The 72,089-nt window shown below is 36.7% G+C and overlaps 1 protein-coding gene across 1 annotated transcript; it reads left to right on the top strand.

Moving 5' to 3' along the window:
• Window positions 1-27,017: 27,017 nt before the first annotated feature.
• LOC126724902 (uncharacterized) lies at window positions 27,018-45,627 on the top strand. Its single transcript, XM_050429330.1, has 3 exons — window positions 27,018-27,121; window positions 27,229-27,386; window positions 43,399-45,627. Exons 2-3 carry the CDS (start codon window positions 27,252-27,254, stop codon window positions 45,505-45,507), a joined length of 2,244 nt encoding a protein of 747 aa, XP_050285287.1. The 5' UTR covers window positions 27,018-27,121; window positions 27,229-27,251; the 3' UTR covers window positions 45,508-45,627.
• Window positions 45,628-72,089: the final 26,462 nt, after the last annotated feature.

Genomic DNA, 72,089 nt, shown 5'->3' with positions numbered 1-72,089 from the left:
TGGCCCCTTGGGATAACCATTTTCCCATCAAAACATATCAAAGGTGAATCATAGTAGGCCAAATCTTCAGGTTTCAATTTGAGCCCTTTATATAAATCAGGGTATATGATCTCTGCATTGCTGCCCTTATCTACCAACACCCTCTTCACATCATACCCACCTATCCTGAGGGTAACCACTAAGGCATCATCATGTGGCTACAAGGTTCCAACCTTATCCTCACTAGAAAAGCTTAAAGCTGGTCGGATCTCCATTCTACTCCTCTTTAGATTAAGGGTTAAGTCCTCTATAAATGGCTGATCTATGGATATCACCCTGAACAAGTTCTCCCTAGAGCAGTAAGAATAGCATTAATTGTACCCAATGGGGGCCTTGAAGAAGCATCTCTTCGTGCTTCTAACCCAGCCTGACTGCCCTACCTGTTCGGCTGATATAGGAATTGTTTCAACTTCCCCATCTTAACTTATTACTCTAGATAACTCCATAAAGTCCTGCAATCCTTGATAGTATGCCCTCTTTCCTGGTGGTATTGGCAATGAAGGTTTTGGTTGCGCTTCATAGGGTCTCTCTCCATCTTATTTGGCCACTTAAGGTATGGCTCGTCCTTAATTTTTTCCAAGATCTGGTGCACGGGCTCTCGGAACACAGTGATAACCATTTGAGCAGCATTAGATCCAGTAGGCCCAGCGAAATCTCTTCGAGGTCGGTTGTTATTGTACCTCTCTAACTTGAAATCCTTTCTATCCTGAAGGACCACTTTAGCTTTCCCTTTTCCCTATTGCTAGTCCTCCTCGACCCACTTATACTCGTCAATACGATCCATGAGCTGACGCACACTCCTAATTGGCTTCCTTGTTAAGGACTTTCTCAGATCATGCTCGGCGGGCAAGCCAAACTTTAAAGTCCTTATAGCCATGACATCAAAGTTCCCATCTATCTCATTGAATATCTCCCAGTATCTATCAGAATACGTTTTCAGGGTTTCTCCCTCTTGCATGGTCATAGACAGCAGGGACTCCAAGGGCCGAGGAACCCTATTGCAAGTAACAAAATGAGCCCCAAATGCTCTAGTAAGCTCTTTAAAGGAGTTAATGGAACCTTCCTTCAAACCATCAAACCACCTCATCGCCATAGGCCCTAAGCTGGATGGGAACACCTTGCACATCAAGGTCTCATTCTTTAAATGAATAGTCATTCTCTAGTTGAAATGGCTAACATGCTCCATTAGGACCATTGTACATGGTGAATGTTGGCTGAGTGAACCGCCAAAGAAGTTTTCCTCCTTCAATTCTACATGTAAAAGGTGACTTAGAAATTTGGTTCAACGCCCTACTCATAGCATCGTTACCCAGACCTTTGCAAGATGGGCTCTTATTTCTGTGCTTATAATGGCGATCCTCATTGCACCAAAAAAACTCGCCAGGGGGAGTCCTTGATCTGGGCCTGTAGCTACCATCCCTATCATCATCAGAAGAAGGGTTAGAGCTTGAAAGGGTCCTTCTCTGTCAATCACGGTGTAACCTCCTCCGCAAATGGTCAATTTCCAGTTGCATGCTTCTAGTATTCTCCCCATGAGAGACGTAACTCCCACATCGAGACTGGCTCGTACTAGTATATATGGTATGCACACTAACCTCCTGGTCCCTCCTTCGTTCAAGATTAAGGAACTCATCTTGACGTTGGGAATCCATATACTCTTCTTGGTTTGGTCCTGAACCTACCATAGCTTAAACGTTGATTTCACTAAAGCTCAAGTCCTTCCCACAGATGGTGCCAATTGTAAGGGTGGTGTTTGGATCCCAAGCCCAAAAGCTAAAAGGATTAAGGTCCAAAGAGCCTATTGCAAATAATTTGTAGAGAGTGAGCTAAAAACTAGGTTTCAATGAACTAGACAATGCTCACAATGGATTAAAGATGGAAATAAAACAAAGAAAAATACGTTTTATGCGAAGAAATCCTTCCTCAGCAAAGTCTGAGGAGAGTAGTTCTTGAATATATTTCTCTTTGACTTGATTACAATTACAGTTCTTAGTGCTACAGTATTTTTTCTATAGATTCTCACATGTTCCCCCTGTAATTGGGGTCTTTCTTCTCTATATTATCCTGTGTTTCTTCCTCTCAACCCTCCACGTGTAGATTAAGTTGCTGGCTTTTATCCTTGTCCCATCAACACCTTCCTAAAATCTTTGGGGATAGCTATAAGGCTGAATATCACTATTCAGGTATCACCTCTACATTAATGCGGCCAGAGAGTTAGTTACAGAGCTTTTAATGTGGTGGTAGCAGCTTTCTCTTAGATATTTCTTAGCTTCCCTTTACTTTATTCCCTCTTGATGTTTATCCTTACCAGTAGAATCATACGGAGCGTAGCTCTTAATGGCAGACCAAACCTTCTGACCTCTGCACTACTTAGCCAAGGGGGCATTTCTCCTTGGAGAACCTTACCAAACCTTAATGGCCAGAATCCTTCCATTTCCTACTAATTTGTATGTTTTAGCTAATGTCTAACTGTCCTCGGATAAAGCCCACGGCCCAATATATATTCCTGGGCCCTCCATCCCTACATGCTAGTTTTAGCTTTCATATATTAATTTAGTATTGAATTTAGTATATTTCTCATTGAATGGCCAATTTTTATTTTCAAGCCTTCTAATTTTAGAGGTTCGGCCTTAGTGAGATGGAAAGTGTCTTCCATCTATATCAATATGTGGGAAGTTTGAGCTCTAGAATTAGCCTCTGAGGTTACATATTATCACCTTTCCCTAACCCAAAAATAAAAAATAAAAAAGAGAGATTTTTGGCCCCCCAAAGCAATAATCCCGGATCCAACGCTGCTCAAAGTAAAAGCTGTTGTCCAAGTTACAGAGTTGGCTTCAATAAAAATAAATTGGGCATTGCGTGGTTTAAAAGGATCAATAATCACTAAATCAAGAAGAAAAGAATCCGTGCAACAAGTAGTGGACCAAACATTGTTATGCGGAAAGTTATTCAAATTATACGGATGCCTCACACGGTTCAAAAGTGATGACTATTGTCTCATCACGAATAAATTGTGTGCAAAAGTATTATGCCAATACCTTGCTACAGTTTGATGCTTCCTCCATTTACACTCTTTCTTGGTTAGTGTAGTAGACTCTATTATAGATCATTCAAAATGGGTATTTTCTCCGAATGAAGCAGAAACAATTATCATGAGTTCCAGTTAACTCAATTGGTAAAATTTTTTATGATTGAATAAGAGATGCCATAGGTTGAAATTCAATAATAAAAATAATAATAAAATAATAAACAACAATCAGTGAGCCAAGGCCAGCCCAACCTAATTTGGAGTTAAGGCAAAAAAATTATGTGGGACCTTTTATATATAAATATTAATATATATATATATATATATATAACTGAAGTTTTTGAAACTCTCACAAATTTCCACGTCAGCACAATATTTAAATTAAATTATCATTTTATTTAAATAAAATTATTTTTTTTAGTCCAAACTTAACAAGCAATGAAACTTTATCTCTCTAACAAGTCCAACTTGAACTCAAACTCATCATTTTTTTAAACAAAATTATTTTTGTTTAATCCAAACTTAACAAGTAGTAAAACTCTATCTCTCTAACAAGTCCAATTTAAGCTCAAACATTGATAATTTATCTTCAAATTTGCGAGTTTAATCATGAACACTATAAAAGCAATGGAAACCCCTTTTCTTTTCTCCATTTTTTTTAAAATTAAATTTTTTTGGTATTATAAATAATTTGGTCCGTTCACTTTTAATTTTTTTACACTTCAAAATAAAGAAGTAATCCCTTTGTAAAAAATATAGTTATTAATTCCTTTTCACAACAAAAAAAGCAAATCCATTCTTGAATGTTCAAATAATGTGTAAAACACTTATGAATGTTTAGACCCCCAATTTACAAATTACCAACACAAGCTTATTATCAAACAGTGTATGTGTGAAATATGAAAATAAGCTAAAACAGAATTGGTAAAACAATCTAAACCAAAATTAATCACAACCACAGCAGTAATTAAAAGGCAAAGATTAAGGGAAGAGAGATGCAAATACAAAGACAACACAGCAATGTGTTATCGAAGAGGAAATCGAAGTCCTTGGTGTAAAACCTTTCCGCCGCCCTCTAAGCGGTCAATAATCCACTAAAGAATATAGTTGGAATACAAGAATAGCAGAAGACACTCCGAGCCTAGTCTACCCAGTGCACCTAAGCCCTACAAGCTTCATGCTCTAATAGGGTTACACCGAACCTTGTCTTCTCTAGCTTACCGGATCTCACAATCACCCATTGTATTAACCAAAATGAATTGGTCCCTTTTGAACTGCTTCCCAAGTACTAAATAACCTTCTCACATATATGGGTATGGTGAGATAAGGATTCTGGCTAATGTACCTCTTAAGGATGTATCAATGGAGAGGGTGAGAGTAGAGGAATTTGAAGAATCAAAGGATGAAGATTGTGGATAAGTCAATCTTGTTTTTCTTTAAGGTTTCTCTCTCAAAATTCTCTCTAGAAGCTATCTACATTTCGTGGGAATAAGGGTATTTATAGTAGGGTGTGTATGGAATGCGAAGAGTCAGGTTTCTAATAAACAGGGTGTTCTAGTGACTCGGCCTTGTGACTAGAACGATTTGTGAGCTAACTGCCTGGCCAGACTGGAAGTTTTGTCCTGTAGTCCAACAGCTAGCATGTCTCTTTAGCTCCCCTGCATGCTTCACACGTGTGCCACCTTTGCCGACTCACTAGTCGCGAGCCAGTCGCAAGATCCAGTCGCGAGGCCCTTCTTAAGTGCACACTCTTGAGCTTTTCTTCATACTCTCTCACACATTACCCTTACATGATTCCCACCTAAATACAATTACAAGCAAATTTGGCACGGAATAAAGCCAACAAAATGATTGAATAAATTCAACCTTACAATCTCCCCCTTTGGTTATTCCGTGACAAAACCCTAAAACAAACTCTAGACTTAACATGTGAGTTGGGAACAGTTGAACAAAAGTCACTCACACCTAACTCTAGAATCTATGAAATTCTTGAACCATACAAGCAAGTATATCTTGAAAACAACAACATAATATGATCATTGTAAGCAGACAACTTGAAACGCATATAGAGCAAGCACAATGCGATCAAGCAATATAAATTAAAGCAATAAAGCATGGCTTGACCAAAAACAAACAATCACTATAAATAGTGACCACAATGATCATTTACACAAGGAATAAACATTTGGACATGCAAGCTAATAAGCTCAATGCAAAGTATCATTTGCATGTCCAACACTTAACCGATACAAAAACCAAAGTAATTACATCAAGGATATAAAATCCAACAACGGCATAAGAGTGATATACTTAAAGAAATGCATAACATTAACAACAAGTACTAAGCTACAAAGCATGGGTACAAAACACAAAGTACTAAATATAAGATAACATTAAGCAAAACATTAAACATAGGCCTTTTCAATCTCCTGCTCTTCAACATCAATACTCCCCCTTTGATCAAGCTCTTCCTCCTCGTATCATTATACTCCCCCTTTTATTCATGGAATAGCTAGTCCCTATTTTCTTCTAACTTCCTTTGATTTTGGTCCAATTGGGTTTGGAGAGAAGTGAACTTCGTATCACAACGGATGGTGTGATGGTGCAGGAGAGAGGCGTGTCCAGACATCTTTGTGCTTATGTCATGGACGGGTAGGAGAATGAGCTATAGCATGAACCACTATGAAAATGCTAGAGTCTCTGTCTTGATTCCCATTCAACTATGACCAATGCTAGCGTTGAGCGTACGAATGTTGATTGGACTTTGCTTTGGGTAGGGAGACTCATCTTTCGATGGATGAATGCCTTTGAGTTTCAATATCCTTGAAATGAAGCAGCAAAAAGGAATGCAGGTCCTTGAGTCAGTTCTTGTAACAGTTTTGCGCAAAATATGAAATATATGAGCACAAATATCGTTCTCTTCATCAGTAATTAGATCATGAAGGAACAAAGCTCTCCTAAGATTCATCTACCTAGTGCTAGATAGAGGATATAGATTGTGGAACATAATTATTGTAAGCACCCTTAGTTCCAGAGATAGTGAGGAAACACTGATTGAGTTTCCATTTGGTGAGAATTCCAAGTTTCTTCCAAGAGCTTCCCGAAGTAAATTCTCACCCGGATTCAAATCATCATATATCGGTGGATTAGTAAACATTGGCTGGTTGATGTGTAGGATTTCTACCAAATAAACGGGCGTCACTGAGAAAATCTTTCCTCTAACCCAGCATTTGAGCTCTTCTCCCTCAACAATGGCATTAGCATAGAACTCTTTCACTAAATTCTCGTATGCATCATCAAGGTCAAAGAGAAGGAAGTTTCAATCCTTGGTGGCAAACCATTTGGGGATGTTGGTGTCCAGGAGAGACGACTGGTCAATAGCCCTTACAAACTAGCAATGAGGCTTCTCTAAAGTAGTTTGCATAGGTCTGAAAAGTAGCATAAGATCATAATTGGTGAGGGTCATACACTCTCGTCGGTGATCGGGTCCTTTTTGACCTAGGAGAAAGATCATCAACATCAATCACGGGCTTTTTCCCTTTGTTGCTACCTCCTTTCACAGTTGATCTCTTAAACAGAGACATCTTCAAGTTGCATCATGTTGCACCAAAGAGCAAAAGAAACCACACAAGACAAAAAACTCTCTTAGCATTGAGTTAGTCCCAAAACATGAATATTGAAGAAAATCCTAAAATCATGAGATGAAGGTCTCAATCATGTCTCTGAATGTGTGTTTGCCACAAATTTCACATTGTCCAACCAAAGGCAGAGTATAACAACACATAATCAACAAAACCCACACTACAATCTAACCAAAGCATAAAATACCCATATTCAAGTATCATATGCATAGATATCATCAAAAACACCCAATTCAAGAAATCTTAGGTAAGAATTGTGAAATACATTGAGAAAGAAACATAACCCATACCTTTACTTGAAGATTGGTGAATAAGTGAGGAAGAATATGGAGAGTTTGTGTGTGAAACACAGTGATTTTGAAAGAGGGAAAGACGAACAAGAAGATGAATAGTCATGAGATGCGAGGGAAAATGAAAAGTTTTTGAAACCTATCCAGAAAAAGACCCTCATTGTGCAAAACTTGTGATTTTTGTGATTGAAATGAGTTGCGAACAAGTCGCCAGACCAAGTTGCCAAAACCCTTGAGGCAAAAAATGGAAAAATGTTCCTAAGTGTTTTTCGCAACTGGAAGGTCCACCCGCGTGGTAGTCATGAAGGGAGCTGCGAAACATTCTAAGTACACCTCGCTACTGGAGCTTCCACTCACACACAAGTCACCAAACAGAGTCGCAAGAAATCTAAAAACCCAGATTTTGGAAAAAATTCTAAGTCTTTTTTGCGACTTGGACTATGACCAGCCAGTGAGTAGTGAAAGCCTTCTGTATAAGCTCGCGACTAGGGCATGTGACTGGCTTTACCTGCGATGTAAGTCGCCAGAACAGGGTTGCACAATTTTTGAAAATTTTCAAAATAAAAATACTTTCCAAAAACAACTAAAAAACTCAAAAATATTTTTGTGTTTGATCAACATATAATTGAGCTTGTGCAACATATTTAATCAAGTACAATCGCACAAATGAATAAGACATTCATTGAACATAGACATGTGTGATGTCTGTGGGTACCAAAAATGAGACAGTCCTTAGTCTAATGTGAAGTTTCAATGATCAATTCAACCAAGTCATACACAATGAGCACGAGGAAAAGTGACCAATCTCAATTATAGAAATATGCATATATGACCTCCCACATAAACTTGATTACATAATTTTGAAGCTTTTCATTTGGCTTCATACACATCATATCATTTGATCTTTTTGAATCAATACATCTCTTTTTGAGATCGATGCCTGAAATTTTTGATATTTCAATTTGATGAGTAAGCCTTTGGCTTCTTGGGCATCATACATTTTCATAAAGGTCACTTTCCCTTTTTCCTAGTCAAATATTAGTATGTGCGACGACTTTTGCAACTCATTAGCTCTTTTTATTTTGAGATTTACATTTGTTGAGCTCTTTAAGTAAACAAAAAATAAAATAAAATAAATAAAAGAGTGGGAAGATATATAGGCACAAGTTTATGCAAGTTTCAAGATCAACAAAACCATTGACTAATCATTCATGACAAGTTTGAAGATCTATTTACAACAGTCACATAGATGTCAAGATTTTTCTTACAATGATATGAGTGCATAAAGAACAAGTTACGCTCGTAAATGCACAAAACCATAAGTACAAAGGTACAAGGCAAAACATGCTTGTGACAGTACATAAAAATGTCAATCAAACTTTTTGGATTTTCTACTTTTTATGTGTTTTTGGATTTTTGACACAAAATCAAGTAAAGATTGATAAAAAAAAATGTAAAAACATTCAAAGTAAATAGCAAACAAACAAAACATGCTATACAAATAGCCAACAAAGTAGTGTGTGCTCTACAATAGAGAAATCAAATCAAGATAAAGAGGTAAAGCACACATCACACACATGAGATTCAAAGAATTGTACCAACACCGATGGTCTTACGGAGTGATTCAAATCGTGGACCATCGAGAGGCTTGGTGAAGATGTCCGCCTTTTGATTGTTTGCATGTATGAATTCAAGACACACAACTTTATCTTCCACCAAATCCCGGATGAAGTGGTAACGTATCTCTATGTGTTTTGACTTTGAATGCTGAACCGGATTCTTAGAGAGATTTATAGCATTGGTGTTATCACAAAAAACACACATTATATCTTGAGGAATCCCGTAGTCATGAAGTAGCATTTTCATCCAAAGGAGTTGTGTGCAGCAACTTCCAGTAGCTATGTACTCTGCTTCAGCAGTAGAAAGAGACACGAAATTTTGTGGCTTGCTCATCCAAGAGACAAGATTGTTTCCAAGATAAAAGCAGCCACCTAAAGTACTCTTTCGATCATCCACACTTCCAACTTAATCTGCATCTGAATAATGTGTAAGGCAAGCATTAGAGTCCTTTGAGTACCATAAGCCATAATCCAAAGTGCCATTGACATATCATATGATTCGCTTCATTGCAGTCAGGTGGGATTCCTTCAGAGTAGCTTGATATCATGCACAAACACCCATGCTAAAAGCAATATTCGGTCTACTGGCCGTAAGATAGAGTAAACACCTAATTATACTCCTATACAATGTGGGACTCACTTCCACCCTGGAGGAATCAACATTAAGCTTTGTAGATAAACTTATGGGAGTAGAGGCATGCTTTTTGGAATCTAATCCAAACTTCTTGACAATATTTCTAGCATATTTTTCTTGTGAAATAAATTTTCCTTCCTTCTTTTGTTTGACTTGAAGACCTAAGAAAAATGTAAGCTCCCCCACCATACTCATCTCAAATTCTTTCTTCATCTCCTCAGAGAACTCTATAGCTCGAGCATCAGTGGTAGCTCCAAATACTATGTCATCAACATATACTTAAGCCACGAGAAGGTAATCCTCATCATTCTTGACAAATAAAGTCTAGTCGGCATATCCTCTTTGAACCCTCTATCCAGGAGGTAATAGGTAAGTCGATCATACCAAGCTCTAGGAGCTTGTTTCAAGCCATAAAGAGTTTTCTTCAATCTCAGCACATGGTCTGAGAAGTGAGGATCTTCGAAGCCTTTGGGTTTTTCAACAAACACTACTTCATTTAGGTAGCCATTTAGAAATGCACATTTCACATCCATTTGGTAGAGTTTGAAGTTCATAGTGCATGCAATTGACATAAGAATGCAGATAGACTCAAGTCTTGCCACTAGAGCGAAGGACTCATCAAAATCTACTCCTTCTACTTGAGTGTATCCTTGAGCCACTAGTCGAGATTTATTCCGGATAATCTCTCCTTGTTCATCAGTCTTGTTTTTGAAGATCCATTTGGTGCCGATGACATGAACATTTTTAGGCCTAGGAACAAGTTCCCATACATCATTTCTCACAAATTGATTCAGCTAGTCATGCATTGACTCAACTCAATTTTCATCTTGAAGGGCTTCTTCTATCTTTTTTGGCTCAAATTGGGCAAGATAGCAATGGTATGTTACATGATTGGCTAGAAGTATGTTTCCTTTTCTAAGGCAAAGACCTTCATCTAAAGACCCAATGATGTTACTGTTCGGATGGTTTTTAATCACTCTTGATGATGGCTTCTTTAATGTGGACACTTCATCATTCCAAGAGATAGGAGGATGAACTTCCGGAGGAGTGAGAGGACTTGATGTTTTCCATTCTTAAGTTCATGAGAGTTGATTCCTTTTCCAGTGTAGGTATCAAAAGCTTCAACCTCAGCTATGGGCTCTTTGGTGCTTGGCCCTTCTCCATCATCAATCATCTTTACCTTTGTTATAGCATCATCAATTTCTACATTGATGGATTCCATTACCGTCTTTGTTCTCTTCCTCTCCATTGTTACATCTTTGAGAGGTACATTACCAAAATCTTTTCTCACCATACCCATATGAAAGTTCAAAAACGTGTATAAACACCCTTGAACGTTTAGACCCCCAAATACAAAATAACCAATTCAAGTTTTATGACAAACAACTAGTGTGCGGAAAATGAACATAAGCTATAAACAGAATTGGAAATCAATCTAAGCCAATTATAAATCACATCCACAGCAGAAAATAAAAGGCAAAGATAAAGGGAAGAGAGATGCAAACACAAGGACAACACACGATGTGTTATCGAAGAGGAAACCGAAGCCCTCGGCGTAAAACCTCTCCGCCGCCCTCCAAGCGGTCAATAATCCACTAGAAAATGCAGTTGGGATACATGAACAGCAGTAGACCCTCCAAGCCTAATCTACCCGATGTACCTAAGCCCTCCAAGCTTCTTGCTCCAACGAGGTTGCGCCGAACCTTTTTCTTTTCTAGCTTACCGGATTCCGCTACTAGACCGTAGCATCCGCCATCCTTGGCATCTTCCAATGCTTCCCAAAGCTCCAAAAACACTCAACACTCTGAATGGGTGTGGGTAGTGTTTGGATAGAAATCTCCTCTCAATAGGTATGACAATGAGAGAGGGAATGAGAAGAGACTACAAAGATTTCTCTCTAAGAATGAGTATCTCTCTCTAATTGGGTGGGTGTTTTGAAGAAACCTCTCTTAGGGTTTTTCTTTCTGAATAGCCACCCATATCTTGTGGGAATGAGGGGTATTTATACTGGTGTGAGAATGGAATACGAAGAGTCAGTTTTTCCAAAAACAGGGCTGGCTGGCGACTTGACCTCGCGACTTGACTGAGTCGCGAGTTCAAGTCGCGAGCTAACTTAATGGCCAGTCAGGATTTTTGTCGTGTAGTGCTCCAGGTGGCGTGACTGTTCAGCTCCCCTGCATGCTCTGCACGTGAGCAACCTTTGGCAGCTTGCAAGCCGCGAGCCACCCGCGAGTCCTAGCCGTGAGTCTCTGCTTCACTGCACTGTCTTGAGCATTTCTTCACACTCTCTCACACACTACCCTTACATGATTCCCACCTAAATACAAGGTTTCTAAGTGCTATATTACAAGCAAATTTGTCATGGAATAAAGCCAACACATGGTTGATTAAATTCAACCTTACAATCTCCCCCTTTGGCTATTCCATGACAAAACACCCTAAAACAGACTCTAGACTTAAACGTGAGTTTGGGAACAATGGCAAAACTCACTCACACCTAAATCTAAAAACTGTGCAGCTCTTGAATCATATGAACATGAATCTCCTGAAACACAACAATACACCATGATCATTGTATGCAGAAAATTATAAATGCATATGAAACAGGCAATATGTGATCAAGCAAAGATGGAGTTAAGAAACAAACCATGGCTTGATCAACCAAGTGAACACCACAAGGTAGTGATCACAGTGCTCATTCACACTTGAAATGAACACAAGGACATACAAGTTAACAAGCACAAGGCAAGACACTTGTATGCTCAACACTCAACCAATGCATAACACACAAGGCATATGCATCTAGGAACAATCCTACAAGGGCACAAGAGTGACAGTACATAAATCAAAATGCACGACATTTAGATTAAAGTACTGATTTCAATATAGCATAAAGGCTGCATTAAGCAAGGTACATACCATAAAGCCTACAAATTATGCATAAAACATTAACCCTAAAAGCTTACAAAAGCACATGGGTACAAACACATTATATTGAATTAAAACTTAAACAATATAAACTAAAAGTGCTTAAAGTTTCTCCCCTTCAAAATGATGAGAAGCTGTGATGCACTTGGAACATATATACTTGTAACCTGAAACACTTGCACAAAACACATTAGACCCTCAAGGTAAAGCAAGTAATAAAAGGACAAGTATAATGTAACAAGTAAATTGCGATCAAGTAAACATGATGTGAAACATGTGAGCAACTTGATCATACACCAAAATAGTCATATAGAAATGACTACAATGATCTTATAGCAAAGCAAAAGATCATCTGAACATGCATTCAAAGAAGCACAATAGCATAGGGATATATGCATGTCCAAAGCACAAACATGATGCAATGAGAACACCAAAGCATAACACAAAGCACCATAAAGCCAACAAGAAAACAAACAGAACAAGGTTTTCTAGTTAACACAATGTCTTCTCCCCCTTGGTAAATGCATCTCCCCTATGGAATATCTCTCCCCCTACAAATGTGCATGAGAAATAGAATTTCTCCCCCTAAGGATGTGCACAAGAGTCATATAGAAATGACAAAATACTCCGAAACATACTCTAGAGTATACTCTCCCCCTTTTTGTCAGGAATAAACAAAGGGTCAAGAAGAAACGAGGGCAAGAGATGAAGGTATGAACAATGCTAATGATGCATGAGGGGTGCAAGATGAATGAGAAAATGAAGCTCAAACCTAAGACAAAGTAGCATGCTACAAAGCATAAGGTAAACATGACATGCTAGGATGAAGAAATAAGGTAAAGTCCAATGCATGACAAGGGAAGCAAAGATGTGTGCAAGAGGTGGCTAAGTGCATGCATGTCCAATGCATGAAAAATGCACATGTGGGGCAAAGTGTGTTAAAATACACAACCAATGAACCAAACATGTTCCTAATGAGGAAACATGAGAAACCCCAAAGTTTGGTACTCATCGGAGTCCAAACAAGCGAGAAAATGTCTAAGAGGCATTTTATCAAACACCTAGCATGCACACTATGAACAAAAATGTGAAACAATGCATGAACATCATGAAATCCACCCTTAATACATGTTCTTTCTGCCACAAGGGGCCAACATCCAATGCATATCAACAAAAGAAACCAATCCCATAAAGAAAATTGACAAAAAATAAGTTTTCCCAACCCCTATGATGAAAATCCCAACCAAGAGCACAAAACTCTCCAAAACATAATCTAAGGATCAAAATCAATGAAAAGAGTTTATAATTACCTTAGAGATGTTAATGGATTGAAAAACCATTCAAATTGGTTGGGTTTTGATATAAAAATATTGAAAGAGGGGTTTTAGAGAGGATGGAAGAGGTTTAAAACAAGTTTCCCACGAAAAAGCTCTTTAAAAAGCTGATTCTGGGCGACTCGCGACTGGCGAGTCGCGAGCCAAGTCGCGAGTGAGCCGCGAAACCTCTCTGTATGAACTCGCGGCTTAGGCTCGCGGCTTGCAAGCCGCCAAACCAAGTAGCCAAAACTGGCAGCTCACGCAAGTAGCCAAAATGAGTGGCCAAAAAATCTGACACTTGTTTTTCAAACCAGAACATGTTTAAACATTGAAAAACAAAGTAAGCACTAAACATAAACACAAAAAGTGATAAAAATCACTTCCAAAAACATATAAAATGACAAAAAATATTTTTGGATTGAACCATATATGATTGAGCACACACACATCACATTTAGACAAGTACAATCTAACAAATGAATGAGACATTCATTGAACATTAGGCATGTGTGTTGTGTGTGTGTATCAAATGTGGAATAGTCCTTAGTCTAGAGTGAAGCTTCAATGATCAATTCAATCAAGTCATACACAACTAGTGCTAAGTCAAGTGGTCTATCTCAATTATGGAAATGAACATATATGACCTCCCACAAGAAAATGATTACATATGATGAAGCTTTTCATTTGGCTTCTTTACAATTCATAACATTTGATCATTTTGAATCAAAACATCTCATTTTGAGATCGATGCCTGAAATTTGTGATATTTCAATTTGATGAACAAGCCTTTGGCTTTTTGGGCATCATACAATTTCATTTAAGTCGCTTTCCCTTTTTCCTAGTCGAATACTAGTATGTGCGACGGCTTTTGCAGCTCATTATCTCTTTTCATTTTGAGATTTACATTTATTGAGCTCTTTAAGCAATAAAAATAAAAGAGTGGGAAGAGATATAAGCACAAGTCTACGCATGTATCAAAACCAACATGACTATTGACTAATCATTCATGATAAGCTTGAAGATCGATTTACAACAATCACACAAAGATGTCAAGATTTTTCCCACAAAGATATAAGTGCAAAAATAACAAGCTAAGCTCGTAAATGCACAAAGCCATTTGTACAAAGGTACAAGGCCAAACTCACATGTGATATGTGCTCAAACATATACGATCAAACTTTTTGAATTTTTCACTTTTTATATGGTTTTGGATTTTTTACTCACACAAAACTGAAATATAAAAGTAAGATCAAAAACAAAACAATGCATACAAATAAATGCAAGATGCACAAAATGCATGAAGATATGACATTTAATGCATGAAGGGTCCTACAAAGATCGAAAGAATTAGATCAAGGACCAAAAGAGCAAAAGCTCAACCATAGGAACCCTTCCTCATCCAAACGGAATGATTATTTGGAATGAGTGTCTCATGAGAAATGAGACGAGGGTTGGAAGAATGAGAACCGGAGATGCACATAGTCAAGGAGTTAAGAGCATTAAACATTTTCTTTAACAACATGCTATTTTCACTTAAAACCGGTTTACTCTTTTTAGCACAACTTCCAAAAAGCTCAAGTTTTTCTTTTCTTTTGATTCTTTTAAAAGTATGAAACTTAGAGCATTGAGGTCTTACATGACCAAAGGCACCACAATGGTGACACACAATGTGTTTAGGTCTACTAGGCTTTTTGGGAAGAGATCTAGCAACAAAGGTTTGTTCTCTTTTTAACTTGGGGCATTGGGGTCTTATGTGACCAATCACACCACAATGGTGGCAAGTTGGAACAAACTTAGATCCATCCAAAGCCTTAGGTTGAGACCTAAACAGAGGCTTTGACTTAACAGCCTTTCTCTCCACCTTTTGATTTCTTTTATGTGGAGGAATGTACACCGATTTGTCCTTTACGGTAGAACACACACTAGGCACAAAATCGGGTACCACAACATAATTGCAACACATATTTTCATCCTTTTTAACAGTAGGTTCAGCAATCAAACACTTGGCATGCATCTTAAGAGATTCATTTTCACATTTAAGATCATCAACAAGTTTGTTAGACAAAACAAGTTTAGCATCTAAGTCCATATTCAAACGTTCAAACTTTTTCAGCTTTTCAAGAGAAATTTCAGCAAGTTTTTTATATTTCTCAACCAATTTGTTGGATTCATTGAGCTTAGCAATCAAATCATCCTTTTCACAAAATAACTTGCTCAAATTCTTTTGAAACTTCTTAGCATTTTTCTTCAAGAGTTTGTCAACAACACCCATAGATTCAAATAGCATGTTATCACACTTATGAGGATTAACACTCATAGAGGCATTTTCACAAACATGTGGCATGTTACATTCATCACCAACCAAATCATGCAAAGAGTCATACAAAGCACAATCCGTGGCAAATAAACACAAGGGGTCAAGGATCACACTTAGGTATTTAAACCACAACAAGTGTACCTGCTCTGATACCAATTAAAAGTTCAAAAACGTGTATAAACACCCTTGAACGTTTAGACCCCCAAATACAAAATAACCAATTCAAGCTTTATGACAAACAACTAGTGTGCGGAAAATGAACATAAGCTATAAACAGAATTGGAAATCAATCTAAGCCAATTATAAATCACATCCACAGCAGAAAATAAAAGGCAAAGATAAAGGGAAGAGAGATGCAAACACAAGGACAACACACGATGTGTTATCGAAGAGGAAACCGAAGCCCTCGGCGTAAAACCTCTCTGCCGCCCTCCAAGCGGTCAATAATCCACTAGAAAATGCAGTTGGGATACATGAACAGCAGTAGACCCTCCAAGCCTAATCTACCCGATGTACCTAAGCCCTCCAAGCTTCTTGCTCCAACGAGGTTGCGCCGAACCTTTTTCTTTTCTAGCTTACCGGATTCCGCTACTAGACCATAGCATCCGCCATCCTTGGCATCTTCCAATGCTTCCCAAAGCTCCAAAAATATTCAACACTCTGAATGGGTGTGGGTAGTGTTTGGATAGAAATCTCCTCTCAATAGGTATGACAATGAGAGAGGGAATGAGAAGAGACTACAAAGATTTCTCTCTAAGAATGAGTATCTCTCTCTAATTGGGTGGGTGTTTTGAAGAAACCTCTCTTAGGGTTTTTCTTTCTGAATAGCCACCCATATCTTGTGGGAATGAGGGGTATTTATACTGGTGTGAGAATGGAATACGAAGAGTCAGTTTTTCCAAAAACAGGGCTGGCTGGCGACTTGACCTCGCGACTTGACTGAGTCGCGAGTTCAAGTCGCGAGCTAACTTAATGGCCAGTCAGGATTTTTGTCGTGTAGTGCTCCAGGTGGCGTGACTGTTCAGCTCCCCTGCATGCTCTGCACGTGAGCAACTTTTGGCGGCTTGGAAGCCGCGAGCCAACCGCGAGTCCTAGCCGTGAGTCTCTGCTTCACTGTACTGTCTTGAGCATTTCTTCACACTCTCTCACACACTACCCTTACATGATTCCCACCTAAATACAAGGTTTCTAAGTGCTATATTACAAGCAAATTTGTCATGGAATAAAGCCAACACATGGTTGATTAAATTCAACCTTACACCATATATGTGAAAAGGTCATTTGGTGCTTTGGGAAGCAGTTAAGAAGGGACCAATTTCATATTGGTTGATGCTATGGTCAAGTAGCGGAATCTGATAAGCTAAAGAAGAAATAGGTTCGGCATAACCCCGTTGGAGTAGGAGCTTGGAGGGCTTAGGTACACTGGGTAGATTAGGTTTGGAGGGTCTTTTGCTGTTCATGTATCCCAATTACATCCTTTAGTGGATTATTTACCGCTTGGAGGGCGGGGGAAAGATTTTACGCCGAGGGCTTCGGTTTCCTCTTCGATAACACATTGTGTGTGTTGTCCTTGTGTTTGCATCTTTCTTCCCATAATCGTTGCCATTTAATTTTTGCTGTGAATGTGTTTTTATTTGGTTTAGATTGTTTATCAATTCTGTATTAAGCTTATGTTCATATTCCGCACATTAATTGTTTGATATTAAGCTTGAATTGGTAATTTGTTAATTGGGGGTCTAAACGTTCATAATGTTTTATACATTAATTGAACTTTCAGTTTGCTTTCACAAATTGTCTTCTCTACCTTTCCAAAATTTGAAAGTCCCTTAACAACTTCAAGTTTAGATACTTTAGCTACTTGTTTGAAATTTGCATGCCCAAATCTATGATGCCAAAGTTCTAACATGTCAACCCGAGCACTTCTACAGGAAATTGGTGTTGTAGGAACTACTCTGTAGAAATTGTCGGTAGTCCTATTTCTCTCCAAGACTTGAATCTCTTCTTCATCAATGATTATGCACCCCTTCTTTGAGAATTGAATAAGAAAGTCTTCATCACATATTTGAGTGATGCTTAAGAGATTCGCCTTTAGCCCTTTGATGTATAAAACATCATTCAATAGAGGTAATCCCAGTATCTCAACAGTCCCTTTGCTGAGAACTTGAGCATGACTCCCATCACCAAATGTCACATAGTCACCAGCCTTCTCTTTGAGTGACTTAAACAATGATTTATCTCTTGTCATATGACGAGAACATCTGCTATCAAGATACCATAAACATGAATTAAATACCTTCAAAGAAGTGTGCACAAATAAGAAAGCATTGGACAAGCATTCTTGACCTTCAAACAAAAATTTATCTTCATTTTTCATGCTCTTGTTAGATTGAATTTTCTTTTTCAAATTATTAACCTTATCACATAATATTCTATTTCTTCTTTTATACTTCTTAATCAAAGAATTAGACTCATATAGACTATTATGTAGGATGTGATTCTCATTTTCAAAATATTTCAACATGTGAACAAACATTTTAGCATGTTTCTTTGTTTTTAATAACTCTAGTAGTTCATTGTTAGGACACCCTTCAAACATACTCATAGAGTCATTATCACAAACATTTAAACCACAATTCAGCATAGCCTTTTCCATAGTTTCATCCATAGCAAAGGGGTCTAGAATCGCACTTAGATATTTAAACCACAATAAAGTGCACCTGCTTTGATACCAATTGAATGTTCAAATAATGTGTAAAACACTTGTGAATGTTTCGACCCCCAATTTACAAATTACCAACACAAGCTTATTATCAAATAATGTATGTGCAGAATATGAAAATAAGCTAAAACAAAATTGGTAAAAAAATCTAAACCGAAATTAATCACAACCACAGCAGTAATTAAAAGGCAAAGATTAAGGGAAGAGAGATGCAAATACAAAGGCAACACAGCAATGTGTTATCGAAGAAGAAACCGAAGTCCTCAGCGTAAAACCTCTCCACCACCCTCCAAACGGTCAATAATACACTAGAGAATATAGTTAAGATACATGAATAGTAGAAGACCCTCCAAGCCTAATCTACCCAGTGCATCTAAGCCCTCCAAACTTCTTGCTCCAACAAGATTACGCCAAACCTTGTCATCTCTAGCTTACTGAATCCCACAATTGCCCATTACATCAACCAAAATGAATTGGTCCCTTCTAAACTACTTCCCAAGCACCAAATAACCTTCTTACAGATATGGGTCTGGTAAGATAAGGATTTTGACTAATGTACCTCTCAAGGATGTGTCAATAGAGAGGGTGAGAGTAGAGGAATTTGGAGAATCAGAGGATGAAGATTGTGGATGAGTCAATCTTGTTTTTCTCTAGGGTTTCTCTCTCAAAATTCTCTCTAGAAGCTCTCTACATTTCGTGGGTATAAGGGTATTAGTAGGGTGTGTATGGAATGCAAAGAGTCAGGTTTCTAACAAATAGGGTGTTTTGGCGACTCGGCATCACGACTGGAATAAGTCACGAGCTAACTACCTGGCTAGACTGGAAGTTTTGTCCTGTAGTGCAACAGTTGGCGTGACTCTTTAGCTCCCCTGCATGTTTCACATGTGTGCCACCTTTGCCCATTTGCTAGTCGCGAGTTAGTTGCGAGATCTAGTCGCAAGGCCCATCTTGAGTGCACACTTTTGAGCTTTTTTTCACACTCTCTCGCACACTACCCTTACATGATTCCGACCTAAATATAGGGTTTCTAAATGCTGAATTACAAGCAAATTTGACACGGAATAAAGCTAACAAAATGATTGAATAAATTCAACCTTACAATATTTTACTCAAATCTGACAGAACCAAACCGACCTAAGTATTTTTAACACACACACACACAGGGAAAGGGGAGAAGATTTTTTTTTTAAAGAAACTTACAGTAGTGTATATCCAAAAGGGCCTAACTCTTGGATACACAGCACAGACTTTAAACCTATTTAACTCATACTCATTTTCCAATGTGGGATTAACCCATTGTTTTTTCTTTTGAGAATACTACTAAGTATTTTTAACACACACACACACACGGAGAGAGGGGAGAATGTTCTTTTAAAGAAACTTATAATGGTGTATATTCAAAAAGAACTAATGACATGCACAATAACTGGTGTATTTTATAATATTTTGTAAGAAATTATAATATCATATATATATATATATATGCATGTATGTATAAAGTGTTATAATATTTGAGAAATTGACTTCAATTATATTTCATATTTATTAAAAGGAGACCATAATCAAGTGTATAAACCAATCACTTGAGAGAATTCATAAATATTTATTTTCATTAATTTAAGTGTAGAATTATTTTTTATATCCTTGATTATTTGTAACTAAAATTGCTTTTTTCTTTTGATGTATGTTGTTTCAATTTCTACCACAGCGACTAAATTTGATCAAGAATGTTATATTTCGAATTAATTGTCTGTTATGATCTTATAAAAAATAATCACAAAATTTTATTTTAGATAAATAATTAGTGCATCACATAATTGTTACGTGAAAATAAATTCATTTACCCTATTACTACTCTAATTAATTACATAGTTCAAATTCAGACTACCATTGTATATGTCATTAAAATCTAGGAAATGTAACATAAAATATTATTATAATTAAAAATACAAAATTTATTTTATTTAATTAAAATATATTTAATTACTTTAACTCGTTCAGGCATGCAATCTTATATATATATATATATATATATATATATATATTAAATTTTCTTTTGCCTTTTGATGATTTTTGTTTCAGTTGTTGACAAAAAAAACTAAATACAAGGAAGAATTTTATATTCAAAATCAAATGTTCTTTTTTTCTTTTGATAATGAATATTTTTATATGAGTTTATAAAAATAACAATATAATTTATTTTATATAAATAATTGGTGCCTCGTCTATAGACAATTTATACACAAGTTAACTTCTTGAAATCATAGGTTCCCAATCTAAAAACGACCCCTTCTCTACAGGTTAGTTTGAATGTCATATTTACATTATGATGTGGGATATGAACAATGGTTTAATTGTTGTAAGGATTTGGTGCAAATCCATTAGTTTACTCCCTCCAACAAGGGTATGCCACATCATCATGTTACTAAAACATAATTACTCCTGGTTACACATGATAACATCTAATAAACACCATAATCACTACACACCCTTGGTGCGATGGTCATTATACAAATATAAGTGCTTGTGAGGTGTGGAGGCAAGGGTCAAGGTTCAAGTCTCTAAAAGAGAGGTTCATACACATATACACTTAAATTAAGTTAGAGTAGAATTTCTATCTTATATAAAATAAATAAATAAATAAATAAACACCATTTTTTTAAGTTTAAGTAAAAAAAAAATGAAGCGGTACTATTAGATGTGGTAGGATGTATTGAGTTTTAAGTAAAAAACTGATGAGATAATTTCTTATTGAATAGTGTAAAACATTGATTTACACCTTATCCTTACCAAATTCGGACTAAAAAAAAAGTAGATGCTCAAAATTTCTTATTTAAATTTAAATACTAAGAAAATAAATTTATTTGCTTAGGTGGAAGGCTAGATACTTCAAGGCCACTTGAAGGTTTGGGATATAGAGTCAACTAGTCGCTAACCCGTGCAATGCATGGAAAAGCTATTAAGTCTGAGACTTTAAAGAATATATATATTTATATATATATATGTATATTTACGTTGTTTACTACATGTAGCAATTATTCAAGATACTATTCAATCATAAAAAATAGCAATAACATGAATAACAACATACTATACTATTCAATAGACATTGCAACATTAAATGAACAATATGTAATAAATTGAAAATAATAAATCTTCAATCCTGATGGGGCGTAAATGAGTTAATTTACGCCACCAATAAAACACTGCCACGTCAATCCTGTATTGAAAGAGTAATACACACAAGCACACACAATCACATCTCAATTAAACTCAAAATCCTCCCTATTCGATTTGATTCATACCTGAAGTGGTCCCTAGGTTTAGGCATTGGAGGAGTTGTTCTTTAGGTCTGAACCATATGGGGAGGATTTTAGGTTTAATTAAGATGTGATTGTGCGTGCTAGTATGCATTACTCTTTCAGTACAGGACTGACATGGTAGTGTTTTATTGGTGGTGTAAATTAACTCATTCACGCCACATCCAAATCGAAGGTTTACTCAATAGAAAAACACTATTTTTTTTTAAGTCTCCATAATTGCAGATAGTGGTGCAAGTTTTGCATTACGATTTCTACATAATTAGAGGAAAATTGATGTACTTTGATGAAGCCTACATAAATCTTATTCGAATAAACATTTTTATATGTGGCTTGGCCAATTGTAGTGCCTTCACTTGTAGTGGGTCTAAAAGATGAGCAAGAATTCCATGTCAACATGCCTCTTTTTTCAATCCATCCACGTGGTTGAAGACCAATCACTTCTTTAGTTCCTTATCTCTTAATATCCAACCCTTCCTTTTCCTTTACACGGGCCTTATTAACTCACTTTTGAAACTAACCATGGCATACACTTTACTGATCATACCACCATCGCAACAATTTGTCTAATATTGCTTCGATGGGCTGATAAGTTCGAATGGCTATTGAGTTCGAATCATTGAGGTCAAACTTTCTGGGTCTACGGTCTCGAATTAAGCTTCGTGTGTGAGGAGACTTCAAAGCTCGCATGCGATGAGATTTCATGGTGCGAGCTTGAACCAATTTTTGCTGGCTTGAGAGGTCAAAATTTTTGGGTTTACGATCTCGAATTAAGCTTCGTATATGAGGAGCTCGGCTTCATGGCTCGCTAGAGGAGATTTTGCTGTTCACAGAGGCTTTGCAGTTCGCACTCGAAGTGGATTACTTTGTGTTCGAGGCTTTGAGCTTGTAGAGATTTCATAAGGTTTTCACCATGTACAGTGGGTCTTTATTAGGTTTTCAGTTTGGGGGTAACATACCTCTCATCTTCCTCCTTCTCTAATGGGGTTGTCTAAGATAATTTTATGAATTAGGTGAGAAGCTGGGTAGAAAGGAGAAGAACTATTTCAAAAAAAAAAAAAAAAAGTCGGGTAACAAATTGGAGGAATTAAAAAGGCAGAAATTATTTTTTATTAAAAAAAAAAGGGATGATATCGGTTATATAATATTTATATTTATTTATTTTAGTATTGCTGATGTGGAAAATTGTGAGAGCTTCAAAGGTTTCGGTTTTATATATATATATATATATATATAAATGATATCTAGAACCAAGCACTTAATCCAAGACTCATGAGGTAATCTAGGGTGTTTGGTTGGAATCTCCTCTCAATGGGTATGACAATTTGGAGAGGGTGAAGGTTTGCTACTGTCATTTTTCCTTCGTTTTGTAAATTTTGCAGTTAACAATTTCTGCAATATCTGGTGGTTGCTCTTCTTGCTTTTGTTCAATCACTACTTAATCTGCTTGCTTTACGACTGATCTCTGATTATCGTGATCTTGATACACTATCAATGGAAAAACAAAATAAGATGTAAATAATATCACTAATGAACTCAAGATTGTATAGGTTATTTGATAAAAGGAAAAAAAAAAAAAAAAATCATAGGTTATAATAACATAGTGTAACACTAAACACCCAGATAACTTCTTTAATTAACTTTTTTATTTTTTTTTGGCTTGAAGCTTTCCACATCCCCTCTCCCACCTCATAGCCAAAAACAAATACAATCACACCTTATCACATCACTAGTTTTTCGTCAGTAAACTCTATTCTAGTCAATCTCATGGAATTAGAACCTTCAATTTTGCTTCTTGAACCAGGTGAGCCTTGGTCTCGACTAGATAACTACCCTACTTAATTAGTTCACTCCCAAAGCAAGACATTGTCATTATTTTGTCTAAATCCCATAGGAAACCACCAATTTCACCAAAAATGGCCCATTTTATATTTATTATAACCGGATCATGCTGACTATGTTGAGTAATTCTAGAACCACATTTTTTACTACAACTATTTTATGTGGTAAACTGCGATTAACTGTCATTTTCATCTAAACACTATTTTTTCTCTAATATTCATAATTTGCCACATTAGAATAATGACATAAAAGGGTAAGGCTTATATTTTTTTTATTATTAAAATTTTAGTTTAGCTTTATCTTTATTTTTCACTGATATGGATTGAAGGAATTTTGGAGTTACTAGAGTTATTTTATTTCAATGCACTGACATAAAACTAATGCTTTGAATGAGGTGTATTAAACCATAATTTGGTCAATTATAATCAAACCTTGAAGAGCTGAATAAATTAAGCTTAATAGGGTTTGTTTTATGTGGGGGGGAAAATGTAGGGGCTTCGTGAACCAGGCAGCTATTATCTGAAATAGGTTATTCTAACCAATCATTAAGGTCCTATTTGATAACTCTAACTTCAATGGGTTAATCGCAGTTTAGTAAATATCTTATTGTTGAATCATGCCTACATCAGGAATCGATTAGGTTATGTTTGGTAATAGTTTTTGTTTTCTATTTTCAAAAACTTGTTTTTGGGAATATAAAGAAAAAATAATTTTCTTGTAGTTTTGAAATAAAAAACATGTTTGGCTAGTTGAAATTAAAAAAAATATATATATAGTTTTTTGAAGAAAAATAAAGAGAAAATACTGAAATATGTTGTTATTAGGATTTGAACTCTAGTGTTAACTCATTAAATAAGATAGATTCATTGAATTAGATGTGTGTTTTCATTGACATTTGAAAATTGAAAGTTTTTTTTTTTTGAGAAAGTTGAAAACTGAAAGTTGAAAACAGTTTTTTGCATGTTTTCAGTTTCCTTCACAAATTAAGTTTTGAGAATAGTTTTTGGTTTTTGTCTATTTTGGGTTGCCAAACAAGTTTTTTAGTCAAAAATAGAAAATTGTTTTTGGAAATAGAAAATAAGGGGAAAAAATAGTTACTAAACATACCCTTAATGTCTTAATTGTTAGATCTCAAAAAATATTATCACCAAAAATATCAATTCAAAATAGCAATTACACTCAAAAACACGAATATTAATGTGGTAAACCTTTTCTCCTTAAAGAGAAAAATCGTTTGACAAACTCTGAATAATTTCATTATTATCAAATCAATTATAACAATTAAGTTTACGCCAAACTTAAGATTTATACCAAATACAAGAATCAATCCAGATCCACCTAATAAAAGCCATATCAATGCGGAACATAGCATATGGATAGATAACAAACACATATCTGTGAATCAAATTTATATATAATATGGGATGTCACATACGATCAATATGTAGTTTAGATTAGCTTTACTAGAAGCACAATATGAGAATCAGCTTATGTTAACCCCCGATCGACAAGTCTATACATAAATTTACACTGAGGATACCCCACACTTTCTTGTAACATAATTATGCCATATTTTCAAAGGTAATAAGTGTGAAAATGAAACAGACTCTAGCAGAAGGCTCACATTCATATTTTATTTTTTCTTCTTTTAAAAAAAAAAAAAAGTTAAGCCACAGCAAAAGTTGTCATTTATTATATTCCTAAAAAAAGTTGTCATTTATTACATGTAGCCCAATAAGACACCTCGCGTTGCTGCAAACTCATCAATCAACTGAAGTGAGCCACTTTCTCAAAAAAAAAAAAAAAAAAAAAAAAAAAACTGAAGTAAGCCACAGCAAAAGTTGTCATTCGTTATATTCCTAAAAACGAAGTTGTCATTTACCACATGTAGCCCAATAAGTAATGTTATTAGTAAATCAATTTAAATAATTTTTCTTTCTCAAAAAAAAAATTTAAATCATTTTTATGACGAAATGTTAACGGGCGCTGGCTCTTTAAGGACGATTTATTATAGGATCTATTTAATAAAAAAATAATATAAATTGATGACTGGACTAAAAATATTATTAAACTGACAAATAAAATTTAAAAGGTGAACTTTATTAGCTCTACATTTTAAAAAGCTGGTAAAAAAATCTAACATAAACCAAATAATTTGACATAAAACTATTTTTTAATGAGTGTCTGTCAACATTATCCAAACAAAATAAATAAATAGATAAGTACTTATTTTATTATTTTCTCTACTTATTTCTTTTTTCTATTTTCTTTGTAAAAAAAATCAAAATTTAAGAGGTTAAGGATGAAAATGAGACGTAATCAGGGTCACAAGGATAATTTTATAATATTCAAGGATGTAAATGGAAAGATTTCATAGGAGATGTAGCAATTAAAAGACATCCCATGTTTACCTTTATTTATATATATATATATATATATATATACACATATATAGTTTCCACTTACCACCATCAGCACTGGAGCAGCATTTTGTGTACAGAATAAGGGCAATAATTAATGCACACGACTTTAGCACAACATTATAAATGTATATACTTTATGTGCAATAACCATTATGAAATAATATTATCCTAAATATTGGGTTTTCTATTTAGAGCTTTCACATTGGTTCATGCAATTTTTTTTTTTTATCTATTTTAGTATAAGAACTTATTTTTTCTATTTTAAATATTCATTTTTCAAAATACCTCACATCAAATTATCTATTTTACACCACATTTCATTAAAATATCAAATTTTCTTGATTTTTTAAAATTGTTTCCATTTCTTCACATACTAATCATTATCTACTCTCTTTTTCATTTTCAAGATATGTCAAAGAAAAAACAATTAAATGAAAAATAAATAATGTTAATGTAAATTTACATGATGACTACAGAAAACTTGTAAATTTAAACTATTATACACAAACTTATGCAAGTTACTTTTAAGCAAAATTATATAAATTACACATTTTAACACCGACCATGTCAATGTTCTTATGCACTATGCTTCTTTTTCCATTCTTTAGAACAAATACTATAAAATAAAAGGATAGTACACATTAAACTAAATCATGGAATAATTACTTCTGGCAAAAAAAAAAGTAAAAAAAAATATTTATCATCGAATAATTACTTAATTAAAAAAAAAAAAACCTAGACTCAATCTTGTGAAGTACACCACTGCAAAAGTTTTTTGCTTTTTTTTTTTTGGCTGAATAAAGAAAAAGCTATTACTTTACGTGTCACTGACTCCAGAATCACTCTAATTGCTTATATAATATATATAAGCTATCTATAGACTGGCTTTATTACAAGCTCTATATGAAAATCACCACGCGTTGTGGCAATCCAAATAAGCACATAACTTTACACTAGCAACAACAAGAGACCCTTGTCAGTTTCGAAGATTGAAAACAAAATCTGGTAAGTGAGCTTACTTGAGTAATCAATAGCTCGTGTGTTTTATTTTGTTTTTTCCTTTTTTATTTTTTCTCATTGTTTGTTTGCTTGTTTTTTGGTACACCCTTCAGTGGCTAGCAGTTTCATTTTGACAATGAAGTTGAAGAAGGGCTTAGAGTTTTTCTCACTAAAATTGAGAAGAATTATTAGTGAACGGGAGATACAAACTATGGTTGTATATAGCCTTGCCATACAAATCATCCTCATCGTGATGGGCTACAAGAGAAAGGTTTGTTAAAAATCAATCAGTTTCTCTCTTTATATAAATTCTTTTCTAGAATTTTGTCTCTCTCCACAAACTTGATTCTCTATGTTAAATTCTCATAGTTGTCAACACGTAATTTGATTTGTGAATCGATTTTTTACTTTTTTGTCAATATCATATTGTATCATATCGTGTATTGTAAAATACACAAACACCTAATAAAAATATAAAAAATTACACATATACATATATAAAATGTATATTTGTTATAAATTTATAAAATATTCAACTAATGACCAATTTACTTATGTAATAATTTTTAATAAAGCTAACTAAAAAAATCAAATAAATATATATTTATAACATGCATATTCATATTGATTAAACCCAGAAGTGATAATATATGTTTAATTGCATCTAAGTAAATGTTACCATCATATTCATAATCTTGCAAAATTATTTTTCCATTGACATTTTTTTCATCATTATCAACATTGATATAGACATTAATATTGATACATAAACATTAATAATGATACATAGGCGGATAGAATAATGTGGGTGCATTTTAGAGTTGATTGGAAAAATTTGGGACCTTACACTATTTTACAACTGATATAAATGCTATTATAATGAAATCAATGTAAAATTATAAAGAAAGAGGTCCAAATTTTTTAAAAGAGGGGATCAAATATAAAATTTTATCAAATATACCTCTCTCTCTCTCTCTCTCTCTCTCTCTCTCTCTATATATATATATATATATATATATATACTCCGTATTTCTTAAGACTAGAGGGGCCCGGTTCCTTTGGGCCCCACCTAGTTCTATCCTTCATTTTAGTATCTATAGTGGCCGGGCTCCTTTTTCTTGTAATTCGACAATACTAACACTGAATTTTACATCTCTCTTCATTTAACTAAAATTTTTTGCACAGTACACATAAAGCTTATAAATTCTAATTTTTACGATATTTGGCCAAAAAGACTCCGAGTAGTGGAGGATTCTTTTATTTTTAAGGAAGATGATGAAGCCAGTACTCTGTACTAGGTAAATTAGCAAAGCAAGTCACGACCCACGTGACTTTAAATTTAGTTTTTTTTTATTTTATTTTTTTAATTTTTTTTTATTTTATTAATTTTTAAAGATGATTAATTTTAGTTAATCAAAAAAAAAAAAAAAAAAAGAGAGTTAAAATCTTCTTGATTTTTCTTCAAAACGAATTCATAAAAAAGCAACTACTGTTCACTTATATTTATAATTTCATAATAATATATTTGTTGTGAGACCAAATGACCAACAACTACAGTCTCTTGTTTTTTTGTTTTTTTCTTTAGGATCAACAATTATAGTTAATGTAATAAAAGAAAATAAAGACGTAAGTTTTCAAGATGGCTAGTTGAGTCCAACTTTTTTATAGTGATGGTTGTATATTGCACTCATAAAAGAAGTTTATGCCACTAATTGTTTTATTTTGAGGGTGATATTGTAATGTTAATGTTAAGAATATAAAGTGTGAGAAAGACTGAATAGTCTGTATATTGATGTGTATATAATAATGTACAATAGAGAGTCTTATATAGGCTAGATATGTGTGCAGTACAAGTAAAAGGAGTAAACTACAAGTACAATATACTGGGCTAAGCCCAATGGGCTAAACTAGTCTAAGCTATACACTAACAATTAATATGTTTAGTTACATTTTTGTACTTTTGTTTTTAAATAAGGTGAAAACTCACTTGATTTGAAATAACATTAATGTTTTTTTTGATTGGATATCATTAGTTTTTTTTTTTTTTTTTTTGTGGTGTTGGGGTGGGGGGGGGGGGGGGGGGAGATATCATTAGTTATAAACTTAATATTATTATTACTTATATATTTTTGTAATCTTAAAATTATTAATTAACTAATTATGACACCATCGATTCAACCACTAGTTTGACCCCAATTAGACCAAATAACCGAAAACCACTTCCTTTTATTGGTTTTTTAATTGGTTCAGTTTTTAAAACCATGCATTTAATTATAATTCTAAAACATTATATCTCAAAAACTTTCCTAGCTACGCAATCAAAATTAAGTGGCAAATTTTAGGATGTTTATAAACTTGGTAAAAGGCAGAGTATATTGCAAAGTTAAAGAATGACCTAATTTACCTACTAGAAGCAACTGTAAATAGGGACCTTAGGATCTCTCTCTCTCTGTTACGCTTTTTTTTTCTTTAGTGTGATCACCTAGGTGTGTCACGCACTCACGCCCAAAACCCACTTTGTGAGTTACACATGATAACGTTCGAATACCCATAAAATGTAGTTATTCTATGATAAATAAAATTTTATTCATGTTTCTAAAAGGAAAAAAAAATATTTAAATTAAATAGTTGAGATTCGTCAATGATCAATCATTTAAAGGTTAAAAGAAACTCCATAGAAATTTACAAATGACAGGTTCTTAAATTTAAAATATTCCAAAAAGTTGCTTAATGTATGACGTATCTAACATTTATTAAAAAAAAAAAAATTCTAATTATAAAATTCGGTTTAGACCCCAATATTTATTATACATCAAAAATTTCAATTAATTACCAATTATCTTAATCATGTGATCACAAGTAGTACAAGGTTGATAATTGGACAGGTTGAGTAGATTTTTGAGTAGGGCTGGGTTAGGTAGGTATGAGTTGAGTCATAAATGAATTGGGTATATAATTAACCATTTATTATCCATTTAAATATATATTACCTGCTTAACCCATTTAATTTATATAGGACACAATCCGCCCATGTATCCAATTATAAAGTTTGTATTCAAACCAATATAGGAGAAATTTTTTTACTATTAAAAGATGAATCAAATTTATTAAACTAATCCTATTATAAAAAATGTAAACAGAGAGATTATTCAACAAGAAATTTTTCTCACACATACTATGCAAAATCATTTGAGTTTTCTTCTCTGAAAATCTAAATCAAAATTTCCTCAAAACAACCAGAGCCCTGAGAGAACAAAAATAAGAACACTGAAGCTAAAACTAGCCCAACTATTTTTCCTTTCCCTCAACTTTTCTATAGGAAACAAAATAGAGGATTAGTAAAAATTAATAAATAAATCCTAAAAATTGTGAAAATTATAGAGTGATATAGATTGGTAAAGTGGATTTAGGTGGATGAGATCCAATGATGTTACTTTTCACTCCATGGACTACAAATCAGTGCGCATCATTTTGGATCTTTTTAATGTTGCTTTTGACACCATGGAGTCCAAACAGGATGTTGCCTCCATTTTAATTTGTTCTTTGATTTCCTTATTTCTGTGTGAGTGAGTGAGTTTTTTGGTTTGTTGTATCATACATACATACATACATGTGTGTGTACAGTCCACGGATATCGTTGCGCACCAGGCTCAGAACACGTTCCTAAAATGGGCTCTTCTCGCCCTCCTTACTTGCCGAACACCTAGCCCATTCCCTAGATAGGCCTGGCTCAAGTTCATGGCTTGACTAGTCATCACCTATTAGGCCGAGATCAAAAGATAATGCCTTGTGGGAATCCGCCTGCCAAGCAGCAATTGGCGCTTGGTGCAAGTTCCAAAAGAATCATGTTAGTCACGAGTAGCGGGTCCCATCTGGTTAGGAATATGGCTCAGGGGGATCCACTAACATGGGAAACACTCCTCTTATCATTACAATCCTAATAGAGACTGATGGGTGAGAGAGCGTGAGTTGGAAAAATTAAGGGAGAGAAACGTGAGTTTAGTGAGGATAAATGCATCCTGGAGAGAAAGAAGTCCGGTCTGGATTTCCTAAAAGAGGGTTGGTTAAGTTATTAAGCTCTACTGAAAGGATAGATATAATTTGTCTCTTATAGAAGCTGTGTTGTCACCTTTTGGGCCTCCCATTGTTAGATATTTTTGACCCACAATACAAATAAATTGGGGAAATCAGCCCAAAACCTTTATTCAACTGGGCTTCACCATAACAATTGGCACCGTCTGTGAGAATCTCTCACTCAGCTGAGGCCTAGAGTTGGCGTAGTAATGTCTATCATGGAGGGTCCACATGCAAATGAGGAGCCAGGGGGATTAGGGGGAAACCGATCGTGGGTCTCAAACTGGGCACTAAGGAAAATGGAGAGGGAACAAAAGAGAGAACAAGATCTTAAGTAGGATAGGCATGAAACTTGTTTGGATTCGGACAAAGTTTCCTCTCAAGGAGAATGAACTATTTCATATGTACTCGAGCCTTCATATCATAGTGATTATGAATCCAAGAAGAACGGATCCTCGAGCTTTTGTATCATAGTGAAAGGTCGGCACCAAAAAGGGGAATACAACCATGGATCCCTGAGCAACCACACAAGAGGATCTTCTCACCAAAGTCATTCTCGCTTGTTGAGGGATAGGTTAAATGAATCAAGAGAAGAACGCTCAAAGGCACCTAGAAGAAAAAGGCATAGAAGCCCTAGTGTTGCCCTCAATGCCATGAGCAGTGCTTTGAAAAGAGTGGCCCGATTACCATTCTCCGAAGAAATAAAACGTACCAAAATGCTTAGGCATTTTACTTGCCCTCCCTTTACTTTTTATGACGATAAAACTGATTTGGTAGAGCATGTAAGCCCCTATACCCAGCTCATGGCCCTCTATTTGTGGAATGACGAACTTATGTGTAAAGTGTTTCTGCCTAGCCTCGGGCCCACGACAATAAGGTGGTTCAACTGTCTGAGGAAAGGATCCACCCACAACTTTGGTGAGCTAATTCAGTAATTCGGCGCACATTTTACCACTTGCAGTCGGGCTCTCCAACCTATTAATACTCTATTATCTATGAAAAGTAGAAGTAGGGAAACTCTCCGGTCATATGCGGATCAATACTAGGATTTGTATAATGAGATTGAGGGAGGAAATGAGTAGGTGGCAGTGAGCATTTTTAGATTGGGGATATCTCAAGAATCTGAGCTAAGGGATTCACTAACCATAAGACCTGTCGAAAATATGCATCAGTTGCAGAGCAAAGGGAAGGCACTCACCACTCCTCTTTACCTAAAGGACCCCCAGGCACGAAGGCTTCCAGTAGAGAGCCTGAAGAGAAGCTAGGGAATAGAACCTAGAACAACGAGCTGAAGGAGTCAACATGGCCTTTAAAGAACCCGTGCATAAAATTCTTGAGAAGATAAAGCATGAGTCGTGCTTTCGTTGGCCCGAAAAGATGGGCGGGCACCCAACTAGGAGAAACCATAATTTATACTGTACATACCACTGAGATAAGGGACATACTACCAAACAGTGTAAGGCGTTCAAAGACCACCTTGAACAACTCGTTAAGGCTAGTCACCTGAGAGAGTTTGTGGTAGGCAAAAAGGAAGGCGCTATAAGACAGACATCAGGGAGCCGAAGAGGAGAGCAATCGCCTCCCCTTGAGATCAATGAGGTTATACATGCTGTATTAGTTGGTGTAAGTGCCAGTCAATAGAGAGGTATTATGAGCATTACTACCTAATAGGAGTATAAGACAAAGAATCGCCCTGGGAAGAAGCCAAGGATGGTTTGTTGGCAAATAGCCTTTTATGACAATGACCTTGAAGGTACATCTCAACTGCAAGACGATGCTCTTATCATTACCCTCAAGATTGGGGGTTTCCTAGTAAAAAGGGTTATCATTGACTAGGGAAGCAGGCTTGAGATAATGTACCCCGATCTTTATAAGGGTCTAGGTTTGAAGACCGAGGATCTTGGGAAGTATGATACCCCTTAGTAGGCTTTGACGGAAAAATGGTGGTACCGATGGGGCAGATTAGGCTCCTGGTAGTAGCTGAGAGGAAAGAGGTGATGGTGAATTTCATAGTCATAAATGCATTTTCCCCATACATGGCGATCTTAGCGCAGCCATGGATACATGCCATAGGAGCCTTACTGTCCACACTATATGTGAATGTTAAATTCCCCACCGAGGATGGCATTATGGTGATGAGAGGCAACCAGAAAGCAGCTTGTCAATGTTTGGTGGCCGTGATCAACCATAAAATTAAGCAAAAAGAGCAAGTAGATTTAGGCTTGTTATAGCAATTACAGTGCTCTGAGGAGCCTAATGGGACTAATAGTGCTAAAGAGCTAATTGAGGTCCATATCTTGCCCTACGAGGATAGACATTTTTGGATAGGTAGAAGCCTCTTTGTCAAGGATCGAGTGGCATTTTTGTTGGCGTTAGTCCATAATTTAGATGCATTTGCTTGGAGCCCGTACAAAGTTCCTGGCGTGGATCTGGAGTTTATAGTGCACAAGCTGAATGTGGATCCCTATTTCCACCTAAGATGCAAAAACTGAGGTGAGCCGCCCGACACTACACAGAAGTAGTGAAAGTGGAAGAGGAGAAATTAAAGCCAACTAGGGCTATTAAAGAGGTATTTTATCCAGACTGGTTAGCTAATAAAGTGGTAGTAAAGAAAAAGATCGGGAAGTGAAGAGTCTGCATTGATTTTACTGATCTTAATTGAGCATGCCCTAAGGATCCTTACCCTGTATTGAAAATTGACCAGCTGGTAGATGCAGCGTATAGTCATCGGAGAATGAGTTTCTTGGACGTCTTTCAAGGGTATCACTAGATTGCCCTGACCCCCAAAGACTAGGAGAAGACGTCATTCATCTCTCCCGAAGGCAACTACCATGTCATGCCTTTCAGGTTAAAGATTGTGGGGCAATGTATCAACGAATGATCACCCATATGTTTAGAGATAAGATTGGTAAAACAGTGGAGGTATATATTGAGGACATGATTGTTAAGAGTAAAACGCCCGAGGAGCATGTACAAAATCTAGCCGAAGTATTTGAGATTTTGAGGCATCGCAAACTACGCCTCAATGCCAGTAAATGGGGTCTGGGAAATTCCATGGGTATATGATAACCTGCAGGGGTATTGAGGTCAATCTTGATTAGATCAGGGCGATCAAACAACTTAGTTTGCCCAATAATCCAAAGGAGGTGCAGAAACTCATAGGGATGCTTGCAGCCTTGAACCATTTCGTCTTAAGATTGGTTGGCAGGTTTAGACCCTTCTTTCAACTGCTCAAGAAATGGAAAGGGTTTACGTGGACTTCGAAGTGCGATGAAGCATTCCAAAGCTTAAAGAAAAACTTGGTCAGTCCACCTATTCCATCAAGCCCTGAGCTAGGGGAGGATCTCTATGTGTATTTGGTAGTGTCCGATCATGCTATGAGCATAGTGTTAATAAGGGTTTAGGAGGGAATACAAAAGCCGATGTATTACGTCAGCAAGACCATGGTAGATTCAGAGACTCGATATCTTTTGTTGGAGAAAAGGACACTTGGTCTAGCACATGCCACTAGAAAGCTACCGCATTACTTCTAGTCTCACGTAGTGTACGTTTTGACCAAACACCCCCTGTAAGCTTTGTTATGGGGGTATAATTTCATGGGAAGAATAGCTAAATGGAAGACTAGACTTAGGTCCTTTGATGTTAGGTACAAGCCAAGGAATGCCATTAAGGGGCAAATGTTGGCAAATTTTATGTCTAAGTTCACCCTGACTGTTGATGATGGATGGGGAATTTGCAAAATTTCAATTCGGCCATGGCAGATATATGTAGACGAAGCTTCTAATGCGCATGAGGCGGGAATAGGAATTATGCTAGAATCCCCAGAATGAATAAAATTGGAACGATCGCTTAGGTTGGGTTCTTCAGGCCTCCAACAATGAAGCCAAATATGAAGCATTATTGGCCAATCTCTGAGCAGCCAAGTCTTTAGATGCCATAGGGGTGGAAGTGTATTCAAACTCTTAGTTCATAGTAAACCAAGTCGAAGGGAGCTTTGGAGAAAAAGACCTACGAATGGCTGAATACCTCAAGTTGGCAAGCTCATTACTGAAAGTTTTTGATAGGGAAAAGGTAGCCCAAATTTCTAGAGGACAAAATAGCCATGCAGACTCTCTGGCCACCCTTGCTTCATCCATGGAGGATTGCATACCCCAGATTATTTGGGTTGAAGTAGTAGACCAACTGAGTATTGACTGATAATGTTGTGTGGCGGCAGCTTCTGCCGTTGTGCCGAGCTAGATGGATCCTATTGTATCATTCATCATAGATGGATAACTCTTGTGCAACCCAAGGGAAGGTGATAAGATATGAAGGAAGTTTGCTAGATTTTGGTTGTCAGAGGAGAAGAGATTGTACCGACAATCTTTTGGAGGACCATACATTTTATGTTTGCATCTAGACGCTATGGAAGGATTACTCACCGAATTGCATGAGGGGATTTGTGGGAACCATACGTGAGATTGGTCACTTGCCCACCAAGCGATGACCTAAGGATTTTGGTGGTCGAACATGCAAAGAGATGCTGCATGTGACCAATGTCAGAGACATGCACCAAACATCCATTAACCTGGAAGGAGCCTTAACCCGATATCCAGTCCTTAGGCTTTTGCTCAATGGGGGTTGGATATCGTGGGACCATGCTCTCCGGCAACTAGAAACAGGAGGTTTGTGATAGTTGCTACTAATTACTTCACCAAGTGGGTGGAAGCCAAAGCTCCAACGAATATCCTGGACGTTGATGTAAAGAAATTTGTTAAAGTGCTGGACACTTTAATCTCAATTAACGAACTGTAGTTTGACAGCAAGGCATTCAAGAAGTATTGTAGTGATCTCGGAATCAAAAATAGGTACTCAACTCTAGCGTATCCCTAGAGTAACAAACAAGCTGAAGCGACAAATAAAGCCATTGTCAACGAGTTAAGAAGAGATTGGATAGGGCCAAAGGAAAGTGGGTTAAAGAGCTGCCCAATGTGTTATGGGCATACCAAACCACCCCTAGGAGGTCTACCAGCAAGACGCTTTTTTCTCTATCTTTTGGAATAGAAGCGGTAATACCTATGTAGGTAGGCTTGTCGAGCATGAGGGTTGCTAGTTTCTCCCAGAACACAAATAATACGATCATGACTCAGCAATTAGACCTTTTAGAAGAGAACAGGGTGATGGCATCCATCAGATTAGTTGATTACTAGTAGAGGCTAGCCTAGGGATACAATCAAAACATGAAACCAATGGAGTTTGTCGTCAGGGACCTTGTATTATGAAAGGTAGTAGGGAGCATGAAGGGTCGTATCGAGTAACAGCGGTTGTAGGAGTTGAACCATACTACCTAGAAGATATGGAAGAATGACCTCTCTTTTGACAATGGAATGAAAGCAACTTACAAAAGTTCTTCCACTAAGGGATGCCATTGTCTTCGAGTACTTAATGTATTCCCCGATGTAAATAAAAAATAGTGTGTAATGAACTAACTTATGTATATTTGTACAAACTATGCATAGGATAGGATTGTGTCAGTTTCGAAGGTATGAAATTTCCACGAACGAGGAACGCAATACAAGATAGAAGCCTAGCCTCGGCTTGACTCCGGTCACTAACCAGGTGTAGCTTGAATCAAATCATAAAATACGGGCGTATCCTTGGCACAATCCAAAGTACCCCACAGAATCACTTGTTTTATTTGTTTTGTATGAAGGCTGTCTTTAATATCGAACACACACTTTGTCCTTATTATCATTAGGCCATCAAACTTAGAGTAATAAAAAATATAGGGCGGGGGGGGGGGGGAATATTCAAGGGAAGCAATCAAATTGTGAAAACTCAATAAGTGTATAAGTTAACTCAAAAGAGAAATTACTTTATTAATGTTTTGAACATAAAATAAAAACATCATCATAAAGGGCAATCTAAGCTAAAAACAAAAGATAATACTCGTCTACAGGTCAAAATTCTATTTGGTGGCTATAGGAATCATGTTTGCACCCTGGATGGTAGTTGGTTGGAGATGATGAGGGCCTTGTTTAATGGCAGGAGTAGCATTTGAACTCTCTACGATTGATGGTTACTCAGGTTCATGTGTCTACTTAGCAAAGGGAGTAGGACCGAGAGGGACGTGACTTGGGTGAGTAGTAGAGATCTAAGCAGCAATAGGAAGATTGGGATTCTCAACGACCACTAAGTTTGCATCAGCTGTGTGGGCTTCTATCTCTTCCAAAATTTGTTGAAAGTTGGGGCTCTCCTCTTTTGGGAACACTGGCAGGGGAATGTTCGACAAATCTGCCATGAGGAAGACTTAGGGAGAGGAATGGCATTTGCAAGAGCGATCCATGGGTGTATGCAACAATGCTGGGACATATTTAAAATGTTATACATAAGATAATTGAGGGAAGTACTTACAGCGATAGAATGCCACTTTAGATTGAGGGAGAGCTCCTCATCAACGGTGTCTTCCCAAAAGCGAATGTCATTAATAAGCAGTAGGGCTTTCCTAAAATTGTTTGCCATGTGGCCTCCTTCTCCATTCCTCTATGTCATAAGGAATGTCATGGAAGGAAGTAGCCTCTCACCAGAGTGAGAGAATGTTTATACCCTGGAAAAGGAAGGTTAAATGGCGAGGCTCCTTCGGTCCTAACAACAGGTGAAGGGATGGTTGGCTCTTCAGCAACCATATTTTGCTGGGGTGCTGCAGGGACCAATGTGATCGAAGTGATGACTCCAAGCTGAGTGTCAACCTACTCTACTTGGATGTTAGCTCCCTTTTGCCTCTTGCATGTACAGGGTGGGGTCCCAATTGGGATTCGAGATATGCGTAAGGTAGGCGGTGTGGGCAGAGCAGATGTTTGCCCCCTGGAAGCCCAGGTTGCAAGGATGTACCAAGCCGACTACACAGTCCTTCTTTGAACCATGTTGTTGTTTGGTTCCACTTCTTCAACATCACCCATAGGTTAGTGTCGAAGTTCTGCCCGGAAGACTGTCTCCTAAACTGTCGTTATAGGGCTCTAGGAAATTTGTCTTTCTTTTGCAAGGACCTTGTTGTCGAGCTTCATCCTCTGAGATGTTCGGCAGAAATCTCTTTAGTCATACATCGATATATGTTGGAAGGGGATGCTTGGCCAAGAAGGCTACCCTGGGGTCCTGAAAGCTAGTGTAGGAAGGGATGCGACCAATGATAAGGTGTGAGGCTCAAAGCTGCCCGTTACTATGGACAAACACCTCAGAGCATAAAATCCAGTTTAAGTCTCAAACTTCAACTAAACTTAAGTATGGCTTTGAGCATTGAGAACTTGCTTGAGTAATAGGGTCAAATAGGTCAACATGAAAAGTAAAATATAAGCAATAAGATAAATGATATAAAAATACACATTCAAATAAATACGACAAAATAGTAAAAAACAAGCACAGTAGACTTTTTAGGGGTACCGACTTGCATTAACGGGTGATGTCAGGCATGTAAGTTGATCGCTGAGCCAATTTCCCTACACCCTTATGTACTCCCCTTGTGAATTCCTATTGGAGCCTAGCAAGTATGATATTAACCTTATTCGAGGGTCCCGAACTTGAAGATAATACCCATTAACAACACTACCACAATAGTTGTATAGGAAATTAATGTCATGGCATGTAAATTTTAGGTTGTAAAGCCTATTTAGTTAGCTGACGCAACCAACTACCCTATTGAAGTTTGGCAGACATTGGTCGGGGCAAATACCATAAAACCTAATGGTGCATAATAGTAACAGATCTAGAGGGAATCTCACTCCACCTTTTAGGACTACCATTAGGGGGATAAATTTACTGTGGGCACTCTCTTATCCTCTATGTCTCCTTTTACACAGTACTCAATATGTACGTCCTCGGCAATGACATATCTAGCCTTGAAGGCTATCATGGCTTCCTCAGTATCGACAAAGTGGGTAAAACTCATAACTAGAGAAAACAAAAGGAATAAATGAGGCAATAGGAAGAAGAAGACTTATAGATGGATGGGCTTTCTTAGTAAGAAGAGAGTTCTTAGAGAAGAGAGAGAGTTGGGGACTGGAAAGGCTCTAGATTGAAGCTTAAGGAGAAAAAATGAAGTAGAGAAAGTGAATCTAAAGGAACTAGGTGATATTTATAGGGGTAAGGGTAGTAAATGCTTTGTGTGGGAAAATTAATAACTGCTCCAATCCAATATCTCATGCACGCCTCGGTATCTAAATGGATAGATAATTCTGGCCGCTGATCTTGATAGATGGTCTTGCACGCGCGTAAAGCACAGGCTGTCAAATCTGGTGCCTTTATTGCCTAAAGGTTGGAGTCCCCGAGAAGCAATAGTTATATCATGCATGATCCCCTATTATACCAAGAGCATACCCACGATCTCATTCCTATGGTATAAAAGTGGGATTGTGAGAGGTTGCTGTATGGTCCATGAATATCGGCACACACCAAGCTCAGGACATGTTCTTGAAATGGGCCCTTCCCACCCTACTTACTTACTGAACACCTAGCCCATTTCCTAAACAGGCCCGACCTAAGCTTATGGCTTGACCGAGCATCACTTATTAGGCCGAGATCAAAAGATAATGTCTTAGGGGAATTCACTCGCCGATCATCAATTGGCACTTGGTGCAAATTCCATGAGAGTCACACTAGTCACGAGTAGTGAGTCCCATTTCGTTAGGAATATGGCTTAGAGGGACCCACTAACATGCGAAACACTCTTTTCATCATTACAATCTCACTAATAGAGACTGATGGGTGAGAGACTGGGGGTTGGAATATTTAGGGGAGAGAAACACGAGTGTAGTGAGGATAAATACATCTTGGGGAGATAGAAGTCCAACCCAGATTTCCTAAAAGAGGGTCGGTTATGCTGTTAAGTTCTACTGAAAGGTTATATATCATTTGTCTCTTATAGAAGCTGTGTCACCATCATTTGGTTCTCCCATTGTTGGATATTCTTGACCCACAATACACATAAATTGGGGAAATTAGCCCAAAACCTTTATTCAGCTAGGCTTCACCACCACAATATATATATATATATATATATAGAGAGAGAGAGAGAGAGAGAGAGAGAGAGGTGTAGATTTTGTCTTGTTTGGTAGCTAAGAAATCACATGACAAAATGAGGGAGAAAATTCTCATTTAGACATAATTGGCAACTAGCAAAACAAATGATGTCTGTGGTTGGTCCAAATATGAAATAAACATTTGTCAACATAATTGTTGTGAAAAGTATCAATTGCACACTAAATGAATTCTCTAAAGTTTAAATCTTCTCAAGATTAATCTCTCTTACAAAAATCAAGTATCTTATCTTTTAAATCTGACATTAATATACTTTAACCTAGGATGATAAACCTAAAGTTGTACCAAATAAATGAAACTATGGTGGCCACAATGTAATTGAACTCCACCTTGGGTTAAATTAAGCTCTCTAATTATTCCTTTCAACCATAGTGCATATTTTATGTAAAGTTGTGATTTTTAACTATATTTTGTTAGCTTTAATTCCGTATCAAATTTGATTATATTCTGTCAGTATTTTCTATGTATGCTTGTGGGATTTAATTTAAGGGTTGAGTGTGAGAGTTTGGTGAAGATTTGTAATGAAAAGTGAAGTTTGAGACTAGCTCACAACTAGCTCATGAGTGGACAATCCGAGAAAGGCCACGTGAGAAGCATATGTTGGAAGCTAAATAGTCAAGTGTTAGGAGGCATTTCGCGAGTCAATTCGTGACTGGACCAAGTCATGAGTGACTTGCAAAACTCTCTATTTGGCTGTTTTTAAATGTGCCTTCCTCATATCTTTATCCACAATATAGAAGCCCTCATACCCATGAAATTGTAAGGAGACTTTTAGAGAGAAAACCCTAGCAATACACTTGAGAGTTGGAGATTGTAAACCCACAATCATCTACACAATTTCTTTTAGTTTTCCTCTACTCCTACCTCTCCAATTACAAATCCTTGAGAGGTTTATAGCCCAACACTTACCTTAACCAATCTGAGTATTGAGAGAAGTTTTGGTGTGTGTGGGAAGCATTGGAAGAAGCCATTGATTGGCAGATGCAATTTAGAGCTAATTGCGGGATTTGGGTAACTAGTGAAGACAAGACTCGGTAAAGTCTATTGGTAGTTGGAACTTGGAAGGTTCAAGTATAGTGGGTAGATTAGGCTTGGAGGATCTTTTTGATATCTTTGTTCTCCAACTTTATTTACTAGTAGATCATTTCGGCTTGAAGGGCCGCGGAGAGGTTTTTTGCCAAGTACTGAGGTTTCCTCTTTGATAACACATCTCGGTGTTATCTTGTGTTTGTATCTCTCTTCTTTTACTTTTTGTGGTTTACATATATTGTTTATTGTTTATGTTTATGCACTAGAGAGTTGTTCCGGTTTATTGCATTTCATTTGCTCTTATTCTGTACTTAGTTAAGTAGAATAAAAGCAATTTAACCGTAAGTTTAAAATTTAGGGTCTAAACAAGCAATAGTGTTTTGCACTATTTGAGCTTCCAATTTACAACTTTAGCTACTAACATGTATTTGAGCTTCAATAGTAGTCATGGCTACTAAGAATTGTTTTGTGAATCTCCAACAAATTGGCCCTCCTAACATTGTAAACATATAACCTATAGTAGACCTCTAGTCATCCACTGAATTAGTCCTATAGTCTCGCAAACAAGATTCCATGTTCTTGGGTTTGCCACGTTTGCCGGGTTATTACTCCACAACACTAAAATATGGGATCTTTAGTAATGATCCAAGGAATATATTTGCGCTTATACTCAAAATGGACTAATCTAGTTATAATTAAGGCTCTTTTTAGTGGTTAATAATATTCAAATCAACCTAGTACTCAAGACACACCCACGAAACACTCAATTAAATAAAAAATATGGGGCATCACAACTTTGACATCATGACATGCCTTCAATTTTTTTTTGTCGTTCTTCAGTCACCGATTAAAAGATAATCTAAAGTGATTCAGCAGTGGTACAAGCTTGCATGTTAATATTTTTAAGCACCTTTTTGATGTAATTCTTGTGATACAACAATCGCTTTCTTGCTTCTCTACCCTACGAATGTCCATACCTAAAAAATGTTTTAGCAGTACGCAAGTCTTTCTTGACAAACTTCTCGCACATCAAAGACTTTAGCTTGTCAACCTCAAACATGCTCTTAACAATAGTTAACATATCATCCATATACATTATAAGAAAAATATAGAAATCAAACCTCTTATACCACTTTCTCGGATACTGCTTGAGCCCATAAACTGACTTCTTTAATTTGCATACAAGATTCTTTATAATTGGTTGCGTGAACTTGTTTGGTGGCTCCATGAAGATCTCTTCTTTCAAATTCCCATGAAGGAATGTTGACTTCACATCCATTATGAATAAATATTTGTCAACTTATTTGTTGGGTATACGACACAGTTTGGGTTCACGTTTGCTGTGTTTTAAGTTTTTGCGTTTTCCTTCTTTTTTTTTTCTTTTTTTTTTCACGCCTTTTCCCCTAACAGACAGTACTGTTCATGTATGGTACATGAACAGTAGCCGCAATTTTTGACCGGTCTTCCGTGAGCAGTGCATCCGTGCACTGTTCATGGACCCACAAATTTCATTTTTTATCAATTTTTTCATTAAAAATGAGTCCCACAGTACTATTCACACATTTAAAATTTATTTTGCTACAGTGTTTTCAGTTTTCAGTTTTCAGTTTTAGCAAAATAAGTTCTATCCAAACAAACCCTACATGTCTAAGTGAAGTCTCATATTAAATTATAATAAAAAGAGTAACTTGTTAATATAAATATTTGAACCGAAACTTATAGATTTAAAGCTTTTGGGTTAATTAGAGGTCAAATATGTTATATTAATTATACAATTGGACCATTGCACATTCTTGATGCGATGGTCACTTTATAAGTATAAGTTTTTGTAGGATGTGGGAAGTAAGGATTGGGGTTCGAGTCTCCAGAAAGAAGTTTTTACACACATATATACTTAGATTAAACTAAAATAGAATTTTTATCTTGTAAAAAAATTAAAAAAAAAAAAAAAAAAAACCTATACAACCGGAACCTGCCCCATGTGTTCTCTGTCCAATAGTATTTAAAAAAAAAAAGGAAAAAAAAAAGCATTACTCTTTACTTTTTAAAGTTTGTTTTGTTCTTTAAATAAAAAGTATCTTTGCTCTTATCAAGTTTTTCTGTTCAACAAGGTTTCCAACAGCAACAAACTTGTCCTCCTTCTGTGGGTTGCCTACCAATTAGCAGGATGGTTCGCAACTGTATCGCTGAGTATAATCTCCAACCATTTCGCACCTGACACCAAAGACCCGAAGTTTTCCATAGCAGCATTCTGGGCTCCATTTTTTCTCTTGCACCTTGCTGGTCCAGACACCATTACAGCGTACTCCTTGGAAGACAATGCATTGTGGCGGAGGCAGGCTCTGACTCTAGTTGGCCAAGTAGGAGTGACTATCTTTATCATCTTTAGAGCCTGGGCAAATGAGCTGCTGAATTTTCTGGCAGTTGTGATGTTGATTCCTGGGTTAATCAAGATTGGGGAGAGAATCTGGGTTCTGAGGTCTGGAAGCAGTGAAAACTTTAAAGCAACCACACTTCGTAGTCCTGATCCAGGTCCCAATTATGCTAGATTCATGGAAGAATACCAATCAAAGAAAGACGAGGGGTTATACGTCACATCAGATACGTTGATTGAAGCTCGTTTTGTATCAGATATTTTCCTTCCTATGCAAAAAAATTGTAAAATCCCAGATGCAGCCATTCTTCAACGGGCCTATATAATGTTCCAGACTTTCAAGCAGCTATTTTCAGATCTCATACTGAGCATCCAAGATATAAAGAATAGCCAATCCTACTTTCAGAAAGTTTCGTTTGAAGAAGCTTTTAAAGTGATTGAGGTTGAGCTAGGATTCATGTACGATGTGTTTTATACAAAGGCTTTCTTGGTTTATTCTCTAAAGCCTGGTTGTTTTCTACGTCTTACTAGTTTCTGTTCTACCTTGGTTGTACTTTTGGTTTTCTCGACTGTAGGTGACAACAAGCACCTTTACACACTAGGCGACAGAGTCATCACTTATGTATTGCTGTGTGGAGCCATCTCGCTAGAAATATATTCAGTGTTGATAATGTTTACCTCGGACTGGTCAATGCATTGGCTTAGTAAGCATGAGAATGCAATGGTGGATCTCTTGTATAGAGCAATTTCAGTGATTTCATCAATTCCATTTTTGGCTCGGAAAAAGAGGTGGCGAAATAAAATGGGACAATACAATCTAATAAAATATTGCATGGAATGCAAGCCAGCCAGGTGTGGTCTTATCCAGAGGTTCTTATTCTACCATGAAATGTTAGAGAAGAATCGGTACCAAGAGCTTAAGGAGGTTTCTCAGGATTTGAAGAAATTGATATTTCAGCATCTTCTAGAGAAATCAAGGAGTGCCAAAGATCTCAAGCCTTGCACGGAATTATGTGCTTGTAGGGGGGACCGGGTTCTTAAAAAGTCGAAATGCTCTGATTGCATCAGAAAAGAAGAAAGTAAAAAACACCATGAGAAGGTTCTAAAATATTCGAAATGCTCTAATTGCATCAGAAAAGAAGAAAGTAAAATATTCCATGAGACAGTGGAGGAAGAATCTGATCATGTTGATAAAGATGCAAAATGTTTGAATGAAAGAGACAGAAAATATCGTAATATACTCCAAGAGAGCGTCGAGGTAGAATTTGACCAAAGCATTCTTCAGTGGCATATTGCAACAAGCCTATGTTATAATGTTGATCAAAACACACACCAAAACACTAGTTGTCAAAATCATCGTGAGGCCAGCAAGTTGTTATCAGACTATATGTTATATCTTCAAGTCATGCGTCCTATCATGCTGCCCAATGGGATTGAACAGATCAGGGTCCAAGATACATTGGCCGAGGCTAAAATATTTTTTGAAGAAAGAAAGTCTGTATCTGATGAAATCCAAGCATCGAAAAAGTTACTTGTAGTGAATACTGATATTCCTCCATCTGTTGTGAAAGGAGACAGAAGCAAGTCAGTGCTATTTGATGGATGTCGACTTGCTAAATCTTTGCAATGCCTGGAGATTGATAAGAAGTGGGAATTGGTAAGTGATGTATGGATTGAAATGATGTGTTATGCTGCGACTAAGTGTCGATGGAACCATCATGCTCAGCAGCTCTGTCGAGGGGGAGAGTTTTTCACTCATTTGTGGCTTCTTATGGTACATCTTGGTATAACTGAGCAGTTTCAAATTTCAAAAGGCCATGCAAGGGCTATGCTGGTTATACAGTGAAAAAGCTTTTATGATATGCGAAAGTGCTCTTATTTCCAAAATAATGCATTAACAGTATATATATATTTTTTTTTAATAATAAATTGTTTATGTTGAATACGATGTCTCTTTAAGCGTATATTATCCTCTAATTCCATTCCTTGAGAATTTATTATACTTTCTCTATCAATAAAAATTTACTGTTCCAGGGATTTCTCTATATATTCTTTACGGATTGAATTATGAACCCTACTAATTATTAGGTTTTCGTCCAGCTAAAACAAGCTCTAACCATAACATGTTTCTTATCTTGTCTCATCTAAACATTCAGTAATGTTAAAGAATGAATGTCTATTGTATTGAACTATGTGAAACACTATATAAGTAACTGCCTCTATATAGTTAGAGCAATTGCATCAGTCTAACTAAATTTTTCTGTTTATTTTACACTAAGATGTAAGAACCTACTTTTTTTATATTACACTATCACTTTTCTAAAAAAGCAGCATCAAATTTCTAATTCTAAAAATTTATTTCAATATAATATTTGTTTTTTATCTTTTTTTATTACATTTTCAACCTTCTCTCTCCATCTCCCTCACAACTACCACCACTGGCCACCACAAGACATATAGTGGCCATTGCCACGACCACCACCACAAGGCATATAACACCATATCAGACATGTTGAAGCAAACCCCAAACCATGCCTTACACCCATAGCAACATGTACAAAACACAAATCCAAGGAAATCTCAAATCAAATCCACCACACCCATTCAAATATCATATTCACAAAAACCAAATACATTTGAAATCAAAATCTAAAACAAGCACATAAAAGGAACATCAAATCTTAACAACCAAATCTAAATCCCCAAACCCACAAGTTAAACAAAGAGAATTTATCTCCCCAAACCCACTGATCAAATAAAGAGAAAATAGAAGAAAAATGCCAATAACCATTGCCGTATATCATCGTGGTTGTGGTTGTTGGCTTCAATTGTCACTAAACCCAATGCAAAGCAAATAAAGGGAGCAAGATTGAACGAGAGTGGGTGAGATCGGAGTGGCTTTGCGGAGAGGAATGAAGAAAATCACGATGGTAATGGCCAGTGGCATGCAGCGCTGTGAGAGGACCAGTAGTGAGAGAGGGAAATTGAGAGAAAAGTGAGAGTCAGTTTCTGAGATAGAAAGAGAGAGAAAGAGACAGTAGTGAGGCTGTGAGGGTTCCAATGTAGGGATAGAGAAAAAATGAATAAAATATTATTTATAAAACTACAGTAACTGTGTATATTTACATGACTACTTTTGCAAATGTATATATTTACACATTTACATGTTGGTGTGATTGCTCTTAGAGGCACATAGTTTTGACTGTTGTATGGTAGAATGTTGTAAAATTAAATAATTTTTTTTTCTCTTTTTCTCTCCTATATCCTCCCCCTCTTAACTTTTTTCTTTTCTCTCTTCTCTCACATAGGCAACAGAATTGATGTGCATTAAATAACAATTGCTACAGTACAATTTTTTAAGGACAAAGTTTGGCTACAAAATTAGTTGTAGCCTTAAACTACAACCTTAATCAATATCTTTTTATTGGAGGCAAATTTTGACAAATCCACCATTGGATTACATCTTCTTCTTATATATTTCATACTTGTAAAATTTCTAGAAAATTAAAGATTAATAGTTATGTCATTAATAAATTATTTAAATTACAAGTTTTTGTAATTTACAATTATGCATAAAGTATAAATTTACAGATCATATAGTAAATAATATTCGATTGACACAAAATTTAACATGTGTGTTAAGCGCATAAAGGACAAGCAATTCAGTAGTTAAATTTTTGAAATATGTAATAATTTTTATTTTATTGAGTAAGGTTGTTACTTTAGGCTATAACCAATTTTGTAGCTAAACTTTGTCATTTTTTTAATATAGCTGTTATTTATTTATTTATTTATTTTTATTTATATAAATTTTAACTTGGTGTAATGTTCAAATAGAATATCTTATGTATAGTGTATTGTAAAATAATGTGCTAAAATTTATAAAGTAAGTTTTGGTAGAGTAAAATAGCATTTGACATAACATGCCTGACGCTAGTGCTCTAATGCATCCCGTAGTGAAAAAAGATGCTACAACTGCTCATTAAAATGAACCCTGCTCATAATGTTTTGAAATCCACTACTCCAACGTCTCATCTAGTCATCAAAATATTTTCAAATGACAACAATTTCCCCTAGATTTCACCAATCACCACTGAACACCATGAACGTGCCAAAAAAACAACTTTAGGGGAAATGGGTATTTGCCCTTAATTTAAAAACTATGCAGTAAAATGTTTCTGTTTTAGAAATATTTTGCAAAATGCCCCTATTTTTTAAACTTGATTTTAACAAAATTGAGTTCTATGTAAAACTCAATATCTTCAAAATCAATTTCAATGCATATTTTTAAGTGGAACTCAACATTAGTAATGTCGAGTTTGATAGGCCAAGAATGGATTGACCTCTTGTGATAAATTAATCAATTAATTTAGTCAAGTTAATTAATTAATTCAATTAACAAGTAAAATGCATGGTAGCACGAACAAATCACCAATAACCTAATACGCAGCAGAAATTAAATTGACACAGTGATTTGTTTACGAATGGGGAAAACCTACACGGCAAAAACCCTAACGGGTAATTTTAAGGTCATCACTCCTGAGAATCCACTATTATCAAAATAAGCAGTTACAAGTAAGGGAATCCCAGTACCTTATACCAACCTACAGTTGAACCCTTACCCCAGTACCCAATTGGACTTGTTCTGTAGTGACAATCTCTCCCTTTTCAATGCATGGCTCCTAGTACGTGACTAACCAATAGATGTGCGGATCCCAGTACGCAACATTATCACCAACTTGAGAAAGATGTTGGCTACAAAGTTCTTCAGTTCATCACACAATGAAGATCATGAAGCTCCTTGGTCACATAACCCTAAGGTGTACAAACACAGCAGTTTCTTCAAGAGAAATATGAACTAGGGCAAATTCTGTCTCCGGTCACAATTTTCGTGAGCAAAACGTTTCTTCACACTTGCACAACCTTTTACGGCCCTTAAAATAATCCTCATATATGTTTAGGGTTGTGAGAAAAGAAAACCCAAACATATACACACAGATTGGATGAAAAACTGAATTCCATAAACCTCGACAGATAAGGTATCTATCATGCTAGCTGTCGAGCTTCTGACTTTAGTAGCTTTTTTAACCTCAATAGATGCTAGCTATCGAGCTTTAAAATCCAGCACTTCTTCACTTGTTTCTTGGATAGATTTTCATGACTTTATCACTTGAACTTGAAATCTTGTTCCTTGACACATTAAACACATCCTAGATCTACCTAATTACAAGTAAAATGCATTTTGTCAAAGGATTAGTCAATTCTAAATTAACATATGTTCCTAACATCAAATCAGATATGTCCTAACAATCCCCCCCTTTGGCAATTCATGACAAAACCAAAACAAACAAATAAACATATGAGAGAGAAATCGCACAGATCCTTTATATAGAAACTTCATAAATCTCGACAGATCGAGATGTGTCGAGAGGTGTCAAGATTAAAAATGCATGTAATAATTGTCGAAGAGCTGTCCAGGATCTATCAAGAGGTGTCCACAACAAAGGAATCTTGATGGATCGAGGAATCTGTCGAAAAGCTATCGAGCAACCAGAAAGTATCTCGATGGATCAAGCAGCTATCAAAAAGCTATCGAGAATGCGATAAAAAGCAACTGAAGGATCTCAATAGATAGCCTAACTATCAAGAGGTGTCCAACAGTTGTCGAGATTGCTTAAAAACAGTTTTTCAAGAAGAGAAAAACACATATATGAATGCAATCAAGTATGCTATACAACCAATGATCCAAACAACATTTTAAGCTCTCAAAATCATCTCTCAACAAGAAAAATGTTAAGCACATAGATCCAAAACACACATACACACACTAAACACGTTTGAAAGCTCGAAAATGTGTTAAAAACACAAGAGCTATTTAGACCCCAAAATCAAAGTTACGGCTCAATAGATTTTACACTAACTTAATTCTAAGTGCGGAATAGTGTAAATGCGAGCGGATAAACAAACAAGCTACTCTAACACATATTCATATAAACACAGCAGTAAAATGAAATGTAAAAGAGTATGGAAGAAGAATGCAAACACAGATAACATGCCGATGTGTTATCAAAGAGGAAACTGAAAAACTTGGCGAAAAACCTCTCCGCCGCCCTCCAAGCGGTAATCAATCCACTAGACAATCAGTTGGAATACATGGGTTAGCAAGAGACCATCCAAGTCTAATCTACCCACTGTACCTAAGCCCTCCAAGCTCCTACTCCAACAAGGCTTCTTGGAACCGTGTCTTGTCTAGCTCTTCGGATCCCGCAACAAACTCCATGTTGCATCTGACATCCTTGGCTTCTTCCAATGCTTCCCAGCAGCACCAAAAACTCACTTGACACTCTGAAAGGGTGTGGTAAGTGTTTGGGCTATCAACCTCTCAATGGTATGGAAATGGAGATGTAAGAGTTGAGGAAATCCACAAGCTTATGTGTAGAGATATATGGGTATGATAATCTCTAACTCTCAAGGTGTTTGGTTAGGGTTTTCTAGCAGAAGTACTCCTTAACATTTGTGGGTAATGACAGTATAAATAGTGTGGGTACAGAAAGTGTGTATCAGATAGTACAGTCTAGCAGAACAGCTGTCTCCATCTGTACTAACTCTTCGCATTCCAGTCATGTGCAAAGTACATGCTTCACTTCGCGGGATGCTTAGTCGCTAGCTACCCGCGAGAAATCTTTTGGCTTCAATTGCTTGAGTCTTCACACACTCTCTCTCTCTCTATCACACAACCCTTACAATCAAATCCCACAATAAATACATGGTACAAAAGATTGAATAAACTTACAATCAAATTTGGCACGGAATAAAAGCCAACAAAATACATATTTGTAAATCACAACTTTACAATCTCCCCCTTTTGCTATTCCATGTCAAAACCCCTAAAACAGACTCTAGACTTAAATGTGAGTTTGAGAACAATGGCAAAACTCACTCACACCTAATCTAGAAACCGTGAAGCACTTGAACGTTTGTACCTGTAACCTGAAACACTTTCACATAAACAAAATTTTCATTAAGCTTATGACAAGTTGAATACAAGGTATGAACATGAGCAAGCATAGTGCGATCAAGTATGTAAACATTAGCATGTAAACAAAGACTTGATCAAACAAGTTCAGTCATTAAAGAATGACTACAATGAACGTTTAGCAAGTAAGTTTTCATCCGGACATGCAAACAAAAAGTAATCACTTATGATTACTTGTATGTCTAACACACGGCCAATGCAAAATACGAGAAATATATGCATCTAGGAACAAGATCCTACTAGGGCACAAGTGTAGAGTACTCAAGACATATTGGCAACATCTTAAAAGCAAAAAAAAATGCTACAAAGCATTGAGATAATCACAAATTGAATATAAACTGAAATTAAAAACAGATTGGGTGAAGTTTTAAGCAAACGCAGTAAAAGCATAAACATAAACCAGCAGTTATAGAAGCTAAAAATAAACACAAGTAAACCAAACAGTAGTAACTGTCTTCTCCTTCCCCTTTCACTGCACTCCCCCTATCACTATACTCCCCCTAACAATGACGCCATCTCCCCCTTTTTGTCTTGGAATAGTTAGTCTTCATGTTCCTCTAGCTTCCTCTGAATTTGGTCCAGTTGAGTCTAAAGAGATGTGAACTTGGTGTCGAAATGATTGTATTGGGAGTACATGATGGTAGCTAGTTCGGATATCTTGGTAGTAATCTCTTGGAGAGTAGCCATGATGTTGTCTAGTTGTTCATCATAAACATAGGATGTAGAACTTGAGCTTCCCTAAGTAGCATGACTTTCTTGCTTAGGATTCTTCTTAGAGTGACTCATGCTTGCATGGAGAGTGCGGATAGTAATTGGACTTGGCCTTGGATAAGGGCGCTCTTCTTCTGAAGGATACACACCTTTAAGCTTCAAAATTCGTGAGATAAGGCGACAGAAAAGAATACAATTCCTTGAAGCAATCCGGTCAATCGTTTTTGCCACAATGTGGAAAATATGAGAGCACACATCAATCTCTACGTCAGTGATCAGATCATGCAAGAATAATGCTCGGCCAAGATTCATGTAACCGGTGCTGGATAAAGGGTAAAGGTTGCTAAACATGATCATCATGAGCAGCCTTAATTCAGGAGAAAGAGATGCCACACTTATTGACTTCCCATTAGAGGAGAATTCCAAATTAGCTCCCAAAGCTTCTCGAAGAACCTCCTCATTCGGATTTAGTTCATCATACACTGGTGGGATAGGTAATATTGGCCTGTTGATCTGTAGAATATCGGCCAAGTAGATGGGTGTAACTGAGAACCACTTTCCTCTAACCCAGCACTTGATTTCCTCACCTTCAACAATGGCATTTGCATAGAATTCTTTCACCAAGTTTTCATATGCATCCTCAAGATTTGAGAGACGAAAATTCCAATCTTTGGTGGCAAACCATATTGGAATATTCGTGTCTAGGAGAGAGTGTTGATCAACGGCCCTTTCAACCAGCAATGGAGCATCTCGAAACTGGCTCGTGTAGGTCTGGAATGCAGCATAAGATTTGAATAAGTCAGGATCATACACTCCTATTGAAAAACGAGTTCTCTTTGACTTTAGTGAAGGTTCATCAACATCAATGACCGGCTCTTTCCCTTTGTTGTAGCCTCCTTTCACAGCTGAGCTTTTAAACAGAGACATCTGCATATAAGAGCACAGAATAGAGAGGAAATAAGTGCAAAAACACAAACGTAGAACACAAAACTCGGTTAGAATCAAGTTAGCTAAAAACAAAGGTAAAACAACCTAAAACAGAGCATAACCAACTCAAAAAAGAGTAAATAAACTCAAACAACATGCTAAAGGAGTTTAACCAAATAAGCATAAACAAAATTCATGAATTAAGTAACTGTGTATGTGTGTGTCTAGATAGTGCATATGTTGGTGCATGTGTGTGCATCATGAGATGCATGAGGTGTGCCTAGAGGGCCCTAGTGTGTGCCTGGTGTGTGCATAGCATGGCATAGAGGCACAAAAAGAGCACAATGTGTGAAAACACACAAACAATGACCAAAACATGTCTAGCATGTTTAATCAAAGGAAAAAAAAAAAAAAAAAAAAAAAAAAAAAAACAGGTATTGAAACTCATTTGATTTCAAATCAACATAAACATGTCACTAGGACATTTTGACAAACACCTATTGTGCAACAATGCATATCAACCATGAATAATGCATGAGCATGATGAAATATGCCTCAATACATGCTAAGAATGCCACAAAGGGCCAACGTAGATACAAATACATCAAATGGGACTCAGCTCAATCAAAGGTTTTGAAAAATTTTCACAAAAACTAAGAACTCCAACCCATTTTCGAAAAATCCCCAATTTTTAAAACCCTAAGCTAAAATCTACAAAATTTAATGAAAAAAAGAAAGCAATGTTTAGAAAAACATACCTTGAAGTGATTTTGTAGAGGTTTTTTGCTTGAAAATGATGGGGTTTGAGTAAAAATGATTTTGGGTTGAGAAGAGTTCGAAGAGAGGTTTAGCGAGGGAAATGAGAGTGTTTGAAAACCTATCACATTTGCTACATAAAAAACTGAAAACATGCGTTTTTCGCAGGTTAGAGAGTAGCGATGCAATCGCGAGACATACAGAAGCTTTTGCGAGAAGCCCTTAGTAGCGACACAGGCACGAGACAATCGCGATAGCCTCTATATGAACTTGAGAAAAGCTTCAATTTTTTCCTAAAAACGTTTCGTGAGAAGAATTTAGTCGCGAAATACTTGCGAGGTAGGAACGAGACTCTCTATATGAAAATGTGACTTTTTAATTTCCCTCAAGCACATTTCGCAAGAAGCTCTAAGTCGCAAGCTTCTCGTGAAACCACCTCTGAACTAGCTTTTGAAGGAAAAAAAAAAACACAAAAATGCATTTTGGACAAAATCTAAAAGCATGAAAGTATAAAAACCACTTTCAAAAACATATAAAACACTCAAAAATCTTTTTGGGTTTGATCAGCAAGTATTTGAGCATACACATCACATTTGAACATGTACAATCACACAAATGAGATAAGCATTATCTAAACAAAGTCTTGTGTGTTGTGTGTGAGTATCAAATATGGAATAGTTCATAGACTAGAGTGAAGCTTCAATGATCAATTCAATCAAATCATACACAATTGATACGAAATCAAGTGGTCAATCTCAATTATAAAAATGAACATATATGACCTCCCACAAGAGAATGATTACAAAACTTAGAAGCTTTTCATTTGGCTTCTATATAAATCATAATAATTGATCCTTTTTGGATTATACATCTCTTTTTGAGATCTGTGCTTGAAATTTTTGATATTTCAACATGTAGAGTTAGCCTTTGGCTTTTTGAGCACCATACATTTTAATACAAAAGTCGCTTTCCCTTTTTCCTAGTCAAATACTAGTATGTGCGATAGGCTTTTGTAGCACATTATCTCTTTTTATTTGGAGATTTACATTTGGAGAGCTCTATAGCAAAAACATAAAAATAAAGTGGGAAGAGATATAAGCACAAGTCTATGAAAGTATCAAGACCATCAACACTATTGACCAATCATTCATGACAAGCTTGAAAATCTATTTACAACAGTCACACATAGATTTCAAGATTTCTCCCATAAAGATAAATGTGCATACAGAACAAACTAGGCTCGTAAATGTACTACGCCATTAGTACAAAGGTACTAGGCCAAACTCACATGTGATACACACAAATACAAGTGATCAAAATTTTTGAAGATTTTTCAACTTTTATGGGTTTTTGAATTTTTGAACACATTCAAAAACAGAACAACAAAAGTAAGATCAATAACAACAAGAAAAAAACTTGAAAAAGAAACATGCTATAAACAAAAAGCAATGCATGAACCTATGATCCTAAGCATTGGAAGTATTGATGCATGGACATAGGAGATAATCATGCATGAGTACCCCTCTTCACCCACACGTCACATGCGTTTGAGATGATATCCCTATAGGATTGGGTATGTGAATTGTGACCTTCAAACCTACTGTTGAAGTTTGCCAAACATGTGGTGAATGCCTCAATCATCTTCATTACATCCATCACACCGTAATCTCCATTTCGACTTCTTGGTTGCCCAATAGCCCAATACCTCTTGTCATCTCTTGGTCCTCTTGACCTTTGATCCTTAGCATTATTCAATGCTCTCAGCTTATGACAATTAGGTCTGGTGTGTCCTTGAAGTCCACAATGATGGCATACATGGTTCATTCTCGAACCTCTTTATGATTTTGAAGGTGATCTCCCTTTGGCTTCAGAACTGACGGTCGATTGGTTGTGAGGCTTATTCAACACCCTTTGATTAGCCACATTCTTCTTTTTCTCAACCTCTGCCTTCTCCACAATAAGGGCAACCACAACTGGCTCTTTGGCCTTCACAAACTTCACTTCTTTGGAGACATTCACAGCTGAACTACCTTCTCCGGTGTATCCCAATCCGGTTTTGTCGGAGAAAGGTTTTTGATGAGAAAGGACTTCATTTAGCTTCTTGGAGGAGACTTGCTCTACTTTAGCATTGGCTTGAACCACTTCAAGCTCAAAAAATTTCACCTTTGTGTAAGCCTCGGTTAACTCACCATTCAACGTCTCAATCTCACACTTGGCCTCCTTATATCTTACTAGGAGACTTATATAGTCCTCCTCTGCTTTCTTCATCTTCTTCACAGCCGCCTTGGCCACCTTTGCATACTTTCCTAACTTCTCAAGTAGAGATTTGTAATTCTCTCAAAGACCGACTGTATCTTCATCTACTTCAGCATTCGATTCTTCTACAATTCCCATGGATTCCTCATCACTATGCTCCCCAAATTCTTACAAAAGCAAATTCAAGTCCTCTAAGGATTCAACATGAGCAATAGTCATAAATGCTGAGAAATTCCCTTTTTCGTCATAGCTATCCTTGAATTTGAATTGGAAGAATCAAAATCACTGAGAGTTGTGGCATATGCCTTGCCCTTCATTCTCAAATAATTAGGACATTCCCTCTTGACATGTCCATGTCCATTGCACTCGAAGCAAGTGAGTCCTTGAGTAGATTGAGGCTCCTTCTCATCTTTCTTCCTAAATTCTTTCCTATCACCCTTGTGAGATGAAAACTTCCCTTTGTTGAAAGGCTTCCCACCGTTTTTCATCTTCAGAAATTTCCGGAAGCTCTTAGCAAGGAATGATACTTCCTTCTCCACATCATCCTCTTCGAAGGAGTTGTCCATTCTCTCGGTGATGGTTTTAAGGGAAAGTGATTTGTTCGATTTATGAGAAGGCAGTCCCAGCTCATATGTTTGGAGAGATCCAATTAGCTCTTGGATTTTGATCTCATCTAAGTCTTTACTATCTTCTATAACTGTGACTTTTGCTCAGAAACTCTCCGGTAAAGACCTCAAAATCTTTCTCACCACCTTAGAATCTACAATCTTCTCTTCGAGATTGGGTTTGGCAATTACAATTTCATTGAGCTTTCCATAGAAAGAGTCGAAAGTCTCATCATCTCCCATCTTAAGTTCTTCAAATCTGGTGGTAAGCATTTGAAGCTTCGTGTCCTTGACTTTCTTGGTACCCTCATAGGTTGTTTCAAGGATTGTCCAAGCTACCTTAGCTATCTTCACGTGCGATATCTTGTGAAACTCATCAGGGGACACACCACAGAATATAGCATTAATGGCCTCATTATTCGCATTAGCTAATGCAGGAGCTGTCTTGTCCCATTTGGACTTGGTAGTAGTGGGTTTAACAGACCCATTCTCAATAGAGTCCCATATGGACTCATCTATAGCACATAAGAAAGCCCTCATTCGGACCTTCCAAAAAGCATAGTTGCCTCCATCAAAGAATGGTGGGGCATTAAGAGATTGTAACCGGTCCATCACAAAGGGTCAAGGAACACATTCAGGTATTTAAACCATAGTGAGTGTACTCACTCTGATACCAATTGAAAGCTCGAAAATGTGTTAAAAACATAAGAGCTGTTTAGACTCCCAAATCAAACTTATGGCTCAATAGATTTTACACTAACTTAATTCTAAGTGCAAAATAGTGTAAATGCGAGTGAATAAACAAACAAGCTACTCTAACACATATTCATATAAACATAGTAGTAAAATGAAATGTAAAAGAGTAGGGAAGAAGAATGAAAACACAGATAACACGCCAATGTGTTATCGAAGAGAAAACCGAAGAACTTAGCAAAAAACCTCTCCACCGCCCTCCAAATAGTAATTGATCTACTAGACAATCAGTTGGGATACATGGGTTAGCAAGAGACCCTTCAAGCCTAATCTACCCACTGTACCTAAGCCTTCCAAGCTCCTACTCCAACAAGGCTTCTCGAAACCATGTCTTGTCTAGCTTTCCAAATCCCGCAACAAGCTCCATGTTGCATCTACCATCCTTGGCTTCTTCTAATGCTTCCCAGCAGCACCAAAATCTCACTTGACACTCTAAAAGGGTGTGGTAAGTGTTTGGGCTATCAACCTCTCAATGGTATGGAAATGAAGAGGTAGAAGTTAAGGAAATCCACAAGCTTAAGTATAGAGATATATGGGTATGATAATCTCTAACTCTCAAGGTGTTTGGCTAGGGTTTTCTCTCAGAAGCACTCTTTAACATTTGTGGGTAATGAGGGTATAAATAGTGTGGGTATAGAAAGTGTGTATCAGATAGTACAGTCTGGCAGAACAGAATGTTTCGTGGGTGTCTCGTGGGAAGGCCTTACCCGTAAGCTACTCGTGAAGCATAACTGTCTCCATCTGTACTGACTCTTCGCATTCCAGTCATGTGCAAGACACATTCCAATCGTGAGCTACCCGCGAGAAATCTTCTTGTTTCAATTGCTTGAGTCTTCACACTCTCTCTCTCAATCACACAACCCTTACAATCAAATCCCACAATAAATATAGGGTACAAAAAATTGAATAAACTTATAATCAAATTTGGCACGGAATAAAAGCCAACAAAATATATATTTGTAAATCACAACTTTACAATGTCTAACCAATTTTATATTTCAAAAACAAGTTAAGACAGTTTAGTGAACATACATTTACACAAGTATTCCTTGTGATGGCTAAATCATATTGTACTTGCACATGTATCAAAAGTAGCAAAGAATATTGCGAGCTGTGTGTGAAAAAATCACAAGATTGCATAAGTGTACATGTTATGATGATTTAAGATATGAGAAAATCACTTTAACTCACATACAATCATAACTGTTTGATGGGAACTATTACCTTCGAGATACATCCTATAACTCCCACATCTCCTAAAATACATGCTTGCAATCATGTATAAAGTATTTTGATTCTTTTTGCTTTTCATTTTTCTTTGCGTATTTTTCTTTTAAGCAAATCATGCATAGGCATATAAGAGATAGAAAAGAAATACCCAATGATGTTAAGCATTTGACATTCCACTTTTGCTATGCCGAAGCATACAAATGTAATTTCATGATTGGCGAGCAACAGTGGTGAGATGGTTATTTATGCCTTTCTCTTAGAATTTTCTAGTAATTCCCTCCAAAAAATGTGATACGAGTGTTAAGTACAAGAGATTACTTAACCTTACTCATCATAAACACGAGCTACAAAGTTCACTTGCTTAGTCATGCATAGAGATGCTCATCTAAGCTACAAAAGATATAAAGTTTAGAAAACTTTGTTTCATTGGTCATCCAAGGTACACAAGTACCAATGTACACCAACATACACTGTTTTTGTAATTTTATTTTTTCTGATTTTTCATTTTTATTTTATTTTATATGGAGAAAAAAATAAAGCAAAATTGAAAAATAAACAAACAAAAACATGTTAAACAAAGCAATGCACCAAACTAGATGCAAATGCATGAGGAAAGAGGGGGAGAAGAAGAGATCAATCCATAGAGATGCCACCAATGTTTTGGCGAAGGAATTCAAATTGTTTGCTATCAAGAGGTTTTGTAAACAAATCTACCATCTAATCATCAGTGTGAATGAACTCAAGAGTAAGTGTACCATCTTCGACAAGCTCCTGAATGAAATGAAGTCGAATCTCTATGTGTTTAGTTTGAGAATGTTGAACCGGATTCTTAGAGATGTTTATGGCACTAGTATTGTTGCAATAGATAGTAAGATGCTCTTGACAAATACCATAATCATGGAGGAGTTTTTGCATCCATAGAAGTTAGGTGCAACAGCTATCGGTAGCGATGTACTCAGCTTTTGCAGTGGATAAAGAGATGGAATTCTTCTTTTTGCTCATCTAGGAGACAAGATTATTACCCACATAAAACAACCCCCCGATGTACTTTTTCTATCATCAACATTCCCAGCCCAGTTAGTGTCAGAATACCCAGCTAAGACATCATTTGTGTCCTTGCTATACCACACACCAAAGTCGGCAGTGGTTTTGACATAGTTTATGATTCTTTTCAAAGCAATCATATGTGACTCTTTGGGATTAGCCTGATATCTAGCACACACTCCCACACTATAACTAATGTCAGGTACACTAGCAGTAAGGTAAAGAAGATTACCTATCATACTTCTATAAAGAGATAAATCAACACTTTTTCCTAACTAGTCAAGAATGAGTTTAACATTTGGGCTTATAGGGGTTCTAATAGAACTAGCAGATTCCAAACTAAACTTTTTCACGAGATTTCTAGCATATTTAGATTGAGATAGGAATATACTTGAATCTTGTTGACGAATCTGCAAGCCAAGGAAGTGAGTTAGCTCTCCAATCTTGCTCATCTCAAACTCGCCTTACATGAGTTTTGAGAAACAATAAGCAAGTTCATCCTTAGTCGACCCAAAAATGATATCATCAACATAGACTTGAGCAACTATCAACTCACCGTCTTCCCTTTTGATGAAGAGAGTTTGATTAGCTTTTCCTCTTGTGAACCCATGTGACACCAAGTATTGTGTTAGCCGATCATACTAAGATCTAGGGGCTTGCTTCAAACCATAAAGAGTCTTCTTAAGGTACAACATATGATCCGAAAAGTGTGGACCAATGAATCCTTTTGGTTGAGCCATATAGAAATCTTCTTTAAGGAACCCATTCAAGAAAGCAGTTTTTATGTCCATTTGGTAAAACTTGAACTTCAAGTGACATGCTAGGGCTAAAAGAATTCTGATGGACTCCATACGGGCTACTGGAGCAAATGTCTCATCATAATCTATCCCTTCCATTTGAGAATATCCTTGAGCTATAAGACGAGCCTTGTTGCAGATCACATTACCCTCCTCATCAGTTTTATTACAGAATATCCACTTTGTGCCGATGATGTGCTCACCCTCTGGTCTAGGTACTAAAGTCTAGACATCATTCCTCCGAAATTGAAGCAGTTCATCATGCATAGCTTCAACCCAACTTTCATCCTAAAGTGCTTCCTCAAGTCTAATGGGTTCAATCTGCGACAAGTTACAAGAATAAGACACAAAGTTAGCAAGACATTTATCAACTGTACACTTTCTTATTATAAGTTCATTCATGTTTCCCATAATAACTTCAAGAGGGTGATTCAATTTGATCTTGGAGGAAGGTCCTTTCTCTTTATAGGATTTAGAATCAGGTGAAGTAGATATATTCGCTGAATCTTCTACAACACTTGGAGTACCGGGATTACTTGGTGATAGTTTTTAGACCCCTTAAAAACACAATTTGATTAACCTAGGTAATTATACAAGTTGTTACTTAGTCCAAATTCCAAATATAGGTTATCACAATCAAACAACCATATCATGCAAAGCAGCAAAAAAATAAATAAGACAATGATATGATCACCCAAGAAACCAAACTAGTAAAAACCTGGGGAGGATTTAACCTAGCTATCCTTAAGTTAAACCTGAATCCACTATGAAAGAATCGAAGTTGTTCAATAGGACTTAGACCACTAACATCCTATTGCTACCCACTAGTAGAAACTTACTGACACGACCAGGTACAAGCTCCAAAACCACAGACTCCTTCTTTCTTACATTCTCCAGCAAGTACAAGCACTCCCGCTTGTGTTTCTTTAAGTTCTTATGGCAGTAACTGAATGATCATCAAGCTCTTGAAGAAATCTCCCTCTTGATAATCCTAAGCTTGTGTGAAGGAAAGCTCCTCACAGATCTCACAAGAGATTTACACAAACAGTAATATGAGCAACACTAAAACGTGGCTAGGGTTTACCTTACCTTATATATCTAGGGCAAATTAGAAAACCCTAAACATTTTAAAACAAACTAGGGCAGAGTTGAAATTCTGAAGAAAACGCATCTGACCCGATTTTTGATTGATCGAGCCTATGCTTTGATCGATCGAACCAGGCCGAGAAGCATAAATGATTTCCTCATCAGCTTGTTCCAACTTTACATGAATGAATCAACTTTGAGCAAGTCTAAACACGACTAAATATCTTGTCATGGTTTGCCAACAATACACATTAGAGTTCTAAATACATAAAATCCTAAGTCTTTAGAACCTAACAATTGGAGATGCGGGCTCTTGTTCAACAATTTCTTAAATTTCCTTGGTCTCAAGAGGAAGAATTTCTTTGGAGATTTCCTCACTAAAATTCTCAAAACCGAAGTCTGAAGATTCATCAATAACAACATTCACTATTTCCACCACCTTCATGGTTCTTTTGTTGTATACCCAATAAGCCTTGTTTGTAGAGGAGTATCCCAAAAATATTCCTTCATTGCTACGAAAGTCAAATTTTTTCACATTCTCTCTATCCTTGAGAATGAAATAAGTACTTCCAAAAATTCTGAAATACTTCACATTTGGCTTTCTTCCCTTCCATAACTTATATGGAGTCTTCTTGGTAACTAGTTTAAAGTACACCCTATTAATCGTATGACATGCAGTGTTAACTGTAAGGTTGAATTTATTCAACCATCTAATTGGCTTTATTCCGTGCCAAATTTGCTTGTAATTCACCATTTAGTAACCCTGTATTTAGGTGGGTTTGTTGTAAGGGTAGTGAGTGAGATAGAGTGAAGATTGCTCAAGAGTGTGCAAGAAAACAGAGACTCGCGGCTGGGACTTGCGGGTGACTCGCGGCTGCAAGCCGCCAGAAGCAGCACACGTGCCAAGCATGCTGGAAGATGAACAGTCATGCTAGCTGGAGCACTACAGGACAAAACAGGACAACTGGCCATACGGTTAACTCGCGACTGGATCTCGTGACTTAGTCAAGCCGTGAGGTCAAGCCGCGAGCCACCCCTGTTTTGTAAAACCTGACGTTTCACATTCCTCTCCCACTCCAGTATAAATACCCCTTTTACCCACGATTGAAAGAGAGCTTCCAGAGAGAATTTTGAGAGAGAAACCCTAAAGAAAAACAAGATTGTTTCACCCACAATCTATACCTTAGAGTCTCTTCAAATTCCTCTACTCTCTTCCTCTCCATTGTCAAATCCGTGAGAGGCATTATACCAAACCTGGTTCTCACCATCATCATCACTGTGAGACAGTTGTTTGGATTTCTGGGAAGCAGTTAGGAAGGAACCAATCTTCATTGGTTGATGCTACGGTCTAGTAGCGGGATCCGGGAAGCTAGAAAAGAAAAAGGTTCGGCGCAACCTCGTTGGAGCAAGAAGCTTGGAGGGCTTAGGTGCACTGGGTAGATTAGGCTTGGAGGGTCTATTGCTGTCCTTGTATCCCAACTGTATTTTCTAGTGGATTGTTTACCGCTTGGAGGGCGGCGGAGAGGTTTTTCGCTGAGGACTTCGGTTTCCTCTTCGATAACACATCGCGTGTTGTCTTTGTGTTTGCATCTTCCTTCCTCTCTATCTTTGCCTTTTTATTATCTGCTGTGGTTTTATTTTGTTATGGCTTAGATAGTCTTTAACCAATTTCGTATTATAGCATATGTTAAGTTTCCGCACACTAGTTGTTTGACATATTGCTTGTATTGGTTAAGTTGTAATTTGGGGGTCTAAACGTTCAAAGGTGTTTTGTACACGTTTTTGAACTTTCATTAACAGCTTCTCCCTACAAGTTTCTAGCCACATACTTGTTGTGCAACATGGCTCTAGCCATCTCTTGAATAACTCTGTTTTTTCTTTCTACTACACCATTCTGTTGAGGAGTAATAGGAGTAGAGAATTCTTGAGATATACCTGATCTCATGCAAAAGGACTCCATATACAAGTTCTCGAATTCCTTACGATGATCACTTCGAATCCGATCACTTTTCAAGCCCTTCTCATTCTGCAATCTTGTGCACAAGGCTTCAATGTGCTCAAGATTATCAAACTTGGATTGTAGGAATATAACCTAAGTATACCTAGTAAAGTCATCTACCACAACCATGATGTATCTTTTTCCACCAAAAGACTCGGTTTTGGTTGGACCTATAAGATCCAGAAGTAGTAGCTCCAATGGTCTAGAAGTAGCTGATGTTTGAGTGCCTAGATGTTTGGCTTTCATCTATTTTCCAATTTGACATGGTCCACACACCACATTGCTCACTCTACTGAGTTTTGGTATCCCCAAAATTGACTCATGCTTAGATACAATTGAGAGATGTTTGTAACTAGCATGTCCCATCCTTTGGTGCCATAGATCTTCATTTGGTAAACGAATGCTATTGTACACAATATCAGCATCTGGATCCAAGCCATAACAGTTGTCTAGAGTGCGGACACCACTTATGAGTTTCTTTCTAGACTCATCCATGATAAGGTATTTTCCCTTTGAGAATAGTACCATAAAGTCTTGATCACATATCTGACTAATGTTCAATAGGTTCACTCCCAAACCTTTTACATAAAGAATATTTGCAATGTCTAGCAATCAAGGTAGAGAGATGATTCCCTTTTCTTTAATCTGTGATTTGCTCCCATCACCAAAAGTGACATTACCACCTTTCTTATACACGAAAACCTTGAAGAGAGATCGGTCTCCAGTCATGTGTCTTGAGCAGCCACTGTCAAGATACCACAAACATGTGTCCATAACCTTAAACGCGGACTTCATCATAAAGCACACTTCGTACTTAGATGACAGGTCAGTGGGAATGGTGTTTTCTCTCATCTGCCTTTTATGAACATGACCTTTAAATTTCACTCTTCTCAGATGAACTCCTCAGCATATTTTCATTCTGAGACAGTTTAGTTTCTTCTTTGTCAAGTTGAGATCTTTTCCCATAGTTGTCATAATAGAATTCAAATAACTTTTAGACTTGCAATTTTTGATACACTCAAACAAGTAGAGTTTAGAAAAACAAGATGTATTTGAAAACAAAGATCTCTTCAAGCTGGTTGTAGCCATAACAACAAGGGTCAATGGATCACACAGTAAAGATTAACACCTAATCAAAGTGTGCCTGCTCTAATACCACTTGATAGGCCAAGAATGGATTGGCCCCTTGTGATAAATTAATCAACTGATTTAGCCAAGTTAATTACTTAATTCAATTAACATGTAAAACACGTGGTAGCACAAACAAATCACTAATTACCTAATATGCAGCGGAAATTAAATTGACACAGTGATTTTTTTTAAGAATAGGAAAAACCTACATGACAAAAACCCCACTGGGTAATTTTAAGACCACCACTCCCGAGAATCCACTATTATCAAAATAAGCGGTTACAAAATAACGGAATCCCAGTACCTTATATCAACCTATAGTTGAACCCTTACCCCAATATCCAATTGAACTTGTTTTGTAGTGACAATCTCTCCCTTTTCAATGCATAACTCCTAGTACGTGACTAACTAATAGATGCACAGATCCTAGTACGCGACTTAATCACCAACTTGAGAAAGACGTTAGTTACAAAGTTCTTCAGTTCATCACATGATGAAGATCATGAAGCTCCTTGGTCACAAAACCCTAAGGTGTACAAACACAGTAGCTTCTTCAAGAGAAAGATGAAATAGGGCAAATTCTGTCTTCTATCACAATTTGCATGAACAAAACTTTGCTTCACACTTGCGCAACTTTTTACGGCCCTTAAAATAATCCTTATATATGTTTAGGGTTGTGAGAAAAGAAAGCCCAAACATATACACATGAGTTGGATGAAAAACAGCTCTTGAAGAACTAAATTCCATAAATCTCGGCAGATAAGGTATCTATCGAGCTAGCTGTCGAGATTTGGGCTTCAGCAGCTTTTTAAACCTTGATAGATGCTAGCTGTCAAGTTTTAAAATCCAGCACTTCTTCACTTGTTTCTTGAACAGATTTGCATAGCTTTAACACTTGAACTTGAAACCTTGTTTCTTGAAACATTAAACACATCCTTGATCTACCAAATTACAAGTAAAGTGCATTTTGTCAAATGATTAGCCAATTCTAAATTGACATATTTTCCTAACATCAAATCACATATGTCCTAACAGAGTTCCACTTAAATTTTCAAAAAAAATATAAGTGGCAAAATTTGCATATAACTTGACATTGCTAATTGTCGAGTTTCATCTGTATCTCGATTTTGTTAAAATCGAGTTGAGAAAATAGGAACATTTTGTTAAATAGTTTCAAAACATAAGCATTTTGCTGCATAGTTTATAAATTAAAGGCAAATGCCCATTTCCCCAACAACTTTAACCGTACATAAGTTCAAACCACACGCATAAAGAACAACTTGTACCAAAATGAAATAAGTATTTACAAATGTAATCGTTTATACACACCCACCTCCCCCCCCCCCCCCCCCCCCCCTCCCCCCCAAAAAAAAAAAAAAAAAAAAACACCAAAAAGGATAAGTAAGAACTAAGAACAGCCTCAACCAAACAGAAATGAAAAAAGAAAGTACCTAATATAAAATACTAATATAGCATTACAAAATATGAAATAGAATGGTACACAAATATTTATGTTTTTGCTAAGTAATGGTACACGAATTTGTGGCGAGACTTGTACCTTCAACCCACTCGCTAGTACTCACTAACTGGTGCTTCAAGATTTCTTTAGTCTCGATGTTGCTGTTGCTACCCAAACCGCTGTGTCATCATTGACATCCATAACAAAAAAATATTTTGTATCACTTCCAAGATACAAGCGCACTGCACCACTGCAAGGTCTACCAACCATATATACCGCCACTGGTCACTCCCTTCATCTAATCTAATCCTACTTGGAACACGACGACGATGTGACTGTGGTTTAGTGTTGCACACTGGCCACTGGTAAAGTTGAGATATTTCATATACATTTTTGAATGGGTTTTGAACTTGGATATCATGTATCCATTCCTACAATGAATGTAGCACTTTCAAAGAACCAAAAGCAATCTTGATCAAGAAAAATAGAAATTATCACAAAGAGAATACACATCACATGTATATATTTATGTAAAATTTAATTATTACTTAAATTCATTGAAAAATACATACATGTCTTGAGCAATATGTCAACACCCCTAGGGGTATTGACATATTGCTCAAGACATATATGTATTTTTTTTGAAAAGGCCTCTTCAATTGTTTTTTTTTTTTTTAATATGTTTTTGTAGATAAGATTTGATTTTTCAGGTGGATATTTAATTTTTGTGTAATATAATGCTCTTTTTTCTTGCAAAAGTTTTAAATGCTCATTTATTGGTTGAAACGTTTTTGCCCCCTTATCAGGTAGGACTCTTAGGTTGATCAGAAGAAAATGTAAATGCAATAATTCTGTTGCTGTTGAGGAGCCAAACCAGCTTCCAAATTCTTTTATCTTGTACAACCCCGTTTTCAAACTCTCATTAAACCTTACTTTCATTGCACAAAATATTATCACCATCTTATGTCTCTAGGGTAAGACAATAATTTTAGTCGTTTGATTTCCAAATAAATTTCATGAAATGAATCTCAAGGTCATAACAATCAAAATGACCATTCATATGCATTAATTGGACCACTAGATTTAAAAGATATCAAAGAAATATGCATTAATTGACTTTGAGGATCTAGAAAATTAAAAAAGTGATAGGCCAAAAACGAATTGACACCTTGTAATGAATTAATTTATTAATTAACCAATTTTATTAATTAATCAAATTAACATGCAAAACGTGTGGTAGCACAAACAAATCACCAAATAACTAAATATGCAGAAGAAAATAAAAGACACGGTGATTTGTTTACAAATGGGAAAAACCTAATGCACAAACCCCACCGAGTGATTTTCAAATCACCACTTCCAAAACTCCACTATTATTACAACAAGCGGTTACAAGTAAAGGAATCCCAAGTACCTTACCAACCTATAGTTGAACCCTTACCCCAATACCCAATTGGACTTGTTCTGTAGTGACAGTTCCCCTTTCTGATGCACGGCTCCCAAGTACGTGACTAACCAATTGCGCAGATCCCAGTACGCGACTTCAATCACCAACTAAGAAGGTTGTTGGCTACAAAGTTCTTCAGTTCATCCACACGATAAAGATCAAGAAGATGCTTGGTTACAAAACCTTACGGTGCACATACACAACAACTTCTTCAAGAGAAAGAGATGAACTAGGGCAAGAATTTTGTCTCCGGTCACAATTTGCTTGAACAGAGTTTGTTCAATACTTGTGCAATTTGTGAACTCTTTGACGACCCTGAACATAGTCGTTTTTATATGTTTAGGGTTAGAAGAAAAGAAGACCTAAACACATAATCACGGATTCCAAGAAATCAGATCAAAATTCTGAATTTCTTAAATCTCGACAGATAAGCTGTCGAGCAGCTGTCGAGCCATGGGCTAAACAACTTTTTTAAACCTCGATAGATGCAGTTGTCGAGACAACTGTCGAGCTTTAATGATTTTGCACTTCTCAGCTTGTTTCTTGGACAAACTTGATGACTTCAACACTTGATCTTGAAACTTTGGTTCTTGAAGTATTTGAACACATCCTAAAATTACCCAATTACAATTAAAGTGCGTTTTGTCAAAAGATTAGCCAATTACATAAAATCATGACATATGTTTTTAACATGTGAACCACATATGTCCTAACAATCTCCCCTTTGGCAATCCATGACAAAACCACAACAAACAAATGAACATATGAGAAAAGTCATAAATCACTCAATTCATTTTCACTTGTTGAATATAATAAAATTTATTCTAGCACAAACTCTTGAAAAACTTTGCAAGAAGAGAGTTTATGACAAGTAGACTTTGACAACCTGTATTTCTGAAATACTTTAAACAAAACTCATCAAGGCATCTTAGTGTGAAACAGAAATAATAGATTGCATACAAGTAATATGAAGCGTGTGTATAAAGGGAGAAAAGAAACAACACATGAAGGGGTAGGTGAAAGAAGAACATACATCAACAAAAATAAGGAGATAAATACAATGTATGTCTACAAAAGGTCACAAGACGTCATGTACAAGAATAATGTATCTAAAAAGGAACGAAAATAAACAAAAAGATACATAATATCCTCACTACATCCCTTAGAACTCAACAACACTCCCCCTCACAAAAAGACCTATACTAACTCTCATAACCAAAACTACTCCCCCTTTTTGTCACGAATGACAAAGGATAAGAGTGTCAGGTAGACATCTCATCGATAGAGCTAGCATCTCCATCATCATCATCTGAAGCATCATCGTCATCACCATCATCAGCATCCTCGTTCTCAGAATCAGAAGCCACAGGAGGAGGAGGTGAGGAAGTAGCCTCAGGAGCAAAACTATCTATGGTCGCCTGTCGTCTAGCAATGTGGCCAATACGGACATTCACCTAATACAATTCTGTGGAGAGTGTATCGAGGCGAGCATCCATGCGCTGAAGCTGCACCATGATGTCTCCAAGAGTCACATCGCCCAAAGAAGAAGGAGGAGCAGATGTGGGTCGCACAGAACGAGATGGAGTCAATCGGGAGGGAGGTGCAGAATCCTGTTGTCGTGACCTAAACTACGCCTCACTACGTTTTATGGTAGCGGCATCTATGGCACTCATGTAAGTGAAGGGGTTGGACGCGGGAAAAAGGATGGAGAAGTGGCGTAAAATCGTCGTGATAGCAGAAGGAAAGATGAGCTTATCATGGGACGCCAAATCCCGAAAAACATCTATCAAAGACAAAATAAAGTGGGAGGGGAAGACAATGGTAAGATGCTCAAGAAGGGATAACATGAAACGAGCACGAGACTCTGTAATGGAGTTGTAGTGTGAGAGAGGATAAAGAATAAAGGTCATCACCATGTTCAAAAACCGCGGGCCTTTTGCAAAGGTCGAACAGTAAGTGAACTGGAACTCACCCCACTTTGAAGGATGCTCATAGAAAGTGGACATGAGCTTATCCTTAGACACAGTCCTCAGACGCTCACAGGTAGGATAGTTGGGAAACTCTATCCTAGGAACCCTAAGCACATCCGTAACAAGCTGCGGCGTGATAGGAATAGAAATACCTCTGACACGAGTAACGAAATGAGGTACAAAATGGTCAATCTCGTGCATGTTGGAGTAGAGCTCCGGAATCAGCACGAGAGGACAAGTGACGGGCTCATCACAAAGAAACTCCCATTCCCGACTATGAATGATAGTGGGAAGGTCAGTGTCAGCAAAATGACCCAAAATGACTCAGCACTCCGAATGAATGCCTCGTCGGGAAAAGTTCTCTGAAAATGCCTTGTGGGTATCATCATCATGGAGCCAAAGAGAAAGAGGTGCATGATCAAAAGATGAAGAAGCACCAGAATGAAGGGGGTTCCGAGCCGGAGTAGATTTACCCTTAGGTGCCATAGACACGACTAACGTAAACAGAATGAGAGGGAGAGAGTGAAAAAGACAATCAGAAAAGTCCCAACACAGTTCACAATAAGAAGAATATGTGAAAAGAAGTACATGTGCATGAAGAATGCATGAACATGTGACGTGCAAAGTAAATACATCATGGGCTCAGCCCAATCCAATCCTATCAGCACACAAAGAGATTGCATACATCTAAATGCATGATAATACTGTTATAATGCAAATGTAATGCAATGCATGAAGTTTTTAAGATCAAATCTTCAAAAACTAACCCAAAATTTCAACAAAATCTCATCAATTTTGAAAAACCCAAAATTAAAAAAAAAAAATCCCAAAACTTAGGTTTCAAAAACATGAATGCATGAAATGCAAGAGAATAGAAGCTTACCACGTGAAGAAAAATTGGTGAAGCTTGAAGAAACCTTGTAGAACAAATTTGAGGGAGATAGGAGATTGTTTGGGAGAGAAAACAGAGATCAAACGAGAGAGATATCGAGAAAATGATAGACGGATCACACGAGGATCTTAAATAGAACCTTCAGTAAATCTCGATAGATAAGGTGTCGATGAGGTGTCAAGGAATCTGTCGAGTAGGTGTCGAGAAAAACAACGTCGATAGTCCAGAAGCTGTCGAGGAATACAAACACCAGAAGCAAGAGATGAAGCTCGATCAATCCACCAGGTGTCAAGAAGCTATCGAGGGGACAGAAACTTTCTCGATCGATCCACAAGGTGTTGAGGTGCTGGCGAGATTGCGATAAGAAAAAGCTTAGGAAGCTCGACAGATAGCTAGCTATCGAGGAGGTGTCAAGCCAGCTTTTCAAAATAGTACTTCGAAAAGAGAAAAACACAGACATGAATGCAATCAAGCATGCAACTCAACCAATGATCTAAATAGTATATTATGCTTTCAAAAATATCTCTCAACAAAGATTTTTAGGCACATGGATCTCAAAAATACACACACACACACACTAAATATGTCTAACCAATTTTATATTTTAAAAACAAGTCAAGACAGTTTAGTGAGCATACATTAACACATGTAAAACCTTGTGATGGTCAAATCACATTGTACCTGCACATGTATCAAGAGTAGCAAAGAATATTGCTTGTTGTGTGTGAAAAACATCGCAAGATTGGATAAATGTATACATGTTATTGACGATTTAAGATATGAGAAAATCAATTTAACTCACACACAATCATAACTGCTTGATGGGGACTATCACCTTTGAGGTACATCCTATAATTCCCACATCTCCTGGAATACATGCTTGCAATCATTTTTAAAGCATTTTTAATCTTTTTTCTTTTGATTTTTCTTTACATATTTTTCTTTTAAGCATATCATGCATGGGCATATAAGAGAGAGAAAAGAAATACCCAATGATATTTGACATTCCAATTTTACTATGCCGAAGCACACAAATTTCATTGACACTGCACTTTTGCTATGCCAAAGCATACGGGTGTCATATTATGATTGGCGGGCAACAGTGGTGAGATGATTATTTATGCCTTTCTCTTAGGAATTTTTAGTCCTTCCCGTCAAAAAGAGTGATATGAGTGCTAAGCACAAGAGGCAACTTAATCCTACTCATCACAAATAAGAGCCACAAAGCTCACTTGCTTAGTTGTGCATAGAGATGCTCATTTAAGTTACAAATGATACAAAGTTTAGAAAACTTTGTTTTAATGGCCATCCAAGGTACACAGGTACCAATGTACATAAAACACACACTGTTTTTGTATTTTTCTGATTTTCCAATTTATTTTATTTTATTTTTATATGAAAAACAAAAATAAGCAAAACTGAAAACAAACAAACAAAAATATGTTAAACAAAGCAAAGCATAAAACTAGACTGACTCAAAATAAAAGCAAAACACACATGAGAAAAAAAAAAAAAAAAAAAACAAGAAGGTAGAAGAAAGTGACAGAATCACTTGGAGCTCTTTTCCATCCACACACTGGAAGAACCTTTTCTTTGATTAAACCCTCGAACCGGCGGTGAGGGGGAAGAATTAAAACCGTTCAAGTTCGAAAGGAATATGAGGGCTTTGAGAAAATCTCCAAAAGGAGCAAGAGAGGATTGGAGCTGATTCTGGTTCCCAGATGCTATCATACCGTTGCTCTGTTGAGTGGATAGCCATTTATAGCAATTTGGTCGAGTATGACCGGTAGCTCCACAATGATGACAGAAATACTGCTTCTTTTGTTTAGGATTTTGAGAGTTAGCCTTTTTAGCCCTAAGGTTTTTAACATCTTTTTTCTCAAGCTTAGGGGGTGCTCCTAAGATAGATTTACCTTTGTCTAAGTTCTCACTAGCTAATTCAGTTTTAATCTCATATTTCTCAATTTTAACATTATTAGCAGGAAGAGTAAAAACAGTAGTACTAGTAGAAGCAATATTAGAAGGAGAGAGACATACCCTAAACTCGTTCGATCTGAAGTAGATTTCTAAATGCTAAGCATCTCATCAAGTTTCACACTTGAAATCCTCTCTAATTAACCTCTAACTTGAAACAACTCTACTTCAAGCTTCTTGGTTTTCTCAACCAAGAAATTGTTCTCAAATTTCAGTGCTCCAATAGTCTGATTAGCCTCATCAAACTTTGTGGAAAGCTCCTCACGGTCATGTTCCACATCACTGAGCTTCTACGTGGTTGGCCTATACAGTTTCTCATGCTTCTCAGAAAGCTTGTACAGTTTTTCATAGGCTG

This window comes from Quercus robur, chromosome 5, assembly GCF_932294415.1.
Source record: "Quercus robur chromosome 5, dhQueRobu3.1, whole genome shotgun sequence".
Classification (NCBI taxonomy): Eukaryota; Viridiplantae; Streptophyta; class Magnoliopsida; order Fagales; family Fagaceae; genus Quercus; species Quercus robur.
This window is presented reverse-complemented; position numbering and strand designations above follow the sequence as displayed.

What these genes read in the sequence shown, in the direction of transcription:
- LOC126724902 (XM_050429330.1), top strand. Translation starts at nt 27,252, where the DNA reads ATGAAGTTGAAGAAGGGCTTAGAGTTTTTCTCACTAAAATTGAGAAGA. An exon ending in TGATGGGCTACAAGAGAAAG is followed by an intron (nt 27,387 to 43,398) that starts GTTTGTTAAAAA and finishes CTGTTCAACAAG; the next exon opens with GTTTCCAACAGCAACAAACT.